This window comes from Thermothelomyces heterothallicus (genome assembly GCF_042370625.1).
Source record: "Thermothelomyces heterothallicus CBS 202.75 unplaced genomic scaffold P884_scaffold_8, whole genome shotgun sequence".
Taxonomy (NCBI): Eukaryota; Fungi; Ascomycota; class Sordariomycetes; order Sordariales; family Chaetomiaceae; genus Thermothelomyces; species Thermothelomyces heterothallicus.
The window spans coordinates 1,083,642-1,154,878 of record NW_027192569.1 but is presented as its reverse complement, the minus strand read 5'-3'; the positions used below and the strand labels follow the sequence as shown (position 1 = coordinate 1,154,878).

At 43.5% G+C, this 71,237-nt stretch overlaps 9 protein-coding genes and 1 non-coding gene across 10 annotated transcripts in view; 3 read left to right on the top strand and 7 right to left on the bottom strand.

The window, feature by feature from the left end:
• Window positions 1–66, bottom strand: part of P884DRAFT_258551 (uncharacterized protein) — a 1,063-nt gene extending 997 nt beyond the window's left edge. Inside the window, exon 1 of the mRNA XM_069441248.1 lies at window positions 1–66. This exon is cut by the window's left edge and continues 997 nt beyond it. The gene's annotated coding sequence lies outside the window, so the exon portion shown is untranslated.
• A 1,625-nt stretch (window positions 67–1,691) lies between these two features.
• P884DRAFT_269098 (uncharacterized protein) lies at window positions 1,692–2,753 on the bottom strand (the record flags this gene model as incomplete). Its single annotated transcript, XM_069442250.1, has 3 exons — window positions 1,692–2,257; window positions 2,315–2,492; window positions 2,556–2,753. The coding sequence occupies 3 exons, from the start codon at window positions 2,751–2,753 to the stop codon at window positions 1,692–1,694; spliced, it is 942 nt and encodes a 313-aa protein (XP_069298629.1).
• Window positions 2,754–39,284: 36,531 nt separating this feature from the next.
• P884DRAFT_276974 (uncharacterized protein) lies at window positions 39,285–43,424 on the top strand (the record flags this gene model as incomplete). Its single annotated transcript, XM_069443025.1, has 4 exons — window positions 39,285–39,357; window positions 40,090–40,397; window positions 40,920–41,864; window positions 42,024–43,424. The coding sequence occupies 4 exons, from the start codon at window positions 39,285–39,287 to the stop codon at window positions 43,422–43,424; spliced, it is 2,727 nt and encodes a 908-aa protein (XP_069298628.1).
• A 475-nt stretch (window positions 43,425–43,899) lies between these two features.
• Window positions 43,900–44,653, bottom strand: P884DRAFT_166480 (uncharacterized protein; the record flags this gene model as incomplete). Its single annotated transcript, XM_069437284.1, has 3 exons — window positions 43,900–44,064; window positions 44,293–44,334; window positions 44,546–44,653. Coding segments are annotated over 3 exons (315 nt in total), but the record flags the coding sequence as incomplete, so codon positions are not given.
• A 2,433-nt stretch (window positions 44,654–47,086) lies between these two features.
• Window positions 47,087–48,179, top strand: P884DRAFT_198198 (glycoside hydrolase family 16 protein; the record flags this gene model as incomplete). Its single annotated transcript, XM_069438132.1, has 3 exons — window positions 47,087–47,241; window positions 47,391–48,008; window positions 48,095–48,179. The coding sequence occupies 3 exons, from the start codon at window positions 47,087–47,089 to the stop codon at window positions 48,177–48,179; spliced, it is 858 nt and encodes a 285-aa protein (XP_069298626.1).
• Window positions 48,180–48,346: 167 nt separating this feature from the next.
• P884DRAFT_323721 (chaperonin 10-like protein) lies at window positions 48,347–50,070 on the bottom strand (the record flags this gene model as incomplete). The annotated part of the gene is made up of 2 exons (XM_069445448.1): window positions 48,347–49,714; window positions 49,872–50,070. The coding sequence occupies 2 exons, from the start codon at window positions 50,068–50,070 to the stop codon at window positions 48,774–48,776; spliced, it is 1,140 nt and encodes a 379-aa protein (XP_069298625.1). The 3' UTR covers window positions 48,347–48,773.
• Window positions 50,071–51,116: 1,046 nt separating this feature from the next.
• On the bottom strand, window positions 51,117–51,198 carry P884DRAFT_t67. The gene has a single exon. It is a non-coding gene; the product is annotated as a tRNA-Ser (tRNA).
• Window positions 51,199–51,571: 373 nt separating this feature from the next.
• On the top strand, window positions 51,572–52,540 carry P884DRAFT_329098 (uncharacterized protein; the record flags this gene model as incomplete). The annotated part of the gene is made up of 4 exons (XM_069445620.1): window positions 51,572–51,592; window positions 51,700–51,899; window positions 51,992–52,046; window positions 52,080–52,540. 4 exons carry the CDS (start codon window positions 51,572–51,574, stop codon window positions 52,407–52,409), a joined length of 606 nt encoding a protein of 201 aa, XP_069298624.1. The 3' UTR covers window positions 52,410–52,540.
• A 42-nt stretch (window positions 52,541–52,582) lies between these two features.
• On the bottom strand, window positions 52,583–53,777 carry P884DRAFT_258544 (uncharacterized protein). The gene is made up of 2 exons (XM_069441247.1): window positions 53,633–53,777; window positions 52,583–53,574 (listed from the first exon to the last, which is right to left on the bottom strand). The coding sequence occupies exon 2, from the start codon at window positions 53,330–53,332 to the stop codon at window positions 52,913–52,915; it is 420 nt and encodes a 139-aa protein (XP_069298623.1). The 5' UTR covers window positions 53,333–53,574; window positions 53,633–53,777; the 3' UTR covers window positions 52,583–52,912.
• On the bottom strand, window positions 53,407–56,158 carry P884DRAFT_299075 (uncharacterized protein; the record flags this gene model as incomplete). The annotated part of the gene is made up of 6 exons (XM_069444669.1): window positions 53,407–53,574; window positions 53,633–53,947; window positions 54,017–55,036; window positions 55,118–55,349; window positions 55,429–55,607; window positions 55,664–56,158. 6 exons carry the CDS (start codon window positions 56,156–56,158, stop codon window positions 53,407–53,409), a joined length of 2,409 nt encoding a protein of 802 aa, XP_069298622.1.
• Window positions 56,159–71,237: the final 15,079 nt, after the last annotated feature.

Below are 71,237 nucleotides of genomic sequence, written 5' to 3'. Positions count from 1 at the left end.
ACACAGACGCTGCCTTCCTCAGGATAACGTCGTCATGATACCACGGCCGAGGGTTGCCGAGGCCATCATGGGGCCCAGCCCATTACACCCGTGCCGAACAACGTGAAAGCAGGGACACGGAACCGGCATGCCAACCCCCGCTTTGAGCACGTGGGTTGCCGAGCTGCGCCACCGGCAGAAAAGGTACGTACTTAGTGGCAGAAAAGGTACGTTACCGTATCATTTTCCGACTTCTCTCGTCGCTCCGTGGACGTCACGTCAAGGGGTCATGGACAATCCCTTCCTCTGTCAGAACTGTGGCATCTCAGGGTAAATGGGCTCAGTCGACATTGGGATTCCACGTTGTCTGTCGCCAGCGGTCTAAATGTAGATGATAAGAGAAGTGACCGAGGCAATAGATGTAAACTAACTATGTCTGATGTCTGGCTCATCCAAGTCATGCACGATTGAGGCAACATGTTCCACATCACCTTCCGCACAATACATCTCCTCTGCGCTCACTAAATGGCCCTACTGTGTTAATATCACATAAAGCACAGATGAATATCTGCTCTGTTCGCTAGCAATTTGACGCACTGAGGTGCCCACCACCTCAACCATCCCTAAATTCAGCCTCAAATTCACATTCAAGAGGTTGTGGGCAATCCCTTCCTCTGGTGGAACTGCTGCAAGATCTCGGGACACTGCTTGAAATGCGCACCAGGCTCCCAACTATTATGCTCATGCCCATACCCTGCCCACTTGACCAGGTACTCCCACGCCCCTTTCCGCCCTTTCCACCCTTTTCGCCGTCGCTGGTCCAGAACGTCCTCAACTTGAAAATAGTCGCCGTCCTGAACCTCCTGAACCGTGGAAGCCATTCTTAAAGGGTGAGCGCGCGCTGTCGAGGAAGCCTTCTCTGCTGGTGGCTTGCGCCGCTGAGTTTCCGGTGTGTGGTAATTTCGTCCATGATTCGTACAAGGGTTCCACGTGAACTGCATCTGAAAAGTCGCTACCCCGTCCACGAAAACGCGCTTGAGGACCGCATCAAGTGGCCATTCCTCAAAGCTTGCGAAAGGGGCCTCTGTCTCCGTTTCCAAAGCGGGCCCCCTTGAAGATTGCGGCTTGGAACTGCTGCGCTGACTTTGGCGGCGCTTTGGGCCTTGGGCTAGTGATGGTCTTTGAGCATGTGGTGATTGGGAGTTGGTGCAACGCAGACGCGTCTGCCGCTTGGGCGCTGTTCTGCGGGTTGTAGCGGCCGCCGAAGTGTTTACTCTGCGGCGCTTCGCTCGTGGCGGCCGGACGACATCCTCATCCTTGCCTTGCTTGGCGTCACTTCTCACAATGGGAGAGCAGTCCTCCTCGACGTTAGTATCGTAACGACGTCGACGACGACCGATGTTGTGATGGTTGACCCGCTCCTAGCTGGCGGACGGCTGCATGAATGGCTCGGTATTAGCCACCTCACGGTCGTTGTTGCTCTCATCGTCTGACAATCTCGGTATGCGTGCCCGACCATCCTGTGCTTGTGGTGGCACGACAGAACCATCCTCATCCTGCTCTCCCCTGTCGTCTGGAACGAGAGGATTACGTCGTTCTGGGACACTCGCCTGATCGCTGTCGTCACGGTAATCGCGATGTTGAGAGAGGCGGCAGCTGCCGGACCTCAGTTGTGGATCAACCCCACGACCGGAGGTGGCGCTGCATGGGCTCTAGGGCTGAAGGAGTGGCCCGGCATCCGATGGTTCGGGCTCGCGGTTGCTCTCATCCTCCGACAGTGTGGATGTGCCTGCCCGGCTCTCCACCGCTTGCGGCGGCACGGCAGGACACATCCCATTCAGCTCTCCTCTGTCATCTAGAACCGGAGGACAGGTCGGGCGGTGGTCCGCTTTGAGATCGGCATTGCATTGCCCAACATCGCGCCGGTCTTGGCTGGAGGGCGGCTGCAGGGCCAGTCCAGCATCGGCCAGCTCGGGCTCGTCATCCTCGCTACCCTCATTGTCCGCCTTGGCCTTGGGCGACTTGGCATTTCGAAGCCGATAGTAAGATGCAGAGAGTTTCGGGTGCCTAGCACATCCGTCACCCTGTCGACAAGACGACCCTGCGCACACGAGCGCACGGTGGGATGCCGGGGATGCTGGGGATACTGGAACCGGTCGGTCCTGCTCCGCGTGCAGAGCTATAGGCGAGGCAGGCGAGGCATCGTCTAGGCCGGCCGTGCTGGTAACTGAGGGCTCCGGCGCGTCGCTATCGTCGGTAGCAGCGTCGACACCTTTGCCTGCTCAGGCGTGTCAACATGTTTGGCCTGCCGAGAAATGCGAATCCAGGCACATACCTATAAGAGTAACACGGCTGGATTTCACCTCGTTGCGTGCATCTGGTTGAAGCCCGTCAAGCGACGCAAAAGATGTGTCGGATCGGCCATCAAGATCATTAAGCTCGTCATCGCTTGGGATCAGGATAGCATCAGCCTGTGACTTTCCAGCACCACCGCGTTGAGGATCGTGCGCATCCTACGGCAGCGGTGGGTGCAAAGGAACCCCAAAGATCGCTGTAGAGAGGTTCCCCTCCCGAACCCGAAAACCGCGGCTGGCAGGCTCGGGACTCGCAGGATTAGGACCCGCCGCCACAGGAGGGACGTAAAAATCTGGCTGTCGAGGCAGACTGTTGCCATCGCGCTCCAGGTGAGATAACGCGCCGTTAAATTGGAGAGAAGATGTCAAAGGTTGTGAAAAGAACAGTTCCCGGAAGCATTTGGCGTACAAGCTGGCCATTGTCGCATTGCTGAGATGTTGGGGAACGAGCGAAATATATATACATGCGCGGAGAAAGGCAAAGTCGACCTTGGAATCGGCAACCTGGACCCGGCCCTCCACTCCCCCCTCCGCTCCACCATCCCAAGGGGCTCGCAAGAAGGGGTCGCGGGAGGCCGGGGCCGGGAGGGACGAGGCATCGATCACCTGTCTCTCATAACTCTGCCAATCATGCAATTGCCGAGACTAGAAAGGAGAGGCGTAGGAAAGGGGAGCCGCCGCAGGATATCGTATCGCCACGAATCACGACCCTCGACCGAGGTTGCATAATCCATGGTCGCCCATGGTCGCCAAAGGTCGCCTAAACTGGCTGAGCCGAAGCAGTGATGGCGTGCGTTCTCCAACGCCTGTCCGCATGCGCCTCCCCTCCCTTTTTCCGCCTTGGATGGCAAGGCAGAATCTCGTTGTTTCCACCAACCAGTTCCTCCTCGAGCCCGAACTGCCTCGCCGTTGTTAAAGCAAAGGTAGCCAGGCCACGTCATCTCTTCGGGGGCCACATCGGCCGCCTTGCTGGCAAGGCCTTACCATCCCTGCCCGCCGCAACCCTGAATCCGGCATGTGCCCCGGAAAATAGATTGCAGTTGCATCAGGAGGCCAACCTGCCGCTTTCGTAACCGGTCGTCTGCAGGTCTCGCCGCGGCTATGCTGGCATTCGGTCCGATTGTGACCAAAGGAGGTTCCCCGATCTGTAGGCCGAGACGCCCTGAATGCGCTAGGCGAGTGGAGGCCTCCTAATATCTCGACTTTTGACGTAATCGATTACCTGCGGCATTTTTGTGACTGGTCAGGATGCGCAGGTCCTGCAGATTGCACGGGGGAAACGGGGGGGCCTACCAGGCAGACATGGATCCCAATCCTGCGGCCGAAAGGAGGGCACCGCGGCAGGCAGGGCGGGGGGGATGGGCGAGGTGAGAAGAGGAACCAAGCGGGTGTTTGAGAGGCTCCAAACGGAGAGGAAGCTCGAGGTCGAGTCGGAATCGAGCGTAGAGTCGATTCAGAGTCGAGTCAGGAGTTGCACCTGACGAATGCACCGCCAAAAGGCTGAGAATGTCTCGGTTGGAGAGCGAGCGGTAAAGAGAGTAGAGCTTCGTGAGAATAAACCGCAAGCTGAAGCATAATCGCTGCGCGAGGCGACGGCGTGCGGCTAAGGAACGCCAAAGAGGGCCAGGACAAGGCATCCAGCCTGGCAAAACGGGCGTCGGGACGTGGGCGACATTGGCCGGCGAGCTGCACAATGAAGGGGCCAGGGAAAAGGCGAACGGAACGAGAGGGTAGGGGCTGAGCGAAGGGTATGAGGGAGGGAGAAGGTTGAGAGTACAAGGAAGGGACGTCGGAGAGGAGAGGCTCTATTTATGCGACAGGCGCGGCTGGGCCGTGCAAGGACGTGGGTGTGACGCGGCGCTATACCCGATTGGGAGGGCCGCTAAACCCGGCGGGTGCGACAGCGCATTCGCTTTTACAATAGATAGATAGACATGTTAATCAGGTAACGGTTAACGCGGTCGGTAGAACTCGTATCTAGATTAGTTTATTCTATAATATTATATATAGTAATATAGTCAGTTAGAATGATAACTAGTATATATGCCAAATAGACTATTATATATAATTTACGAATTGCCTAGACTAGATAAGCGACTTCCTGTTTAAAGGGTCTATATCGCATCTTAGCCTTCGTTAATAGGTGGCTTAGGAATATAACTAGTAGCACTTAGTTAGCTAAGATAGGGTTACCCGGGCGCTAGTTATATTCGTTATAAGTGTAGAAGACTATTATACTAAGTCTATATTCTAAATAGCCATTAAGTTAAATATATAGCTATTTATTAGGATTGAAGTGGTAGAGGATAGTCGGGTTTTCGCGATAGATAACCTCTTATAGAGCGGCAAAAGACGCCTTTTCTTACTCGGTTAGCTCGAAGGAAGTATAGCTATAGTAGCCTATCCTCCTAGTATAGTTTCCGACTTCTAGTTCGCTAGTCTTATAGCTATATATAAGTAGGTTAGTCTTATGTTTCTAGAGCAGCTCGGCAATCTTTATATAATATAGAATCAAGTGTTATAGGAAACTAGTAGTGCCTAAGTACTATTTTAGCGCTTTTAATATATATAAGAAGGACAACTACTTAAATACTTTAATATACTAATTTATATTAGTAAGGCTAAGACTATCTATATAAAAGCTAAGTAGTTCTACGTTCGGGTAGCCGATATATAATTTAGTAGGTAAGATAGTGATATTCTTCTTTCTAAACAGGTTAAAGATTATCTTTAAGTGCCATATATAGTCCTTAGCTATATCCGAGAAGATAATGATATCGTCGATAAACGTATAACAATAGGAGGAATACGGTTATAACAACTAATCTATAAACTATTATATATATATAGGCGAATTATAATATCCTATTAGCGCTATAATCGGCTGTTCTAGACTATAGGGACTAATTAGTATAAACCTATCACGATATAGAGGAAATATACTAAACTAATAGAAAAATGACATTACGTTAATTACTATAATAAACTTCTTTCTATATAGAGCTATAATAATCTCTAACTATAGTAATAGTAAGTAGTTATTAGGAACTATAACCTTGTTTAGACTACGTAGATTAATAATAATACAGCCCTTTACAATACCCTTTATAGTATATCATACTATAAAAATAGGATAGGCAAAAGGAGTAGTGTCCTTCGCGAACCGCAATTTGCCTTATTAATAGAAGGCGTCAAAGGTTTTATCTAGGACTTCCCTATCCCTCTAGCTTAACGGGTACACGTAGGAGCGTACTTTCTAGTGTTACTAGCCTTCTACAAGTAGCACTTTTATCTACTCATTCTATAGAATATCAATTAGACTAGCGTCATTCTAGAGTTATAGGAATCTATTAACCAAGTCGGCAAACTTCTTAGCTAGTTTTACATTGCTTATATATATATAGATGCCGTTATTAGTAACAATCTTAGGTAGGGACCTTAATATCCTTAATCCTAATATAGAATACTTCTTAGGTATATATAACTTATATTCTACTTTGCTAGTAACTTTATTAGTAGCTCTTAGGATCGCTTCTAACGAAATATCCTATAGTAGGAAAGGTTAAGATTACTAGGTAAGTTAGAAGACGAAGTCGCTAATAGGTATATCTAAATCGGCATCATTAACGACATTTATATTTCTAGTAGCTATAAACAAGGCTATAGCTATAGTGTAACGAACCTAACTCAGACTTCTTCTAAAAGGGTTTAGACAAAGGTAAGTAATGCGGGACAAATGTACAGGTCGTCTAAGGGATTCGGTAAAGCCAAAGGGTTCATAACAACAGAGTTACCTCTCACAGTAGTACGATGCTATTAGGAGTACTATGATTATAAGGAAGCGTTACTATCACTGGTAAACTCCAGAGCCCACCAGAACGAGTGACTAGCTATCTAATATACTTGTCTAGTTCCCTTATTCCTGAGTGTTCCCCCTTAGATTCCGATCGTATGATCGCTACTACGATCCTTCGATCATTATTCGGGTGCTCGCCTTGATCGAAGTACGATCACTGCGATCACTTTCTGATTAGTCCTTAGGTCTTGTGGTTCCTGATTGGTTCCGTGTGCCTTGTCGGGTCGCCTTATACGGCCAAATCGTAACATAATACCCCTCCCCTAGGTCTTTCGTCCTCGAAAGACTTAGGTCCGTTTTAAATAGTACTAACACCCCCCCCTTCTTATATATAATCGTGTTTCCTCTATCCCCCTCCTTTCTTCTTCTATAATGTCGTTAAGATGACTAATCGTATAAGAAAGAAGTCGAAGTCTAAGCCTGCTACGTCGACTCTTCGTGTTAACTATCTTCTAGCCGCGATTCTTTCCTCGAATAATCTTTTAACGATACGCCCTTGTACGCCGTACAAGTCTAAAGGCCTCGGTTTATATAAGGTTTCGAAAAGCGATTCTTCTCGATACGCAGAGTACGTTCGCAACAAGCGTTCGAATTATAACGTTCTTAGCGTTTCTCCTACTTAGCTTCGGTCTATTACGGCTTAGTATCAAAAACTTAAGGATAAGCTTATAGCTACTAAGGAGCAGGTCCTTCGTCTTCGGAAATAGAAACAAATATAGTTTAAGAAGATAATAAGAGCTATCGCTTAGGGTATCGATAGTATAAAGGAGTTAGAGCGAGTGGAACGTAAGGAGGCTAAAGCGGCGGCGGCAACGGAGGCTTCTGGGGTTACTACGTCTTCTTCGACCCCGTCTCGCTTATCTGCCGATTTCGGATAGCTTTAGGATTCCGTATATCCGGAAGTTCCTTTAGATCCGTCCTTACTAGCCAATTTCGGGTTAGTTTCGGGTCTGTCGCTTTCGGTTGATTAGGGTTCCTCTGGTAGAACTGCTAAAGTTTCTTAGGGCAATTTAGGTTCTTAACTGGTTCCTATGAGTTATCTTCTAGTCTAAAATTAAGCTATTTGACTAGATACTACAGTTCCCCGTTGATGATACGTAAATCCAGAATTTCTTCGACGTCCTATTCTTCCTCTTCGTCTTCTGCTTCGATGTTCGTAGCGATTTTGGCGTTCTTTGGCGCTGGTTCGAGAAGTGAAATATGAAAAATATCTATCCGTAGTTATATAGATAACGGTAATAATAGTCGGTAGTTAGATGTTAAAATTTGTTCTTTGATAATAAAAGGTCCGACCTTCTTAAAGTCTAGCTTTATGCTTGGTCGTTTAGTTCGCAGGTTTCGTACGATCAGATAGACTTTATCTCCCCTCTCTAGGCAAGGTCCCTCAAGCCTATGTTTGTTATAGTAGTTCTTTATTCTGGTTCTAATAAACTCGAGCTCCTTTTTAAGCTTTTTGTATAGTACGTATATCTATTCTGCTTTGATTGCCGCTCTTGGTACTATAACCTCTAGTCCTTGCCTAAGGTCTGCTTCGTATCTATAGTTCGTAAAGAACGGTGTAACTTTGGTCGTTTCTGTTAGCGTTGTATTATAAGCGAGTTATACTATTGGTAATAGTATAACCTAGTCATCCTACTAGTAGTTAACGTAGGAATAGAGGTATTGCTTGATAACTTGGTTTAGTCATTCCATTTATCTATTAGTCTACAGGTGATATATTGTTAATAGTTTGCTATTAATGCCTAATCGTTATATTAACGCTTACTAAAACTTCGATACGAACTTAGTGTCTCTGTCAGTGATCCATTCTTATGGCTAAGCATATACTGATATAACTTGCCAATAGATTACGTCTACCAGCTATTTAGCTATCTAGGACTCCTTATAGGGAAAGAAGTATACCTATTTAGTCAGGCGATCTACTATAGTAAGAATACTATCGTAGATTACTCCTATAGCCGTGTCCTTAGATTCTAGTAGCTTTGTAATAAAGTCTATTATAACTAAACTCTATGGTTTATCAGCTATTGGCAGTGGCTAAAGTAGCCTATACGGCTTATATCATGCCGTCTTACTTCGATTGTAGATATCATAGCTTTATACGACTTCCTTAACTCGTACCGTTAACTATAGAAAGTCGTAATGTTTCTTGACTTATGCGATAGTCTTTGTAACTCCTTTGTATCCTCCGAGTTTCGATTTGTGGAGTTCTCGAATCATTCGTAGCTACTAATCCTCGTCGTAGATATATACTTTGCCTTGGTACTAGAGTTTCCTATCTTTTTCTTCCACTTCGCTAGGTACTACTAGTCCAGGTACTACTTAATATTATACCTCGTTAATCCTTTCTTCTTAAAAGATTACGTAACATTCTAGGAACGAGTCAAGTAGATCATCTTCTATAGGTGTCTACGTTTCGTAATATAGCGTTCTGTCTATTTGTTCCTTGAATAACGGTAGCGTTATTTCCGTTCGTCCTTCCGTATGATCCGTTCGTCGACTTAAAGCGTCCGCTTGTACGTTTTCTTTGCCTTCCTTATAGCAGATCTCGAAGTTAAATTCCGCGAGGAATTCTACCTATCGTATTTATCGTCCGTTAAGCTCCTTTATCGTCGTAAAGTACTATAGATTCTTGTAATCCGTGTATACTTATACTAGTTCGATCGTACTACTAAGATATAGTCGCTATTCCTTAAAAGCTTCGATAATCGTAAGTAGTTCCTTATCGTAGATTAGATAGTTAAGACATAGTCTATCGAGCTTCTTTGAAAAGAAGGCTATAGGATGTAGCTTCCCTTGCTTGTCTTGTTATCCTAATTATCCTCCAATAGCGTAGTCTAAAGCGTCCGTTTCTACCTCGAATGGTTTCTTAGGGTCTAGTAGTACTAGCACTAAATCCTTGGTAATGGTATCGCGAATCTGCGTAAATGCTTACTCGTGTCGCTCTTCCTATTGGAACTTAGCGTTCTTCTTAGTAAGCTCGTATAATAGTCGTACAATCGCTCTAAAATTCCTAATAAACATCCGGTAGAAGTTTATAAACCTAATGAAACTTCGTACTTCCGTGACTAACGTCAGTCGTAGCTAATCTTTGATAGCTTTAACCTTTAAAGGTTCTATCCGAATTTGTCCTAGGGATATCTTATATCCTAAAAACACTATCTTCCTAATATGGAATTCGCTCTTTTCCTTGTTAACTAATAGCTTATATATGTATAATACGTCTAGCACTACTCTTACGTACTTCCGGTGTTCGTCTATCGTCTTAGAGAAGATAAGTATATTATCGAGATAATATACTGTAAATTTGTCGAGAAAGGGTCAGATAGCTTGATTAATCAGGGCTTAGAACGTTACTAGCGTGTTTGTAAGTCTAAATAGCATGACGAGGTACTTGTAGTAGCTATAGGGTATCCTAAAGGCCGTTTTCTACTTATCGCCTTCTTTGATCTGTATATAATTATAGGCCGATAGCAAGTCAAGATATGTAAAATATTAGGCTCCTGCCAACTGATCTCGGAGCCGTAAGATCAGTGGTAATAGGTATCGATTCTTTATAGTCTATTTGTTAAGTTACCGATAGTTAACGTATAACTATAGCTTTCTGTCTTTCTTAGGTATAAACAGGATTAGGTAGCCTACTAGCAATATTAACAGGTAGATATATCCTCTTTAAAGGTTCTCCTCTAGATATCGCTTAAGTTCTTCGTTCTATGTCTAGCTTATATAGTAGATCTTAAAGAACTTTAGTCGCGCTCCTTCCTTAAGCTTGATCTTATAATCCTATAGGCCGTGTTCTAGTAATCCTTCTAGATACTTTGGTTTGAATGCTAGGTATCCTTCGTACTCCCTTGGTACTTCCCTAGTCTTGTCTCGTTTCTCGGTTTTCTGATAGTATACGAATTTGGTTCCGTCTATAGCGATGCTAGTGATTTCTCCTGTCTTGACCTACTGCTCCAATTATAGTACTCCGCATTCGTCAACGGAGAGAATAGCTATTAGCGGTTTAGCTCGTTCCTCCTATCGTAACGTTGGTGTCGTTATACCGCTTCTTCTAGAGTCTGTAGTGGTCTATCTGCCACTACCTGTCTCTTGTGGTAGATCCGTAGGATATGCCTTCCCTTAAGCATCGTCTATTCGCGATCCTTATATACTCCCTATCTCGCTAGTCAAATACGACTCCGTTTAGGGTTGTAGGTAGCTACCATTCTTCTAGCTAATGTCCGGGTCGTAATCTTTATACTATAGTAGTCCTAGTATTATATCCTTGTCGTTACCTATGTCTATAATGCTAAATATAACTGCTATAGTCTTCCCTGCTATAGTGATGTCGATCGATTCGGTCTCCCTATATACCTATTATATCGGGAATGGCCCTTTGACTATACTATACTTCCGTTTTATCCTCTAGGGTATCTGTAGCTAATTTATAAGTATCGGCGAAATTAGGTTTATCTCTGCTCTACTATCTACTAGTATAAGTATTTCGTACTACTTCTATTATACTATTATCTATAGTCGCTTATCTTGCCGTTGTCGTCTAAAGATTACGGCGATTTCCTATGTTTCTGCTAGGAGGTCTCGATATAATAGTCTCTTACGCTAGTTCCTCCTATACTATATTACTACTTGCCGTTATATAGACGTTAATGGTTTTTAGGCCCCTTGAAGGGCCCTAACCCATTTCCTAGGTTAGTGCTAACCTCTTCGATTATTCGGCTAATAGCAGCTTCGTTAATTATTCTTATTTCCGTAAGCCATTAAGTGCTTATAGCTTCCTACTATTAGGTCCGTTCTGCTTTTCGTCGTACAGTCTATAGCTTCATCTAAAGCTCCCGAATTCGTGATTTCTTTTCGTCCGCGTAATAGAGACAATCGTTACTCTAGCATAAGTCCTATATATCTCGTCCTATTCCGTAGTACCTAGGCTAGGCTCGTCTTAGAACTACTATAATACCTTCTAGACTCCGGGTTTCGATCTTCTAGAGTAATTCGGCCGCTCTATTTCCCGCGTCGTAGACCTATTCCATAGGGCGTAAACTTCCGTCCCCGTTTTCCTATTGGGTCGGCTAGTGATTGTTTTCGAATTTATCGTAGAAGTAGTATCGGCATTCGTATACTATATATTAGAACTAGGGCACTTGTATATATACCTTATATCGAGGGTATAGTTATATAGCGTTACTTAGAAGATATTAGAATTCTTTTCCGAATCCTTCCTACTATATATAGACTATAGGTACCCTAATGCTAAGGTAGGAATATTTCTTCTAGTAGCTTTCCTATATATATTCGTCTTTTCTACGGTTTACATATATAAACTGGTACTCTAGGTTCTGTACGTTATAGCTAAGTTACTAATCGTCAAAATACATAGTATAACTATTAGGTCTATTATACGTTATAGGCTGTTCCCCTTTAATGGTTTCCACGATACGTTAGAGTTCCCTTATTTCGTCCTTTATCTCGTCGCTCTACTAGGCGAGTCGAGTCAGGTGTCTATCTCGTTCGCGTAACTCTATATTAAGCCGGAAAACTTCGTTACAATACCATTCGATCCGTTCCTAAAGGAACAAGATGTTTAGTCCGGGTCAGTCGACTCTTTAGGTGTCGGTTATCCACGATCCATCCCGTCTCTGCGTGACCGTAAAACCCCATTGCCTCAAGGCTAGGAGAATCGAAATCGGTAGCGTATACTCCCCTGCCGTATCCTATTCGGCAATACCTATCTCGGGGTCTATAGTAACTAGTTCGGAGTATGGTGTCTGTTTATCTTTGCCGTTATTGTCGTATTTAAGACTGTCTATATCGCTATCCCTATCTTTGTAGCTTGTAGCTACTACTTTGACGATATCCTTAGTCTCGTTAATAACTGTAGTTTCCTTTCCTAGGACTAGTTTCTAATCTTTCTTTAGGCTTCGACATTCTCGCTTATAGTGTCCTTTCTTTCTATAGTTATAGTAGGTAGCATTAGACTTGTCTTTGGCCGTCTTCTTCTTGTCCTACTTCTATATTATATCTATATCTATAGCTCCGGGATACGTCCTATACGAGGTATTAACGTACGCTCGCTTTTTCTTGTTATTAACCTTAACCGTGGTTCTGTTTATTCGACCTCGTTTCTACTATTCCTATATATAGAGCCGATTATTAATTCTGATAGCCTATACAATATATTTATCTAGCGTTTTAGGCCGGTTGTACTTATATAGCTCGTCTTTAACCTTTTCCTTTAAGCCGTTATAAAATAGTTATATTAACGCCTTATCATTAAGCTAAGACTTAAGTATATCCTATCTAAACTATATAGCGTAAGAGGCTACAGACTTGGTCTGTCAGAGATTGGCAAGCCTTTCTTACACGTAAATCTTCTCGTCTTTGTCGCTAAAGACCTTTTAAAGCTCTTCTTTAAAACGGTTATAAGATCGAAAGACTACCTATATAAAGGTGTCTCGGTCGTCCTCGTCTTCCTTAGTAAGATAGTCGTTCTATATAGGTTCGAACCATCTAAGTACCTTGCCCTCTAGTCTTGTAGCTACATAGAGGACTTTGGCTTTGTCATCCGGAAACTTGTCGTCATTAAGCCGGAAGTAGGATTAGAGGTTTGTCAAAAACCCTGTAAGATCCTCCTTGGTTCCTCTATATTTACTAGGTAGTTCGATCTTGATACGGCTTGCTTTGGCAGTCTCGAGTACCTTGATTTTGGCGTAGGCCTCGTTAACCAGTTTCTACAAGTGCTTTTCGCCGTTCTCGAGTTCCTTGATTCGAGCTTAAGCAGCCTTATCTCTTTGGTCTAACTCCTAGATTCGCTACTAGAGTTGACCAAGCTAGGCAAGCAACTGTTCGGCCGTAACGTTAGTAACCATTTCGATATCGAGGTCGAAGTCACCTCCGTTCTAAACCATGATAGAACAAAGGGAGTAATAGCAACGTGTGACGAACCTAACTTAGACTTCTTCTAAAAGGGTTCAGACGAAGGTGAGTGATGCGGGACAAATGTATAGGTCGTCTAAGGGATTCCGTGAAGCCAAAGGGTTTATAACAACAGAGTTGCCTCTTATAGTAGTGCGATACTGTTAGGAGTACTGTGATTGTAAGGAAGCGTTGCTATCACTAGTAAACTCTAGAGCCTACTAGAACGAGTGACTAGCTATCTAATATACTTGTCTGGTTCCTTTATTCCTAAGTGTTCCCCCTTAGATTCCGATCGTGTGATCGCTGTTGCGATCCTTCGATCATTATTCGGGTGCTCGCCTTGATCGAAGTGCGATCACTGTGATCACTTTCTAATTAGTCCTTAGGTCTTGTGGTTCCTGATTGGTTCCGTGTGCCTTGTCGGGTCGCCTTATGCGGCCAAATCGTGATATATAGGTAGCTTTATAGGGACGTAACTACCTTCGAGGATTACGCTTAAATAGTGGTTTAAATTAAAGGAAGCGTTAATTAGTATAATGTTGTACTAATTAGCGAGTTTTATAGGGTTAACGTCTGTTACTTCGGTAGGCGTAGCTAATATAGAGATAGTAATAGCGATCGCTACTATATAGAAAGTGGTATTCTATAAATAGGTAAAGTAGCTACTATCTTTTATTTCTTTAATCCTTCTAATAAGGTACCTCTTTAGGATATATAGCGTTCTATATATAGTATTTTTAATAGGTATAACCTTTAGGGTCTTTGTATCTATAACGAAGTTATAGACGGCTGTATAAGCCAAGTTAAACATAAAGGTACGACCTATTAGGAGAGGCTTATATTCGATAGGTACTATTACCTATTAATTAGGTAGGAGAGTGATTTTATAAGTAGTTTTAACTTTTTATATATAGAGTATAAAGTATATATATATAGAAAAAGGAAGATAGAAGTCGGATAACTACAATTTGACCTCTTTATAATAGTAATTAATATTCGCGTTATACGAATCTAGGAATTCGTTACCTGTTAGAAGATTTGGTACTAAAGAGTCGATAACCTACACTATATAGGTAAACTTAGCCAGGGTAGAAGTACCATTTTCTATACCTAGTAAGTAGATATCAAAAGACGCCTATTTGTTAAGGTTTAATATAGCGTTTCCTATACCCTTAACTTTGCCTTTATATTATTCGATTTAGTAGTTTAATCGCTATAGGAACGTACGATCGATCAGGGAGCGGCTAGCGCTAGGATCTAGGCATACTTCTATAGCTTCGCGGTCTATAGGTTCGTAGTATACCCTAACGTATAGATAAGTATATCCTAGCAGTAAACTATAGCGGTCAGGTATACGCTTAGGAGGTACATCCCTAACCTAGTACGCTTTTACTATAGTATCTGCTAGCGATATAATAGGTTATACGTCTATAGCCTAGTACGTATTTTCTGGTAGCAAAGTAGGTAGATCTAATAGCCTATTAGGAGTCTCTGCCGGGCGGCAAATATTACCAGATTTAGCGTTTTTATAGATCTTTAAATACCAAAAGAGAGCGTTTCGTGATTCTAGAGTAGTATTATAGAAACTATAGGTATAATAAGCTAAGTCTATAAGATTAGCTTTGTAGTTACAGATAGAAGGAAGAGGACTAGTTCTATAGCATTACTTGATATATATCAAGGGCTCGGGCTCTACCCAGGCTAATCGATAATAGGCTATACCCGGTTTCGGACCGGACCTACACGCATTCGTAGGGCGTTCGTAGGGCACGCGCTCAGGACCCGGTTAGGCCCTAACCTAGCACCTAACCGGGCCCTAATCGGAACATGTATACACCCCCTATATAAGGAGCAGGACCCCTTTTCAGGCCCTATATTTACTTTCTCCTCTTTCTTTCCCTAAGGTAGTTAAATAAAACATTATACGCTTATCTATAGTTACTATAAGGCTAGTATATTATATTTTAACTACCTTCTTTTTAATAGTAACCCTCCTAAGCGAACGACTAGCGACTTAGTTATAGTAGAATCTAGGATATATACGCCCTTGAGCTTGGCAGAGTTATAAGAACTCGTCTACTCCCTCTAAGCGGTGGTAATATAGTAGAATGCTATAATCGACTCCCTCTAGGCGTCCTAGACTTAACCTATACTAACCCCTAACTTGGTTAGGATATCCCTAGAGAGATAGTAGCCTTAAAGGAAGTACCTCCTAACTAGGGAACCTTTCGATGGTAAGAAGGAACTTTTTATAGCTTAGAAGAGTATAATAGAATATATCCTTATAGTAGATAGAGACTTTATCGGTTCTAACTATAATTAGTAGGTTTTTATCTAGGGAAACCTAATATAATAGGTTTAGACCTAGGTTATAGTATACTATAAAACTATAGGCCTAAAGATTAGATATAACCTAGCCTAGTTTCTCTAATACCTTAAGAGCGTCTTTTCCGACCCTTATAAGAAGATAGTAGCCCTATTAGAGCTCGAGTTCTTATAATAGAGAGATAATAAGCTATTCTTTACCTTTATTATCTAGTTTAAGGCAAAACTCTTAAAGGTAGGTAGTCTCCTTTAGAATGATAAGATATATCTAATTAAACTATAATAATACCTCTCTCTAAGACTTAAGTATATAGCTATTAGATAGGGAATTCCCTAGGATAACTATATAATAGTAGTAAAGAGATATTATAAAATCATGATAGACCTTAAGGCTCTCTACCTAGATAATAGATACTAATAGATATAGAGATAATAGGTAACGTCCGAGCTATAAAGAGAAAAGGATATAGATAGGGATATACTAATAACTAGTATTAACTTAGTACGAACTAACCTATAGAAGAAAGGTCCTAGTAAGGACTAACTAAAGGGATATAGAGGAGATGCCCTAAGGGCGAAATAGGTTAGCTAGGAGGTATATATAGCACGATAGGTAGCTAGAGCGTATATCTAATATAGATAGAAGGGTCACTTTATTACTAAATATAAATATACCCCTATTAGAAGATTAGTATAGTAGAACTAGCTAAGGGCTGATATTTATACCCTAGAGGCTAAGGAAGAAAGAGAGGATAGTAACTAATCTAACGAGGAAGATAAGGAATAGGGAAAAGAATAGCCCTTAAGCAAAGTCTTCTAGAGAAGGCTATAACTACTAGGAAAGCGAGTTTATAGAGATTAGCAAGAGAATAAATAGACCCCCTTTCCTTATTCTAGTCTTCCTTAACTCTATTAGCTTTATAAATGCTTAAGTAGATAGTAGATATTCTAGCTATAGCGTTATTAGTAAAAGGATATACTAGAAGCTTAGACTCGAGTAAATTAGTTTACTAACCCCTTATACCCTTAATACTATAATAAGGGTATATCCTAACCGGAAGATCACTTAGATAGTCTATATTATAATGGATATCAATAGATAGAAGAGTTAGGCTATATTCTATATAGTCCCTAGACTAGTATAAGATATTATATTAGGCCTTCTATAGATAGAATATTAGAAGGTTAAACTAGATATAAGTACTAGTATCCTAGAGATTAGGGTATAGCTAAGACTATTTATCTAGGAAGTCTCTTTATAGCTTAGAAAGATAGGAATCTCCTAAATTATAGGTACTATTTTCGTAGGCCTAGTTTAGAGAGTATAGAAAAGGAAGACTTCTAATACCTTCCTAGTTATAAGTATTCGGGAAATGATAACTATCTTAGAATCAAGGTATAAACTTAATAAAGGTATAGTAGAAAAGGGGAGTAGCTACTTAGAACTAGAGGTAACCCTACTAGAAGAACTTTACGACTTTGCTAACCTCTTTGATAAGGAGAAGGCTAGTAGATTACCCCTATACCGTAGTATTGCCGACTACTATATTAAGCTAAAAGAGGGCCTTAATAGGAAGATCCCCGAACTCCCTTAGGGACCCCTTTATAATATACTACGAGACTATCTATTAGAGGTCCGGAAATAGGTTATTAATCTGCTAGATAAGGGATAGATTCGAGCAAGCTCCTCTTCAGCCGCTACTCCTATCCTCTTAGTAAAGAAGGCAGATAGGGGATAGAGATTCTATATAGACTACTAGGCCCTAAATAAGATTATAAAGTAGGACTAGTACCTACTTCTATTGATTAAGGAGACTCTCCGCTCCTTGGCCGGGGCTTAGTAGTTTACAAAGCTAGATATTAGGGTAGCCTTCTATTATATCTAGATTATAGAAGGAGATAAGTATTTAATAGTATTCTAAACCTGGTTTAGACTCTTTAAGTAGCTAATCTGCCCCTTTAGATTAGTAAGTATACCTATAACCTTCTAACGATATATTAATAACACTCTCGGCCTAATACTCGGAGACTTTATAATAGTATACCTTAATAATATCTTAGTATATATAGTAGGTAATAGGAAGGATTATATAAAACGAGTTAGGGAAGTTCTTTAGAGGCTATAAATAGCTAGGCTTACTCTTGATCTTAAGAAGTATATATTTACTATAAAAGAAGTTAAATACCTTAGCTATATTATTAAGGCTAGTACCTAAGTTTATCCTAACCCCGAGAAGCTTATTACTATCTGTAAATAGGAGGCGCTATAGAAAGTTCGGGGGGTATAGAGTTTCTTAGGATTTACTAATTTCTACCGTAACTTTATCCCTAACTTCTCCGAGATAACCATGCCTCTAATACGGTTAACTTGTAAAAATACCCCGTTTCGGTAGGGAAAGGAAGAGTAGGAGGCCTTCGAAGCCTTTAAGATAGCCTTTATCTTAGAACCGGTCCTAGTATAATAAGACCCTAAGTAAGAGATAGTTCTCGAGGTAGACTATTCTAAAACGGCCCTTAGTAGATGCCTTTCCTAATAGGGAGAAGATAGGGTTTTATATCCTATAGCCTATTATTCCGTAAAATTAACCCTAGCTAAAAGGAATTATACGATCTATAATAAGGAATTACTTACGATTATCTCCTACCTAAAGGCCTAGTTAATAGAACTTTATAATATTATAGCCCCTTTCTAAATCCTAACCGACTATAAAAACCTTAAGTATTTTACCTAGCTTTGCCTGATTAGTAAATGATAAGCCTAATAGGCCGAGATACTCTCCTTCTTTAACTTCGAACTCTACTACTATCCTAGATTATAAGTATCCTACCCTAATGCCCTCTCCTATTACAAATAGGATTTCCCTAAAGATATATAATATATTATATAACTCTTTCCTACTATCTAACTAGATACCTCTACTACCTTAGAGTTACTAAAAATATCCTACTTGCCTAAGGGGAGTAGCATTTTTACAGATAGTTTGCTTATAGCCCTCTAGGACAAAGGAGTTCTTAAGGACAAACACTATATATACCAGCTCTAGGCTATCTAAGAGGGGGCCTAGAAGTTCCTTAAAGAGGCTAATATAGTATAGACTTAAATTATAGACTATTTCCTAAATATATAAGGTACTCTTTAGTTTTAGGGAAGACTTTAGCTCCCTATATAGGAACCTCTTACTATTACTATCTTCTAACGTGTCTATGACTCTCCTATATCAGGTTACCTAGGGAGGAATAGGTTATTTAAGATACTCTAATAGGACTATTATTAGGATCTTATATCCTCTAATATAAAGCGGTTTATAAGGAACTATTATATATATCGAAGGGCTAAGGTATTATGCTAATTATAATAAGGACTCCTCTAACCCCTACCTATTACCGACCGCTTCTAGAAGTAGATTTCTATTGACTTTATAGTTAACCTTCTAATGTAAGACGAGAACTTACCTTATTACCTTATAATGATCACCAATCGACTATCGAAATACGTCTAGCTCGAGGCTATATCCTTGATAGGGGCCGAAGCGTATATACTCCGGTTCTAGGATATATAGTAATGGTTCTATAGGTTTCTAATATAGATTATTACTAACTATAGCTTAGACTAGCTTAGTTAATTTTAGACTTCTCTCTATAAGATTATTGGGATCGAATAGTTACTATTGATAGCCTATTACCCCTAGATAGACGGAGGTATAGAACGTATTAACTAGGAAGTATAGATTATCCTATAGACTATCGTTTCCTTTGCCTAGTACGACTAGCCTAAACATCTTCTAGTATACTAGCTTATAATTAATAACTGTAACTTAACGGTAACCGGAACGAGTATAAGTTACCTCCTCTATAGTTATAATATAAGTCCTATTTAGTTTGCTAATCTCCTAGATACTCCTACTTTAACCCTATAGGGGAAAGCTATTAACTTCTTATACTACCTAAAAGAGGGTATGGAGTAGACCTAAGCTATTATCGTATATATATAATAATACTAGTAAGAAAACGCTAATTAATCTTAATATCTAGCTAAAAGGTTTAAGGTAGGGGATAAAGTATAACTATCCCTATATAATATCAAAACTAACCGCCCTAGCTATAAACTTAACTAGGTCAATGCTAAATATAAAGTAGTAATAGTACTAACACTATTAATAGTTACTCTAGATATTCCCTAAGGCCTATATCTAACTTTTTATATTAATTTGGTCGAGTATATTACCTCTAATCTATTCCCTTTATAATATATATCAAATACCTACCTAGGCCTAATATTAGAATTCTTACTAGATAGGTTACTATAAAAAGAATTCGAGGTAGAGGCTATCCTTATAACTAGGAACGTAAGGGGGAAAGGAAAATATTATAATATACTAGTAAAATAGAAGGGATATAAGACCCTAACTTAGGAGCTACTAGAAAACTTAAAGAACACTAGAGCACTCGACGCCTTCGAAAAGGAATAAGGGGATATATACTTAAATAATAGGCCAATTATAGAGAGGAGGTAGTAGGGAACACGAAAGCAAATAAATTAATTATATCGCTTAGGCAGATAAAGCTAGGATAGGTAGACGGTAAACGTATTATAAATATACTAATAAACTAATTATATAAATAAGTAACTATAATAATCTTATATTACATATTTACTCTTTATCTTCCTCCGAATACTTAATCTCCTCCTCTTCCTCTATAAAGTCTTTAGGAGTCTAGAGAGCGGGCTCCTCGTGGTCATAGACCAGGCGCGATATACGCTCGGCCGGGGAGCTAGAGCGGCGGGAGCGGGCGCGACCGAAGTTGATAGGGACAGGCACGGGGCGTATAGTGGTAGCTTGGCGGGCTTAGGAGGCGGGTAAAGGTATACCTAGGATATAGGCTATAAGGGTAGCGTTAGTATTAACTAGAGTTAATATATTTTTGTTTATATACTATATCTAGTATAATATAGTATTATTCTATATAATGGTATAGTATATAAGTTACCTAGTAGCTTATAAGGCAGGGGCAGGGTCGGAGGCGGCTAGGATAGTATTACTATAGTAGGAGGGAGTATAGGGGAGGGCGACTAGGGTACGGTCGTCATTATAGTAATAGGAGGGGGTAGCCTAGGTAGGGGAGAAGGCGAGCCGGGCAAGGGAGTAGTTAGCCTATATAGCCTCTATAATAGTAGTAAAGGAATATATTAAAGCAATAAACGTAGGTATAAGGACTACCTTATATATATTATATTTAGTAGTCTTTGGCTAGGGAGGGGTCTCTAGGGCTATACCCTTATTATAATAGTATATAATCTTATAGATACCTATATATAAACGTAGATTATTTACCTATAATTATAGGTCTTATATATAAGGATTATAGGTAGAATAGTATATTATATAGGATACGCTATAACCAGGAGTATATATAACGTTATTACTACTTAGAATATAGTAAATATAATTAAGATAATATTATATCTTCTTAGGTAGAAGTTTAAACTCCTTATTAGAGGAGTTACCCTCGATAGTAAACCTGCTAAGGGAAATATTCTAGTTCTTATACTAAAATTTAGGTAGTTAGTAAGGACCTAGGATATATTATTACAAGCCAACCATATACTACAACCTAGTAGGGCATAGAAGGCTAAATAAGCCACTAATTAAGAAGGGCACGAAGTACGGCTAACACGGATCACTAGGGAGCATAGGCTACCACAGGCAAATAATTACCAAAAGGGAAAGATAGCAGAGAATAGCCAGCTACCAAAGGCGATCCAAGGACAGAATAAAAGGGGACTATAAGCAACCGGTAGGAGTATATATATATAGTTACTTGTTATAGTAGACTCTAGAAGTTTACTAGTAATAGTAACTATAATCATAGTACTTATACCAAGCATTGCCAACTACTATAAGAGATAACTCTAGTGTTATTATAAACCCTTTGGCTTTACTAAATCCCTTAGATAACCTATACACTTGTCCTACTTAACCTACCTTTGTCTAAACCCTTTTAGAAGAAGTCTAAATTAGGTTCATTATATATTACTATTACTCCCTTTATTCTATTATAGTTTAGGACGAAGGTAACTTCGACCTTGATATCGATATAGCTATTAACATCATAGCCGAATAATTACTTACCTAGCTTGGTTAACTCTAGTAGCATATCTAGGAGTTAGACTAGAGAGACAAGGCTACTTAAGCTCAAATCAAGGAACTCGAGAACGGCAAGAAGCACTTATAGAAACTAGTTAATAAGGCCTATACCAAACTTAAGGTACTCGAGAATACTAAAGTAAGCCGTATTAAGATCAAACTACCTAGCAAATATAAAGGAACTAAGGAGGACCTTGTAGGATTCCTGACAAACCTCCGATCCTACTTCTGGCTTAATGATAACAAGTTTCTAGATAATAAAGCCAAAGTCCTCTATATAGCTACTAGACTAGAGGGTAAGGCACTTAGATAGTTTAAACCTATATAGAATGACTATCTTACTAAGGAAGATAAGGACGACCGAGATACGTTTATATAGGTAGTCTTTTGATCCTATAACCGTTTTAAAGAAGAACTTTAGAAGGTTTTTAATGACAAAGACGAGAAGATCTATACGTAAGAAAGGCTTACTAATCTCCGATAGACTAAGTTAGTAGCCTCTTATACTATATAGTTTAGATAGGATATACTTAAATCTTAGCTTAACGATAAGGTATTAACATAACTATTCTATAATGGATTAAAGGAAAAGATCAAAGACAAGCTATATAAGTACGATTAGTCTAAGACTTTAGATAAATATATTATATAGGCTATTAGGATCGACGATCAGCTCTATATATAAGAGTAGTAGAAATGAGGTTAAATAAACAGAACTATAGTTAAGGCTAATAATAAGAAAAAACGAGTATATATTAGTACCTTATATAGGATATATCCTAGAGCTATAGATATAAATGTAGTATAGAAGTAGGATAAGAAGAAAACGGCTAAAGATAAGTCTAACGTTACCTACTATAACTATAGAAAGAAAGGATACTATAAGTAGGAATGCTAAAGCTTAAAGAAAGATTAGAAACCAGTTCTAGGAAAGGAAACTATAGTTATCGACAAAACCAAGGATATCGTCGAAATAGCGGCTACAAGCTATAGAAACAGAGATAATAATATAGACAGTTCTAAATACAATAGTAATAGCAAGGATAAATAGACGTTATACTTTAAATTGGTTACTATAGATCTAGAAATAGGTATTACTAAATAGGATATGGTAAAGGAGTATATACTACCGATTTCGATTCTCCTAGCCTTAAGGTAGTAGGGTTTTATAGTCATATAGAGGCGGGATAGATCGTAGACAACCGACACCTAAGGAGTTAATAGACCCGGACCTAATGTTTTATTCCTCTAGGAACGAATCGAATGGTACTATAACGAAGTTTTCCGGCTTAATATAGAACTATACGAACGGGATAAACGCTTGACTTGACTTACTTAATAGAGTGATAAGATAAGGGACAAGATAAGGGAACTTTAATATATCGTAGAAACTATCAAAGGAGAATAGCCTATAATATATAATAGACCTAATAGCTATGCTAAGTATTTCGATAACTAGTAACTTAGCTATAATATATAGAACCTAGAGTACCAGTTTATATATATAAGCTATAGAAAAGACAAATATATATAGGAAAACTACTAGAAAAAACATTCTTACCTTAGTATTAGGGTACCTATAGTCTATATATAGTAGGAAGGATTTAGGAAAGAATTCTAATACCTCCTAGGTAATGCTATATAACTATACCTATAATATAAAGCATATATATAGGTACCCTAGTTTTAATATATAGTATATAAATGCTAATATTATTTCTATAACAAGTTCGAGAATAACTACTAGCCTACCTAACAAGGAAATGAGGATAGAAGCCTCCGCCCTATAGAATAGGTCTATAATATAGGAAATAGAGCGGCCGAATTATTTTAGAAGATCGAAGCCTATGATCTAGAAGGCATTACGATAGTTCTAAAACGAGCCTAGCCTAGGTACTATAGAATAGGACAAGACGTATAGGACTCGTGCTAGGATAACGACTATCTCTACTATATAGACGAAAAGAAATTGTAGACTTAGGAGCTTTAGATAAAGCTATAGTATATATGATAGAAAGTAGAGCAGACCTAATGGTAGGAAGCTATAAGCACTTAATAGCTTATAGAAATAAGTATAATCGACGAAGCTACTATTAGCCAAACAATCGAAGAGGTTAGTACTAACCTAGGAAACGGGTTAGGGCTCTCTAAAGGGCCTAGAAACCATTAATGCCAGTGTAACGGCAAGTAGTAGCGTAGTATAGGAGGAACTAGTATAAGAAACTACTATATCGAGACCTCCTAGCAGAAATATAGGAAATTGCTATAATCTTTAGATGATAATAGCAAGACAAGCGATTATAGATAATAGCATAATAGAAACAGTACGAAATGCTTATATTAGTAGATAGTAGAGTAGAGATAAACCTGATTTTACCGACACTTGTAAACTAGCTATAGATACCCTAGAGAATGAAGTAGAAGTATAGCATAGTCAAGGGGCTATTTCTAATATAATAGGTATATAGGGAGACCAAACTAATCGATATCACTATAGTAGGAAAGACTATAATAATTATATTTAGCATTATAGATATAAGTAACGATAAAGACATAATATTAGGGTTACTATAATATAAAGATTACGACCTAGACATTAGCTAGAAGAATAGTAGCTACCTATAACCCTAAACGGAGTTATATTTGACTAGCGTAATAGGGAGTATACAAGGATCACGAAAGGACAATGCTTAAGGGAAGGCATATCCTACAGATCTATCGTAAGAGACAAGTAGTGGTAGGTAGACTACTATAAACTCTAGAAGAAGCAGTATAACGGTACCAACATTATAATAGGAGGAACGAGCTAAACCGCCGATAGCTATTCTCTCTATTGACAAATGTAGAGCACTATAACTAGAGTAGTAGGTTAAGATAGGAGAAATCGCTAATATCGCTATAGACAGAACCAAGTTTGTATACTATTAGAAAACCAAGAGACAAGACAAAACTAGGGAAGTACCAAAGGAATATAAAGGATACCTAGCGTTCGAACCGAAGTATCTAGAAGGATTGCTAGAATACGGCCTATAGGATCACAAGATCAAGCTTAAGGAAGGAGTACGACTAAAGTTCTTCAAGATCTACTATACGAGCTAGATATAGAACGAAGAACTTAAGCGATATTTAGAGGAGAACCTTTGAAGAGGATATATCTACCTATTAATATCGTTAGTAGGCTACCTAATCCTATTTATACCTAAGAAAGATAGAAAGCTATAGTTATATATCGACTATTAGTAACTTAATGAATAGACCGTGAAAAACTAATACCTATTACTACTAATCTTACGGCTCTGAGATCAGTTAGTAGGAGCCTAATATTTTACACGTCTTGACTTGCTATCGGCCTATAACTATATATAGATTAAGGAAGGTAACAAGTAGAAAACGGCCTTTAAGATACCTTATAGCTATTATAAGTACCTTATTATATCATTCGGACTTATAAACGTACTAGTAACGTTCTAAGCCCTAATTGATTAAGCTATCCAACCCTTTCTCGACAAATTTATAGTATATTATCTTGACGATATACTTATCTTCTCCAAGATAATAGACAAATACTAGAAGTACGTAAGAGTAGTACTAGACGTATTATACGTATATAAGCTATTAGTTAACAAGGAAAAGAGTAAATTCTACGTTAAGAAGACGGTATTTCTAGGATATAAGATATCCCTAGGACAAATTCGGATAGAACCCTTAAAGGTTAAAGCTATTAAGAATTGGCTATGACTAACGTTAGTTATAGAAGTACGAAGCTTTATTAGATTTACGAACTTCTATCGGATGTTTATTAGGAACTTTAGAGCGATCATATAACCATTATATAAACTTACTAAGAAGAATGCTAAGTTCTAATAGGAAGAACGACATAAGCAAGTATTTATATAGATCTGTAACGCTATTACTAAAGACCTAGTACTAGTGCTACTAGACCCTAAGAAGCCATTTGAGGTAGAAACGGACGCTTTAGACTATGCTATTAGAGGATAGTTAGGATAACGAGATAAACAAGGGAAGCTATATCCTATAGCCTTCTTTTTAAAGAAGCTTAATAGACTATATCTTAACTATCTAATCTATAATAAGGAACTACTTACGATTATTAAAGCTTTTAAGGAATAGCGACTATACCTTAGTAGTATAATTAAACTAGTATAAGTATATATAGATTATAAGAATTTATAATACTTTATAATAATAAAGGAGCTTAACAGACAACAAATACGATAGGCAGAATTCCTTATAGAATTTAATTTTAAGATCCGCTATAAGAAAGGTAAAGAGAACATATAAGCGGACGTCTTAAGCCGACGAACGGATTATACGGAAGGATGAACGGAAATAACACTACCGTTATTCAAGGAACGAATAGACAAAACACTATATTATAGAATATAGACACCTATAGAAGATAACCTACTTAATATATTCCTAGAATATTATATAATCTTTCAAGAAGAAAGGATCGACAAGGTATAATATTAAGTAGTACCTAGACTAGTAATACCTAATAGAGTAGAAGAAAAAGATAGGAAACTCTGGTACCAAGGCAAAGTATATATCTATAATGAGGATTAGTAGCTACGAATAATTCGAGAACTCTACAAATCGAAACTTAGAGGATATAAAGGAGTCACGAAGACTATCGTACAAGTCAAGAAACACTACGACTTTCTATAGCTAACGGTATAAGTTAAGGAAGTCGTATAGAGCTATAACATCTATAATCGAAGCAAGATAGTACGATATAAGCTATATAGGCTACTTTAGCTACTACTAATAGCTGACAAACTATAGAGTTTAGTTACGATAGACTTTATTACGAAACTACTAGAATCTAAGGACACGGCTATAGGAGTAATCTATAATAGTATCTTTACTATAGTAGATCGCCTAACTAAATGGGTATACTTCTTTCCGTACAAGGAATCCTAGATAGCTAAGTAACTAGCAGATGTAATCTATTGGTAAGTCATGTTAGAATACGCTTAGCCAAAAGAATAGATCACCGACAGAGATACCAAGTTCGTATCAAAGTTCTAGTAGGCATTAATATAATGATTAGGCGTTAATAGTAAACTGTTAACGGCATATCACCTATAGACTAATAGACAAATAGAACGACTAAACTAAATTATAGAACAGTACCTCTATTCTTATATTAACCACTAGTAAGACAACTAGGTTATACTATTACCAATAGTATAACTCGCCTACAATATAATGCTAATAGAGACGACTAAAGTCACACCATTCTTTATAAACTATAGATACGAAGCAGATCTTAGGCAAGGACCAGAGGTTATAGTGCTATAAGCAGTAGTTAAAGTAGAACAAATATACACGCTATACGAAAGACTTAAAGAAGAACTTAAGTTTGTCAGAACTAGAATAAAGAGTTACTATAATAAATATAGGCTTAAGGGACCTTACCTAGAGAGGGAAGACAAAGTCTATCTAATTATACGAAACCTATAAACCAAACGACTAAGTATAAAGCTAGACTTTAAGAAGGTTAGACCCTTTATTATCAAAGAACGAATTTCGATATCTAACTAGTAACTATTATTACTATCATCTATATAACTACGGATAGATGTTTTTTATATTTCGCTTCTCGAACTAGTACCGAAAAACGCTAAGGTTACTATATATATCGAAGTAGAAGACGAAGAGGAAGAATAAGATATTAAAGAAATTCTAGATTTATATATTATCAATAGGGAACTATAGTACCTAGTCAAATAGCTTAATTTTAGACTAGAAGATAACTTATAGGAACTAGTCAAGAACCTAAGTTACCCTAAGAAGCTAGAATAGTTCTACCAATGGAATCCTGACCGGCTATAAGAACCGGCTCTAAAGCCTATTCCCTAATAGAAAAAGGGGGGAACCTACTAGAATCAGGACCAGGATCTAACCCGATCAACTCCTAATCAAGTATATCAAAAGTACCTAATGCCTAAGCCTAACCCGCGAGGGTCTGTACCTCTGATATCGGCGGAGGAGTATCTGGTTCTTCCTCCTCTTCTAGATAAGCTACGCCACGACGAAAAACTTTGGTACTATGATCGTATAGGGATTGCTATAAATAATATAACCGACTTAAATAGCTTAGTGTCTAAGCAAGTAACGCCTTAGTCTTAGTAATCTCTTTTGAAACCTTCTCCTACTCTGATAAATTTGAAAGTACTAAGATAGTTAGCGACCTAAGACTATAAAAAAAAAACAAATAATAAGGAACCTATAGGTATCTATAACGTTTAGGCTATTATACTTCTTATCTATATAAATATAGTTCTAACACTTGTTTAAACCCTCTATTATTATATAACACTTTTATAGCTTTATATTCTAATAATACTTATAAGGTATAGTAACCTTATAACCCTCTCGCTTAATCTTAATCGTAATAATATATTATTCGTATTTAAGATTATGACGGTTCCTAGGAATACAGTTAGCTATGGCAGAAGGAAGTTAGCAGAAGAAAGATAACACCTACTAGGAAAAAGGGGGTATTAGTAGTATTTGAAATAAGTCATAAGAAGCTTTCGGGTCGAAAGCCCTAAAGAGGGGGTATCATATCACAAGTATCGGAAGCTATAGAGCTTCCAAGCGTATTAGCCACACGTTTGCCATAGCTATATAAGGCTGTTTAACGTATTAGCTAGTCCCTTTATCTATAAATACCACTCCTTTTATCTCCTTTATAGATAGTTTTAACAAGGCACTCTTTCTTTCGTATAGCCACCTACTACAGACACTACTTTTAATGCTCCCGGAAGCTCATCACTACGTTCGGTAGTTATAAGCCCGGCGCCTTGACTGCTCCTCTGCCGATATATCTTTAATATCAGTGGTAGCTTCCTCTATTACAAACACTTATACCCTACTTCTATACGCATTTGACGACACGTCTATCATGTCCGAGATCCTAGTCAAGACTTCCACGCGCCTCATAGGGCCTAGTTCCTAGAACTCGTGGTATATTAAACTGTAGTCACAGGCTAAATTCGCTAGTATATAAGACTTCGTCAACCCTAACGGCGACCACGAGCTAGATCTATAAGTTCCAGAGCGCCTAACTCGTAAGTAAGCCAGGAATAACCTCATCTAGGCGTTATAGGAGCAACTCTAGGGAGGAGGATTATCGCCCTCGATGTCTAGCGATCTAATACCTTTAGAAGAAGCCATCGTGGCTAAATTCGTGCGATTAGAAGACTCCTTTTACAAGAACATCGTACGTACCATAGATATTAGCAAGCGGTTAGGACAGCTATAACGCTAGCTGGCGTATACCGTGGATCCTAAGCTCTACGAAGCTACGAAAGCGTATAGGAAGAAGGATGTCAACCTTATTAGGGGGATTATCTAGGCGCTTCGCTCTATGCTTATACTATCTGTCGCGACGCTTTATACGATGATTATAGCGTAATATATAGCTAGTCTTGATGTAGCCAAGCGTTCGGGAGTTAATCTGTAGTGCTAGATTTATAACTTTAATATCGCCTTCTAACGAGCTATCTAATATGATATCCTAGAAGTATAGGGCGTACGAGGACTTTACGCCTTTCTTAATATTATTGCTATATATATCTTACTAGCTTAGGTAGCGTATAAGAGGATAGAAATCGAGGTCGCTAATAGCCTAGGAAAGCCACTTCTAGAGCTTAGTTCCCTTATTATAATAGCCGAGATCCTAATTAATAACGACGTGTAACCTAGAGTCTCTTGGAAGTATAGAATCTTCTTGATAACCAATATGCTAATACTTCCTATAGCTTAGAAGAGCGGTAAGGAGAGAGGCGGAGACTCGCGTAGAGACTCTTGTAACGGTTAGCGGTATAATATAAAGTGTCCTTATAGGCGTTTAAGATATCTATAGGATCTAGTAGATTGCTATATACTTAAGTAAGCTATCTATAGTAACGAGTAATGCTTATACCTTTCTGATAAGGAGTATAAGAGGATTTGCTAGGAGCTTGATAAGCTAAAGTAGGCTAGATTGAAAAGTTAACTTATCGCTAAATAGGGGGAGCTATCCTATTCTAGGTAATTAGGGGCAGGATACCCTAATTCCCTTAATATATCAATTATTAGCCCTTAGCTGCTTAGTAAGCTCTTGACTTACTATAGGACGTTTAGTATAGTTGCTTTATAATGCTATCTTCTTTCGGAAAGCACTCTATTAGACTTATATAGCACGATCTACTTAGTTAATAATAAGAAGTTCCTTTTACCTAAGACGTTTATTAAGGTAGAAGATCCTAAGTTCGTTAAAGCGGGTATAATAACCTTTCCTATTAATAGGAGGGGTACTTAGGTGATTAAGAACGTTCTAGATAGACTATATAGACTATATACTAAGAGCCTAACGCTTAAGGATATCGCTATTATCAAAGGGTTCTATATTAATATTATCTTAGAAGCTCTGTTACTTAAGGTAGGCGCTTGGTACTATAGCTTAGATTGCTCTCTACGTTTTAGAACATTAGAAAATAATATTATTCTTTGTAAGTTAGAACGTAAGTACAATCTTACCTTCCTCGAATATAAGCCACTTTCCTATTACTTGAGCTTCCTAGACTATGTCTTAATTAGTAAAGCGGGTATTATAAACATTTATATATCCTTATAGAATATGTTTACTATGTACGTTAGAAGGTTATATATATAAGCGTTACCTACTATAAGAGAGGATACCGAGGATCTTTAGTACTTAAGAGCTAGCTACCTTAGACTAGAAGCGTTAAAAGCGCTTGTTAATAACGTTAGAAACGTCTATATCAAGGGGATAGCGTATATTAAGTACGAAAGCTATACTCGTACTTACGCTACTAAGGTCATTTTAAGAAGATCACTAGAGTAGAAGTCTATATACCTGTTCTAGCAAGTAGCCTAGGATTTGTTTGACTATCCTAAATCGATTGATAGATCGTGATAGCTACTCGTAATTATTAATAAGTATAGTAAGAAGCTCTTCCCTTTCCTCTTAATAACGAAGTCGCTAGACTAAATTATAGGAGTTATCTAGAATTTCGAGAGCTAGGTAAGATGCTAATACGGGCTTGCTATCTATAAGATTAAGTAAGATAATAATACTATAACGATTAGTTTAGTAGGGCAAGTACTAATACGTTATTAGACTTAGGCAGTAGAGAGTAGGATTGATCTTAAACTCTTATCTTTATATACCTACGAGCCTAATAGACTAGTAGAGCGAGTAGGGCAAGAACTAATCTTACGCTTAATTAAGATACTTAATGGCACGAATCTACCTATAAAGCTCTAGTTAGAAAGCGTATAAGTAGCGGCGTACTTATATATAATAAGCCTAAGCCGTACTTACTTATTTAGAACTCCTAATGAGGTACTCTATAGCTAGTTTAAATAGTACTTTCGCTAATATAAACCTAGCTTAATAATTATATTAACTAGCAACTTATACCCGGATTAGAGCGGTATCTTCGTATATAGTTACTAGGTATATATCCTCTATAAGGATAGGGAAGCTAAGTAGTATATAAAGGACTTTAAGGTACTACTATATAAGCTAATAGGGTATCTTATAGGATATCGCGTATTTAATATCTATTATATTTAGATATCCGAGCTTGATAGGGTCATTATAACTTATAACGTTTACTTCGATAAGAAGACTTTCTACTGCCTAGGCGAAGAGTAGCCGATAGAGCCGTTATTAGCGGTAGCAAGCTAGGAAATTAATTAATTCGATCTTGGCGAAGATTCCTAGGATACCGAGTTTCTCTAGTAAGCGATGCTATAGACCCGTTAACTAGTAGAAGACTCTATTATAATGGCTTAGCTACCTCTATTACAAGAGAGTCCGGCAGTAGATTAATCTCTCTAATAGGGTTAAGCCTCGGGGGTAAGGGAGCTCTCTAATACGTAGCCTATAAGTAAGCAATTAGTTCTAGAGACTCTTATAGCAGAGACGTAAGTAATAGACGAACTTACTAAATGGATAGAGAGCTTTAGAGAACTCTTGACCCCTGAATATACGCCTGAGCCCTTAGTAGTATACCCTATGCTAGCTAGTAAAGGGGATATTTACTAGGAAGTAGGAGGGTTTAAATCAGGGCCTTCCTAGTTACTAGCTAGCTAACTAGACGCTAGGGAGAGCAGGGGAGCTATCGAATCTAATAGAGGAATACCTTCTATAGAAGAGTTATATATATATAGTATGACGAAAGAGCTAGAAACTAGGGATGGTACTACCGATATATCGTACCTTGCTAGGCTAGAGGAATAGAGCGTTAAGTGAAATCTAGATCAGCTAATGTACCCTCTAGAAGGTAGAAGCGAAGGAGAAGCTATTTGGTAACCTCCTACGAGGAGAGGCAGAGGCGGGAGGAGGGCTTACGTGCCTAGGGACCCTATATAGTCAAGCGAATAGCTATAAAATAAAGAGAGGGTTAATTATTATTACTCCTTTATCTATATAACTAAGGAACTCTAGTAATAGTTCTATAAGACTTACCTACCTAATTAATAGGAAGCTTACCTAGAGGACTAGAGCATACGAACGGTATATACGGTATTTACTACCACTATACGATAGAAGGATACTATACGCCTCGGAGCAGCCCCGAATAAGCTACGTTAGTACGTTAACGATCTTATTTACGTCCCTAATAACTAGCGAGACCTGTATAATTACCCGTTAGGATAGTAGTTTAGAGAAGCGGCTCGCGAGGAGATACGTAACTTGGAGAGCAGGGGAACGTAGAAGATCGTATCACGCAAGCAGGTAAAAGCGCGACCTATCCTGTTGAAATAGGTCTTCGCGTATAAGTTTGATAAGGACGGTTTCTTAGAGAAGTATAAGGCAAGGATCTATATACGAGGAGATCTATAAGATATTAGCTTAGTAGAAAGTACGTATATAGCTACTTTGGCGGTATAGTCGTTCCGTATAATGATGGCAATTATAGTATACTTCGACTTAGAAGTTAAATAGTTCGATATAGTATAAGTATTCCTTAACGCCGAACGACCAGAAGACGATCCTATTGTCTACGAACTACTAGAGGGATTCAAGTAGCTAGGGAAATGTATAGAGTTATAAAGAGCTCTGTATGGCTTAAGAGACTTGCTACTCTTATAGTATAAGGAGTTCTATAAAACGCTATTAGAACTAGGTATAGAACTATCGGGTAAAGAGAAGTGCCTATTCCTAAGCTATAACAAATATATTATCCTAATCTTCTATATTGACGACTTCTTAGTCTTTTTCTATAAAAGTAACGCTATAGCGGCCGAGCGCGTTATAGAAGGAATTAAAGCTTGTTACGATGTCTATAAGTAGGGTAATATTAGTTGGTTCCTTAGGATTAGGGTAATTCGAGACCGACCTACGTATAAGATATAGTTAGTCTATAACTAATATATTAGAAAGGTGGCGAGAAGATACGGACTAGACGCGCCTGGTATATATAAACCGACTCCCTTAAGCTATAAAGAACTAAAGAAGTTCGAAGGGAACGCTACTAGTATATAGATTAAAGAGTATTAGGAGCTTGTTAGATCAATCCTATACTATATAGTTATACTATATCTAGACATTATATACGCCTATTTAGTACTATCCCGATACCTGACCAACCTAAGACTAGACTACTTATTAGAGGCGTAGCGAGTAGTAAGATATCTATTTAGGAGCTCTTTCCTATTAATTTAGTATAGAGGCGAGTAAGCGCTAGATAGTCTGACGCTTATAATCATAGGAGACGCTTTATACGTAGATGATCTAGATATATAGTATTCGTCGTAGGGATATATCTTCTTCCTATTTAGCGGTCCTATTATATAGAAGGCATTACGCTAGGATACTATTATAACGTCAAGTACTAAAGCTAAACTTCTGACGCTCTCCCTTATAGCAAGAGAGGTTATAACGTTTAAAAGGCTATTTATAGATATCGATCTTAAGCTTAGAGAACCCTAGAATATCTACTATAATAATTAGCAAACGATTAGACTAGTGATAGCTAAGAACGAACGTATTAATACTCGCCTATAGTATATAGATATCTATAATATATAGTTATGCTAGGAAGTAGCGAAAGGAATATTTAAAGTAATATATCTACTAACTAGTTAGATACTAGTAGATAGGCTTACAAAACGACTTAGCTAATAAGCTTTCGAGCGTTAGAAAGTACTCCTTAATCTTTAAGATATTAGTTATAGGCTTATATAACTAGGGGGTGGAAAATAAGTTAAATTCGCGAAATAAAATACCACCTAATACTCCCTATCTACTACTATTAGCTATCGCCGGGATTAACAGCCTTACCCTTACCTTTATCCTTCCTAGGCAATAATAAAGCGCCTGACATGTCATTAGACATACTAATACAAGCATTACGACCCTCCTTGATTTTGCCTAGCTAGTGGAAAATGTCGTATACGGAGCAGGCGATCTTCGTAAAACACGTAAGTTTAGCCTTATCAACCTCGTACTCCTCCGTGTCGTCCTTAACTTGCTCAGAGGAAACGCTAGCACGTTTAAGGTCATTCTAGAGAACTATACGCAACTTCTTAAGATCCTATACGTAACTATTAGTATCTCTATCTCGCCTACGTGTTAGGGGTAGAAGGTAGGATCTAGGGACTTATAGAAGCCTTGGCTCTATCTAATAGAGCCTTTATCAAATCCTTTGCTAACCTAACGTAAGAAGTAGGACTATTTTAATCAGTATAAGTATTATAAAAGCTATTAGACGTATAGGCGATTAATATATATATCCTTATACTTATGGTAACTATAGGTATAATGGTAATAGTAGGAGCTAGTACCGGAATAATTATAATATTTGCCAAAGGAACGTCTTACTAGAGCCAACTATATATACATTCTATAGGGTACCTTATAAAGCTTACTAGCTTTGATATTACTATATTTAGTTAGCTCGAACGATCTTGACGTAACTAGTAGAGCGCTTAAAAACCATGACAAAATCGTCGTTATATTAATTAGAAGAAACCGAACCACGCGAATTCGCTTGAAAACGCCAGATTCGCTAGAATTGCTAAAACACTACAAAATCAGCGATAGGAACACTTACAGGGTAGACCCTTTAGCGCGCTTACGCTTTCGAGGCGTTACGGGAGCGGGAGTCAACCCGCTAGGAGTTATAATGCTCGTAACGGGCGTACCTGACAAGTCATCCGTTAATTCGAGCGTAGGAGGCGTCATCTTGTTATTATTACGATTGAAACTAGTGATACTATCACTACTACGGTTACGATAGCTATATTTAAACTATAGCTTCAAAGGAATCGCTCCACTATACTCGACTCTTTTAGACTTCCGAATGTGGAAGGCAGGCCCCCTAAAGGAGCTATCGAGGTAAGAGTGACAAAGGACATAATACTAGGAACAGTATCACTATAAAGCGTAGTTAAACGACTACTACGTTTAACTGGGGGGTGTGTCGGAAGCTATAGAGCTTCTAAGCGTATTAGCCACGCGTTTGCCATAGCTATATGAGGCTGTTTAACGCATTGGCTAGTCCCTTTATCTATAAATACCACTCCTTTTGTCTCCTTTGTAGATAGTTTCAACAAGGCACTCTTTCTTTCGTATAGCTACCTACTGTAGACACTGCTTTTAATGCTCCCGGAAGCTTATTACTGCGTTCGGCAATAAGCTAACTATATATCATGACCCGGTAGGGTGTAGAAGGCTAAATAAGCTACTAATTAAGAAGGGCACGAAGCGTGGCTAATACGGATCGCTAGGGAGCATAGGCTACTATAGGCGAACAATTACCAAAAGGGAAAGATAGTAGAGGATAGCTAGCTACCAAAGGCGATCTAAGGATAGGATAGAAGGGGACTATAAGCGACCGGCAGGAGTATATATATATAGTTACTCGTTATAGTAGACTCTAGGAGTTTACCAGTGATAGTAACCATAATTATAGTACTTATACCAAGTATCGCTAACTACTATAAGAGATAACTCTAGTGTTATTATAAACCCTTTGGCTTTACTAAATCCCTTAGATGACCTAACGCTTGTCCTGCTTAACCTACCTTTGTCTGAACCCTTTTAGAAGAAGTCTAAGTTAGGTTCGTTATATATATATATTATAGCTATAGTTAGGAAAATAGAGGAAGAACTTATATTATAATCTTTATTCTTATTACTACTAGGATAGTAGCTACTATTACTACTACTAAGTAAGCTAACTATAGTAGATATTCTAAATAAAAAAAAATCTTAAGGATATAATATAGGTATAGATAGTAGGATAGTATATAGGTAGGCAGAGGTAGGAGGGGGGAATCGGTAGGTTATAAGAAGAGAAGAAGTCGGAGTTAGAGGGAGTAAGAGTAGAAATTTATATACATTTGTAAAGTAAGGCTAGGGGGGTATATACTAGCCCTAAACAAAGACCAGGCCCTACTTTAAACTCGAACAAAGGCTAGGACCTATATAGCACTAAAACAAAGACTAGGCCCTATATAGGACCTAAACAAAGATAGGCTATATATATAGACTGCTAATACGTATAGGACCTATTACTACGGTAATGCTAGGCAGACCTACCTAAACATCCGACTAGAAAAAGAAGGGGGGTATGTCAAGGGCTCGGGCTCTACCCGGGCTAATCGATGATAGGCTATACCCGGTTTTAGACCGGACCTATATACGTTCGTAGGGTGTTCATAGGGCACGCGCTTAGGACCTGGTTAAGCCCTAACCTGGCACCTAACCGGGCCTTAACTAGAACATGTATATACCCTCTATATTAGGAGTAGGACCCCTTTTCGGGCCTTGTATTTACTTTCTCCTCTTTCTTTCCCTAAGGTAGTTAAATAGAATATTATATGCTTATCTATAGTTACTATAAGGCTAGTATATTATAATATAGGTATATAGTTTGATTTATAAGCTAAAGGATTTATAGTACTTATAGTAAGTAAGTTACGAGTCTAGAATAAGGTATATGATATTAGTATTACTACCTAAAGATTTAGATCTAGATTTAGATTTAGGGGCGCTTTTAGCTAACTATATATTAGATTAATCTAGCTTAGAGCTATTATTAGCTTCTTTAGTAAAGTAGGTATAGTTATAATATTCCTTTTGCTAGTAGTTATCCTTGTTAAATCTAACTTGCTTTTGGCTATAATTGCCTTGCTTATAGCGATCCTAATTATAGCAATCCTAGTTATGGTTATAGTTAAATCCGTGATTACGATTAAACCGGCAATTATAGTCAAATCTGTAGTTACGTTAGTTATATCTATAGCCGAATTAGTATAGTCAATTAGCGTTATAGCATATAGGCTTATAAGGGCAGTCTTTAGCCTTAGGGTATTTTAGCTTACTATCTATAGATATCTTCTTCTATAGATATAGATAGCGGTTAAGAGTAGCCACTAGAATAATAGATCAAGACTATTTAATATACTATATATAGGTACTAAGTAAGGAGTATTACTAGGAAGGATCTAAATATTACTTAATATAGAGGTCTATAGCTAACTAGACTTAAACTATTACTCCTTACTAGTTATCGTTACGTTCGTTAAGTATATATATTAAGTATACCTAACGAAGCATTTTCTATATAAAGAAACTAAGTGCTTGCTCGTCCTTCGTAATATCTTTTAGATATAGGCTAGCTTCATTAAACTTATAAGTAGCAGTTATAGCATCGGGTATAAAACATTCCTATAGTTAATCTATAATAGCTCGAAGACTTAGTTTACGTAATTATCTATATATATCGCTATTTAACTTGTTAATCTACCAAATGATAGCTAGGCCGCTAAGAAGGGTTTAGAAGAAGAATAAAATCTACGTCTTAATGCTACCGTTAGGGTCGCTTTCTAGGAAGGTTTTAATATAATTAGTAAAGTGATAGATATCGGTAAATACTAGATTCTTACCATTATTAATAATACCTAGGGAATGTAGGTTAGGAAAAGAAGGATCGAACTAGCTAATATCGTCTCTCTTAATCTTAAAGTCTAAGCGGCTCTATATACTTATAATGGTATTATATATTAATTTTATCCTTAGTATCCCTTACCTTTGCCTTTATTACTATAGTTATTATTACCATTACTAAGGTATAGAGCGCTATGACGGCGTCCTAGATTCTAGTCTCCTAAAGGTTAGCGACAGTTAAATAGGGTGTTATCATTACCAGATTCTAAGGGATTAGGGTCTCTACCTCTGCCACCGCTAATTACGAAGTATAGAACTTTATATAAAGACTATATACGTTTAGGGCGGCCAAGATTATAACAATAGCCGATACTAACGCCTTTAGGAGGTATAGGGAAAGTACTACTATTATATTATATATCTTTTATAAGATTACTAACTTACTATACTTCTTCTATAATAGTACTAAGTCTAGTAAGGTTAAAGGAGGATCACTAATAACTAGGTAATTAATCGTCGTTTTTACCGTCTTAACTATATATTATATTAACTATTTCCTTTATCTAAGTTACTATCTAGCTAAGTATATCTCTATACTATAACGTATATATTTCTAGATCCTCGATATAATTAAATATCGGTTCTATCGTTACTAAAATATCCTTCTCTAGGTGACTATAAAGTTAATCTTCGACTCCCTTTAGGTAGTTTACAAAGCTACAATCTATCCTAATAATACTTTTTTCAAGCTACTATAATAGTTTATAGATAGCTCCTTTAGTCTTGTCAGAAAAGCAGTCGGTTCGTTCCTTTAACTAGTCAAATCAAAGATCTATCTTGCCATTTAGCTAGCTTATTGTTTCCTTATTAGCGCCAAAATTATTAGGTTTAGCTTAATATAGCTTATAATTATTAATAAATTTAAATGGCGATTCTAGTTCCTATAGAGGATCTTCTTCTTATAGTTAGTCTTTAGGATCTAATACTTATACTTATAGTATATAAGGTATCTTATTATGCCTTTATAGTACGTTTATAGTGTAGTTAGATAGTTCCTTATATAATAGCTTTTTAGAATGAGAGTTTAAAGGATAAGAAGGTCTAGGAAGGTCCTCTGTAAGAAAGGATCCTAGGGTTAACATAGGGTTTGCCTAGCCACTAGTTACCAAGTCGCCGGGTTTAGAGAGGTAGATAGAAGATTACCCTAGTTACCAAGTTACCAGGAACAGAGTGTAACTATCGCGAAAGTGGTACTAAACTAATCGTCAATGCGATATAATTCTAGTACTAATGGTTTTAGATGGTTAGAAGCAGAGTTTCTGCTACCATTTAATAGAAGATAGTTTCTAATTGATGGAAGATAGTAGTTCTAATTGATAGAAAAGTTGGTAAGTTGTAAATAGTTCAAAAGAGCGATGTCTTCTTCCTACGTTTGCTGGCCCTGTGGCTCTGGTATAAGTAGAGGATTAGGAACAAAGAACCCTCCGTTTGCCAGCCCGTTTGCCAGATCCACAGGTCTTATCTTATCTAACCTTATATGATGGACGTGTCCGTAGATAACGTACTACATCAAAAACAAACCAACCTTGAACAACCTAAGCTTCAAGAGGCACAAATACAATTAAACTCGCTTGATCCTAACGACGGGTGCAAAGGCCTAAGAATGCGAGCCTTGTAGCCACTAATTACGAAAATCCGTAATTTTCTTGACATTCCTACAACGGCCACGAGAGCCCCCTCGTATAGCATTACTAGTTATAGTCCGAATGTCAACAGCGAGAGCATTCGGCAGCTTCAATAACACTCCTACTGTTCAGAGCGTGAACCGGGAGATTTACAGTACAAGAGACCAAGTTCTTACACGGTGTCCTTCATGGCACGCTGCGCCAGCGTGGGAAGAGGGCTACGCGTTCCGTGACAACCGTTCAAGAAGCACTTGGACTTGACCAACCTTCACTTCTCAGCACAATGCCAGTTTCATTTCAGCCTCAAGAAGTTTCTGGAGTGTGCTAAATTAAAAGGGACTTGATTAATATCTAATACGTCAAAAAAAATTCTTTAAGTACACAATATTGAAGGGAAGGGTGTTCAGTGGCCCTTGGAATCTGTCGCGGCTGTCCCGTCCCTCTTCTTCTGTTGGTTTTCCGTCTATCATCACACTTCAAGGTTGCGCTCGCGACCAGCTTCGCCCGATCTAGTGTGTGGATTGTACAGTACCACCCGGCTTTACGGATTTAAACAGTGCAAGTAGCGTACGTGAAAGTTGTGATAGGGGCTCTGACTTCGATATCGTCCCAACTCATCACCCTCACCACAGCCCTTTCTGCCACTCTTTGTTATTTTGTTATTTCCACCTTGTTGTGCGCCATCACAACTTTGCGAACTCGATTTCTTCTTCCTCCCAACCCAACTTCTTTCTCGAGGTCGCATCTAATCTCGCAGCCTATCTCGTCTCTTTCTTCCCTCGCCTGCGCTCTCTTCGGCTCTTTTCTCCTCTGTCGCTTGCGGCTGTCTTTCATTCTCTTTTTTTTTTTTTTTTCGTGTACCATTTTTTTTCCCTCATCCTGCTAGCCGCCGCCTGCTTCGCCTCCGCGCCGTTTTCCTCGTCGCCCGTTCCCTTCCCGCTCTCTCCCCAGCGCCGCTTCGACAAAGGCGACGGGGAAGAGACCGGGATGGAAACTCACCGCCCGGAGATGGCTGCCGGGGGCTCCGTTCCGGCTGCGGTTGCGATGGCGCAACCTGCTGCTGCTGTTGCTGCTGCCGGTGCTGCGAGAGCAGCACCCTCGACGCCCGCCGGGCTGTCGTCCCTCCACCCGGGCGACGCCCGGCACTTGATCTCCGAGATCCGGAGGTCCAGCGGCCGCTGCGGCGGCAACGAGGTAAGTCCGTGTCTCCCACGACATCTCTCAGGAGCATTTTTTGTCTTTCCTCACCCCGTGTTCATGTTTTTTTTTTGGGGGGGGGAAGTTGGTGGCTGCGATGGAGTTCTTTGTATTTAGGGCATCTCCGGTCGGCGACGATGCTCCTTGACCCGCAGAGGGGGCTCATACTCAGCGACGGGCGCACTCTTTTGCAATGGAAAAGCCTGATGTTATTTGATCGCTTGTGGTAGGCTCCCTGCTGCTACGAGGGTTCTCTCTACATCGAGATCAGTTGCCTGCCTCGCAACAGTTTCTTTCCGCAGAGACCGGTACTTCTCTTCTAGTTGCGCGAGGGGCTCCGGTGACGAGGGCGTTTTTGAGGTAGTCATAGCGTTCGTACTTTTTATTCTCATTTGTTTCTCTATATTTTTTGCTCTCTTTTTTCCAGCCTACATCCCTGCTTGTCACTCAAAAGGAGATCATGTTCTCATTTCTCCGTCTCGTCTTCCTCGTCAACTGAAGGCTGACAGTCATTTCAAGGGGGAGCTCCGACTCCCAAAAGCACAGTTCAGCTCGCCCCTGGCCAGGAAAGGCCAGGAAGCTTATAAAAACGGCACCACTGGCCAGGACAGTGAAGGCCCAAAGGCAGAGAGATGGGCATCAGCGGGGAGCCGGGCCCAGAACGGTCAGAGCGACCAAGAAGTGGAGGACGCCCTGGACGCTGAGCCGGCCCTGTCAAAGGTGAAGCGGAAGCTGTACCCGGCAGAGAGGCTTGTACCCTCACCCTCGTCTCCCGCTGGCTCTGTCGTACTGCCGCCGTCATTGCATAAAGATCAGACCGCTGGTGGTGCACATGGGACCGAACCGCAGGGGGGCATTCCGGAACTGCCAAGACCTTCCGGATCGCGTGCTCCGGCAGACAAGAATCAGAGTCTGTCCGCCGGGAACCATCAGACAGAGCCGGCAAAAAGGGGGCCGAAGCGAGCCTCACGTTCCGGAAAGCGTGCCCGCAAGCCCGAGCATCAGACAGATCAAGATGGCAACGACACCGAGCGTTCACGGGGCGGTCCAGTGGCAACTGCTTCTTCAAATTCTCGTGAACAAAACGGCACAAGGGCGAGAAAGAGGTCCCGGAAGAACATCCAGGACAAGCCCGATGGCGACCGCCGCAACAAAGCCAGGGGTCAACCCGGCCCTGCTTTGGCCGGTCCTTCGAACGTTGCAGCCGGACATTGTGACGACCAACTCACCATCGACGAGGCTGGAGTCTGCGGCTCCTCACGAGCCGCCACCGAACAACCCGACCGGCAAACCGATGATTCCGCCGCTACCGAGTTCACCCAGAACCTCATCGAGGCCCTGTTCCCGACCGTCCCCGTGGTTTTCGACGTCGGGGCCATCAGGGGCCGAGTCTGGTCGCCGCTGAATGGCAAGGGCGAGTTTGACCCCCATTGGACAACCTATCCGTTGGACCCGTCCCTCCCTGTAAGTCGTCTCTGTTTTTTTCCCCTCAAACCTCTTTGTCTCTCTCTCTCTCTCTCACTGTCTGCTTCTGTTCTCCTTTTCTCTCCCTCTCTTTTCTACGTTACACACACGCACTCTCTCAATCACCACAATGACTAACAAATATCCCCCCCAACACAGCTTGTCCCGGGCGAAGGCTCCTGCTCCCCCGCGGACCTGGACCAGCCGGACAGCGCGCTCCCGTCGACCATACACGCGTGGGCGCTGCAGGAGGCGCGGGAGGGGACGCTGTTCGCGTCGACGGTGGCGCGCGTCCGGGCGACGGCGGCGGCGGTCGAGAGCGGCGCCTTCGACGCCGTCGTCGACGACCCGCCTCCCGTCCCCGCCGACCTCCTCGCCCGCCTCGTCTCGCGCCCCTTCCGCTTCCCGCGCACCGGCACGAATCCGTTCGTAGGCGCCGCCATCGCCGCTGCTCCCCACGCCGAGGATGACGACGACGTCAACGGCAACGATGACGGCAGCGACGGCGGCAATGACGACGATGACCTGCTCGTCCAGCCCTCATGGCCTCCGGCGCCTCCGGCGGAGGGCGTCGAGGTCCCCCCTGCGCTGCCGCACACCATCTGCGACGCCATACAGTTTGACCGCGGCGGCGGTGACGACAAGACGGTGGCCGCCTCGAACCAGTACAAGCAGTCGATAGCCGCGTCGCGAGCTGAGGCACCTTGGGGTCCTCCGAGCTGGAAAGGCAAAGGAGTGGATCGGGATATGGGCAGTGCTGCCCGAGTTGCTAGACAGAATGGGCTCGGAAGTGGTGAGGATGCACATGAAAATGACGATGAAGCACCAACTTGCGACACCGATGGGACCCTCCAAAGCATTACAGAGGCAATGAGGCTAGCCTGCACCGGCCCGGCCGTGTTGCCGAGCGCGAGATATTATCAAAGCTGCCGAGTCATGGACAGTCGGATGAATACGGAAAGGAACAACGGACAGGCGATGGCTAGTTTTGCGGGTGGTCTGAGCTACACTCCCATTGACCATCTATTAGGGGTCAACAACATTCCCAACTTGAACTCAATTTCTGAGGAGGTAAACGAACCTCGGGAGGGAGACCAGCCCGACAACGCGCGTGACGACACTGCTCCTGCCGCTGGAACCGGCCACAACCGAGATCTTGGCACGGAGGTCGTCGACAACCCAAGGGGGCTCACATTTGCTAACCGCCATAACGACAAAGATGAAGATGACAAGTACGGAGACGAGCTCGATGCCGAGTTGGCACCGCCCAAAAGACCCGCGACTGATGTCAGTACCGCCGTGGTCGCGCAATATCTGACCGAGATGACACCCGCCGCCAACCCGGCCGCCAACAGCGCCATTGCCAGCACCAGCAGCAGCCAGCCAGGCAGCGCCGCAGGTCCGGTCCCCCAGCCGCTGGTGGCCGCACCTGAGCAGATTTTTGACTTGGATGGTCTGGGCGATGACAACGCAGTCGGCCAAGCGCTCGGCTTGACGCGGGCAGAAATGGACGCCATCCTTTCAGGAGGGCCGGCCAGCCAGTCGCCCGATTCCGTTTGACGAAGGGATAAATTAATTGGACATCCCCGAGTTCAGTCTCTCCGGAACTCCAAGCTGCCCGGTTCGCACGAGCCCTCCCAACCTCCTGCTGACCCCGAGGACGTACAGCGGTGCCGTGTCTGTGCTTATTATCTTATTATCGTCAAGAGGTGGTAGGCCAGCAGGGATGGGATGGATAAAGGCCCAGAACGAGAACGGAATAGGATTAAAAAAAAAAGGGACCGGTATAACCCATAGATCGCCTGGGAGGCAGTGGACGGTACATTTGAGGTCACCAGGTCGTCTTCGACCGGATGGCCTCATCCCATCTCATGACACTGGGTCCGCGTTGACTTTCTCAGAGAAAAGAGTCGTATAATTGGCAGCTCGGTTTGTAAGTTTGTTCAATTACAAGCTTGGCCCGTAAGTGTAAACCACGGTGACTGCCTGGGCCGAGAGAAGTGGGTTCACGAGACTTGTGTCGTTTGCGCACCCTAGTGCAGAGAACAACCTTAATGGTTAAGGGCATATGTTCCGTCTCCATGTCGACCACGTCCCGGTCGACGCCCGACTTGCCCAGCCACAGGTCCTGCAGCGACCGGTCGCAGTCGTTGTAGGGGATCTCCATGCCCGGGTCGATGAGGGCGAGGCCTCTGGAGTGCTAAAGAAAAAAGAGACGGAAACACAATCAATACACGAGGTACCCTTGCTTTATCCCCTCCCCTCCATACATACGCGGTATTATCGCGTTTCTCAATGAATGATGTACGTGATAAGAGAGGGTGGGGTTGGTCGGTTGGTGTGTGTGGAGGGGAGGGGAGGAGGGGGAGGGAGAAGGGGAGAGAAGGAGGGCAAAGGATCAGACGGCCAAAAAGTTTGCTCACCGTACCTTGTCGACCTGGATGAACGGGTGATAGGCACCTCTGACGGCCTGCAGCAGGGGCTCGCCGTCCAGCGTGATGTTTCCCGCCACGTATTAGATGAGCCCCACCACCGCGGTGGTTTTGCCTTGGGCCGTGAGACGCTGAATAATACAGCATCTCGCATTTGAGCCGTGGAAGTCCGAGGCAGATGGTTCTCGCCCGGGCAGTCTTACTGTCGCGAAAGACATAATTCATATTACATCACAACTTGTCCGCGACTAGGATGCCCAAGCTTTCCAGGCTCAAAGGCTCTCGCTGCGGTGGCCGTAACAACATCGCGAACTGGGCAAAGCTCGAGACACTCTCGGTGCTGGTTGATTCCGGCCGGAAAGCTGAGAGGTGAAGATGATGGATCTCCATGGGCATAATATCACATGGTACAGGCCAGCACCTGAGCAGACCATCTTAAGTAGTGGAAGAATAAAATGTTATAACGACCGAGAGATTGTAAAATCACGGTCCGTTAATACACTACTGTGGTAATAAAAAAGGTCTATGGCCTCGGCTTGTAGCAAACATAACCCAATTGCGCAGAAAACCTTTGCTAGAGAATAGATGACACGACAACAAGTGGGGGTTGCTGGTGGACTGGTCGAGGCTACCAGCCAATATATGTTAAAGTACGGACCTAGTGTACGCTGCTAGTAATTCGCTACCGGGTCTCGCCGGGCAACCAAACGCTCCAACCGAGTCAAGCAAGGTTCCGAGGTGGCAAATGCCGACGGGGCACTCGGAGGTTTTGTCCCCTTAGTGTACAAGCTCCGGGCATCGAAAGAACAGTCGGCCCTTCACCGCACAGCCTAGACTACGCCAAGGCAGCAGCTGGTTGGCCTGATCCCTTGATTATTATTTTTAACACGTCCTGTTGTATCATGGGGCTGATGGATGAATACTGTGCAAGGTTGTACAGTACATACGGGCAACAGGCGAAAAGCTGCGAGTCGATCGTGTGCATCATTTCAATATCGCATATCATTTTATCTCTCGGAACAAATCGATAAGCTGCAGCAGACGGGCGCGAGCTGAGCGCGAAGTGCTGTTGCTGTGCCTTGATTATTCTTTTTTGTCTGTGTTTTTGTCTCTGTGTTGCTTCGCAGCTTCTTTTTTTTTTCCCGTTCAGCCACCATTGGATGCCACGTTCTGCCCCTGCCAAGCCTGGACCTAGCCTAGAACTCGCGCTTGTGGGTCCAGGGGCTTTGACAAATGGACCCCTCCCTCGGTCCCTCTCCAACCAACAAGACACTATGAAACGAAAAAGTTGGCTCTCCGGTTGGGAGACAATAAATTGTGCTTTGTTGGCTGTTCACCAGAGGCTGCCTGCGCCTGCGTGCTGTCTTGGATGGTAGCGCCAGGACTTCGGCGTGCGTCTTTAGCGCGCGTCTCGACGCCAAAAAAAAAAACCATTGCCGCGCGGGGGCTTCGCAGCGAGACCTCTAGCGCCAAGGACCGGGTAGCGCACACCAATGTTTCAGCAACAACACCTCGGGGGGAAGAATGCAGCCCTGCGTAATTGTAGAGTCTGCCTCGGCTGCCTCGTGTCTCTTTGAACCAACATGCAAGTACTAGTAATTACTCTGTACAGACACTGCGCTGCGCCAGTGAGGAGAAAAGTCGAGTTTCTTGAGAGACGACAAGTGTTGCCGATTCAGGCACGGAGTACTCCGTACACAGCAAGTGTTGTAATCCGTACTGTAGTATCGTCCGATCAGCGTCCCGGCTGCCCCCCGGGGAAGGTGAGGTGATGCATCAGTTCTGCATACATAGTAAGGCGATACTGATGCGATAAGTGTTGCTCGGGCAGTGATCTTCAATCGCCACCGCATCGACGGGCAGTGGATCGGGTACACTATCTTTTTGATACCTGGGTCCTCCCGGAGAGGGGGGCGTGGAGGGGTGTGTGCACCGGGGGTAAGGTGCCCTCTTTTCTGCTCTCAACCCTGTCTGGCCGTTTCGGGCATCGATTTTGGCAGGGGCATGGGCCAAAAATCCAAAGATCCCGCCCGGCGCCTTCCCGAGCGCCACATCCCATTCCCATTTGGTCCGGCATTTCTTCTTCTGGGCCCAGGTTCCAGGGGGGCCCCCCACCTTCAAATGGGAGGGGGCGAAGCTCTGCCGTCCGCTGTTTCATGCCAGCTGCAGAGTTGGCGAAAGGCGCGCCTCCAATCAGAGCTTATTCCTCAAGCTCTTGTCGACCCCCGGTCCGGATCCCTACCGTCAACACCCATGCCGACATCGATCTCCCCCCTGGTCGGGCGTGCACGGGGCGTGTGGGAGTCAATTTAGACGGCATATATCCAGATGCCCATGTTGGTCCCGGGCTGTTTTTTTTTTTCTCTCTTGAGGTTATTACCTTTTTTTCCGCCGATTGCGTTCGCTCTCTAGGCGCGCATCACGTTCTCTACTATCAAGCCTGGTTCTTGTTATTATTCATTCCCTTCCTTCCTTTCCCGTTTCCCGGTTCTGTCGATCCGGCTCGTTCCTTTTACTTTGTCCCCAGTTGATAGACCCTGTGGGCTCACATCCCCTTCAGTTCCCAGCGCTGGAAACGGCCTATGCCATCGCTCCCTTGCTTACAGAACCACGGCTTCTGCACTCCTTTGTTTGGCTTTATATATACACCTCTAGACCCACGGCTTGGGATCGACGGTCATATCCCAGCATCACAATTCGGTAAAGAAGAGAGACCAAAGAGCGAGACAGAGTGAGAGAGAAAGAGAGAGACAGTGGGAACCGGACGTCCTCCATATCAACAACATCACAATGCGTGCCGCTCTAGCCTTGTTGGCTCTCTACTCGTCGCTGGCTTGCGCCACGCCGGCTCCCGCCTACCCCGGCTTCAAGCTGTTGTGGTCGGATAGCTTCTCAGGTGCCGCCGGAGATACGCCCGACCAGAAGAAATGGAACATCATCACCGAGTACGCGTCTCTCCTCTTCCTCTTCTTCTTTGTTCTCCCTCCCTCCCTTCCTTCCTCCCTTTCAGCCCTTATTGAACTGCCGAAACGAAGACATGAGCATATTTACTGACTGAGGCGCGCCTATCTTGGGCACCGCATCTTCTTTAAAGCGTCCAAACCAACGGCGAGGTGCAGAACTACTCCAAGTCGAATAAGAACCTGCAGATCTCGGGGGGTGACACGGTGCAGCTGGTGCCGTTCAAGTCCGCCAAGGGCATGTGGACGTCGGCGCGGATCGAGTCCAAGGAGGCGTTCACGCCCCCGCAGGGCAAGCTGACCATGGTCGAGGCGGCGATCCGGTTCGGCGACACGCCGGCGGTGAACAAGCAGGGCATCTGGCCCGCATTCTGGCTGCTCGGCGACGCCGTCCACCACGGCACCCCCTGGCCGCGCTGCGGCGAGCTCGACATCATGGAGACGGTCAACGGCCTGCCCGCCGCCTACGGCACCACACACTGCGGCGACGGCGAGCAAGGCGGGCCCTGCAACGAGCCCTACGGCCGCGGCGCCGCCGTGCCCCTGCTCGACTACGGCTGGCACACCTGGACCCTGCAGATCGACCGCACCAACGCCTCCGGCGACTGGAAGGACGAAGTCATCCGCTGGCTGGTTGACGGCAACGTCTTCCACGAGATCCGCGGCTCCGACATCGGCGATCAGGGCATCTGGGGCACTCTCGCGCACTCGCCCATGTTCATCATCCTGAACGTGGCCGTGGGCGGCAACTGGTAAGTTTTTCCCCCCTCATTTTCACCTTCTTCATAGAGAGTTCTGTCTGTTGATGGGATGGGGTTGCTAACGGGGTGATACACAGGCCGGGTGCTCCCAACAGCCTGACGGCCGACGGCTATGGCAGCATGATGGAGGTTGAGTACGTGGCTGTGTACACGTCCTCTTAGCCATCTCACTACCACTAGTGTGGATCTCTTTTTTTTCCTCGTCTGTTCTTTTTTCTCTTATCTCTTCCTTTCTCTTCTCTCTGGACTGGCTGTCACTTTGACAGCGCAAAAACGGGAAAAGCTACGGACTTTTTCTTGTCTTCTAAAGCGGCAGTTACAAGACAAGGTTGGGATTGATATGTCTAATCTTCTTGCGGGTGCTGTCCCCTGGGCATATCACGGTGTTCCCCGGACTGGTTTCTTCGGAGGCATGGTAATATGATACCTTTGCTGCTTGGATACCCTAGGCGGCTTACCGTTTATGCACAATGTTGCTGGACACTTGGCGAACCCTCTTGCATGGACGTTTCAACTATGTGTGCTGCCATGTCCTTCTTCTGCGAGTCACCTGCAGCTAAGCCATGCAGACGGCCCCTCTCTCCGCCCGAGACCGGGGTTGCATAGCCTCGCCTTCAATGCCAACGACCCCTTTTGACACGGTGTGGTCCCAGCGTCTTTTCTATGTGTTGTGACAGGCGTTCCTCTCACCAGTCCATCCCATTACCATGCAAAACCGACCCATTCCCTCGGCCTCCCCTCTTCCCTTCCCTTCCTTCAAAGCTCAACAACCAACTTCTCTCCACTGACCCCGTTCCTCAGGGTCTCCAACGCGGTCTGCAGTCCTTCCAGCCCACCGTCGATGACCCTGGGCGTCTGGGGCACGAACTCGCCCGTCTCGAGCCAGGCTCCGAGCAGGTCGTTGAAGACGCGAGCGGCCAGGTCGCGACGGCTCGTCCAGGCATCGAGGGCCCGCACCGGGACGGCGTCGACGTCGGCGGGCCGCTCAACCTGGTCCGGCCAGGGTCCCAGGTGGGCCAGGCGCAGCTTTCTCCGGCCGGAGGCGGACGCGAGAGCGGGAGCGGGAGCGGCGGACGACGCGGACGACAGCTCGGCGAGCGCGGCCAGCACGAGCGGGAGGGACTCGGCGGTGGACAAGGGGTCGACGGCGAGGCGGACGTCGACGCCGGCGCGGCGGGCGGCCGCGGCCAGGTCGCGCGCCGCCGTCGGCGAGCGGTAGTCGACCACCTCGGCGGCGCCCAGCGCCCGCACGGCCGCGTGGTGCCGCGGGCTCGCCGTCGCGAACACGGTCAGCCCCGCCCGCCGCGCCAGCTGGATCGTCGCGTTTCCCGTCGACGACGCGCCGCTCCACACCAGGATGCCCGTGCCCTTACCCTTACCCTTACCCTTACCCCCACCGGAGGAGGAGGGTTCCCCCTGCTGCTGCGGCGGCGGCGGTGGAGGCAGCAGGGGCACGTCGAGCGCGCTGAAGAGCGTGACGGTGGCCGTGAGGACGGCCGAGGGCAGCGTGGCGGCCTGCGTGAAGCTGATGGCATCCGGCAGCTTGGTCGTCGCCGTGGCCTGCACGACCGTGTACTTCTGGAAGCCCGACTGGTCCGGGTTGTTGGTGATGGTGCCCGGGGCGCTGCCGAGCACGCGGTCGCCCTTCTTGAACAGGGTGACGTCGGAGCCGACTGCCTCGACGACGCCCGCGACATCTGTTGAGATCATGGGGGTTGTGTCAGCCGTAAATTATGCTCCCCCGTCATATTAATTGACGGTTCCGCTTCTCGAAAAGTGGCCAGCCAGATTGACAAGAAGGAGGAGAAGACGAAGGAGAAGAAGAAGGGGGAGAAAAAGAAGAGTCTTTCTTACCCATGCCGAGGATCACCGGATACGAAATGATGTAAATGCCGAGGAACTGCCGCTTCCAGTCGGCCGGGTTCACCGCAATCGCGTAGTTCCGGATCAGTACCTCATCCGGGCCGGGAGAGGGAATCCGGCGCGCCTGGATGACGAGGCTGCTTCCGGCGGACGGCAGCACTGCGGCGAGGTTGGCAGTCGTTCCAGACATGGTGGGCTGAGGGCAAGAATGTGTTAGGGACAAGTAGCTGAACGTGCTTAATATGTTCGACTTTAATATGTTCGACGTCGAGTATGGCTGATTGTTTGTTGGAGGCTGCTGCTATCTTGAACTAGATAGTGATAGTTATGAAGAATTAGTTGCTTTGATTTCATGAGAGCTGTGATGACATACGCCGGAGATCATGACCCTCAACTCAGCTGTTGGCAGGTTCAGGCTTCAATTATATCTAATTCCTTCCATATCTCTGTACCTACCGAGCCGTAATTACATCCTCTGCTCCGTAGCTAACTAGGTACGGTAATTACCTATTCTTGAGCGGCCCCCAACACTCCAGGCTGCCAACATGCCTCATCCTCAAAGGCCAAGGTCGCAAGGTCAGTCACCTTGTTTACCGACGTGAAAAGGCTCCGAGTTAACTCCGTAGACCGGACCAATCCACACACACACTCTCCCCTCCTTTCTCACGGGTCGAGAATGACATGGTTTAAGTCCGAGTGAATTCTTAACTCCATGTTCGGGAGGATGACAAAGCTAGTAGACTCTGAATTAGTCAATCGCGACTACCTATTACCTGATCTTCTTCTAGAACCGTAGTGTAGACCCGTAATGCAGAACCGTGGCACAGTAGATGAGCCATAATTATAGTTATTAGTCAAGAGGCTCGATTTGTCAGCCTGGCTCCTTGCTACGTCCAGAAGCGGGAATCTGAAACCAATTCTAGGTTCAAAGGCCTTCGATTGTATGCCCCCGGGGCCGGCCGCTGCCGCTTTTCATTATATCGCAGCTCGAACGATAGTGCAGTTAGCGAACATAATTAAAGCGGCCGAAGCGCGCTAAAACATGCCGGCCATTCACACCCTACCAAGGGAGTAATTATGTGCATACCTGGGGGTAGGATAATTAATCAGCGACCGGATAATGTCGACCACTGTATGGTGCAACGGTATGTGTACTGGTAGCTTAGCTATAACAGAGCTATTAATATAAAAAAAAGAAAAGAAGCAAGCAATTCTGCCAAAATTGAAAGAGTCGAACGACGCGGGCCTGATTCGAACAGGCGCTCCCGAAGGAACAAGATTTCTAGTCTTGCGCATTAGACCACTCTGCCACCGCGCCTTGGAGTCGATACAGCACAAAACATCCATCATAACTTGGGTTTACGCACTGACAGAGGTCATCGAAACTCCTGATTAAAATTAACTGTTTAGATGTGCACAATTTAATACCCTGATTTTCCTCCTTTCCTTTACCCCATCCACTGGTTCGATTGAGGCTTAAATTTTCATGTTCGAGCATACTTCTTGTATACTTCTTGTATTTGGAGTTAACTTGGGTGAAGCCTGGCTGTGGCCTAATTAGGAGACATAATAAGTGAAATGCCTCATGGCTTGCTCTCTTGATGAACTCGGACTTTAAGAGCGCCGAAACTATTGTTGAGATATTCAAGACAAAGACTATCATGAATCATTAGCTGGCTCAGGGATCGGCCATGGAACTCACTAGACTTCCAGTATCCCGACCTGGCCGTCTTCTGGGACGCCATCAGGCACCACCAGTCCAGCATCGACCTTCCCCCCCCCCCCCCCCTCTCTCACCGGGTGCCAACGCCGGCGACAGCGTCGGGGCCTTCTGGGGGCCGCTGAGCGTCGACGCCCGCAGCATGATGCGCGCTACTACGACCCGGTCAACAAGACCCGCCCGAACCGGCGCCTCATCACCAGCCACACCGGCACCGAGATCCTCTTCTACCCCGACAAGCCGCTGAGAGCCAGGGGCGCATCCGCGTCGGGCCCGCCTCGGTGCTCCGGGAGGCCGGCGTGCGCGTGAAGCACGACCCTGCCGTCCGTCGGCGCCGACCTGCAGGTCCACCACCCGACCCACGTACTTCCTCTTCAACCTCTCCCGCCAGGCCTGCCTTCCCCAACCCGGACACCATCCTCACCGACGCCACCTACAACGCGACCGTCTGGGCAGAGTAATTATCAACACCGTTCCAGAACCCGCTCGACGCCGAGAACGTGCTGGCCATCGTCCGGGCGGTCCGCGCGTTCTGGGCGAGTCCGAGTCCCGTGCTGGCCGGGAGCGACGCTGGGCCCCATCGCGGAGACGATCCCCGGGGAGGGGGTGAAGAAACCAGACGGGCGAGGAGGCGCTGCTGGCGCGGCGGCTGCGGCTGCGGGTCGTGGGACGCGAGCATCATCCCCCTCATCATCATCAGCGGCTTGCAGGCGACCGTGTACGCGGTGGCGGAGAAGGGGGGCGACATTCTCAAGCATGCTGCCCCGGGGGACAACCCGCTGAGGTATATAGGGGGGCCGCTGAGGTGATTTAGGGTGGTCGAGGACCGTGGTAAGTTAAGGGAGTAGTAAGTAGGCTACACACTGCTTTGTGTTTAGCATTTCCGCTGGCCCAGAGGAGGGGATGGCTTGGGATTCTTGAATACATACAGTAAGCCTTGGCTTCCCAAATCTTGTTTTCCTCCCTTTAAGGGGTATGATTAGGGCGAAAGAGGCGCGGCAGGATGCTTGCTTCATCAGTGTGAACCGAACCAGGGACGGCAAACATCGACCGCTTTCACCGTCATGGTCGCGGTTGAGATACAGGGCGATGGAGGCTCCGTCGGGGTGCGCAACTAACAATAATAAGGTATATATGCCATATCCTCGTCCAGATAGAAAACTCGTAAAGGCACATGATTCCTTTTTTTGTTTTAAGAGATTCGAGGCAACTTGGCTATTAACATGCCTCCGTCGCCACCACCCATCCCCGCGCGCGGTATCACAAACCATCCCAGTGCCAACTTTCACCCCTCCCTTTGGTCGACCCAGCATTAAACAGAATACAGGCCTCTACTCGACACAACCGGACAGCCTAAACACCGAAAAGCAACACAAAACAAAGTAAATAAAGCATCCAACACAAGAAAAGTCCACGACGAATGGGCGAAAGAGCCGCCGATGCCAACACGAGGATGAGCGGAAACCATGCAGCACCACTTCCAACTGTTCATATCAAAACCGAAGAAGAAAAGGAACGAGTACAATGCCCCCTGAGGTTGGAGCGGCCAGCGCCAAACGAGGCAGCGTGGACGATGCCGCGCGGCAAAGTTGCTAAGTGATAATAAGAAAAGATTCGAGATATGAATGAATGAACCGGCCACGGTGCGGGCCGGTGATAAAGGGTGCGCGCTGCCTCCCAGAGACATTGTGTATCGTCTCAATGGACGGGCCGACGCGGGCAGCGGTTTCATGGGCCGTACCCATCGCCGCGGGGAGCATCACACCCCCATTGTCCACCCAGATCACTTGGGAATTGGGGGAGCTCCTAATCCGTTGCCCCAATCGAGGTGTCCCCTTCCATCGAGAACCCTGAATTGCCAAAGTCGAAGGTTCCCTCCTCCCCTGGGTTGTTGTTTTGCAAGAATGACTCGAAGTCGAAGTCGGTCAAAACATCGTCGGACTGCATGGGATTGGCGAAGTCGAGGTCGAAGCCCTGGGTTAGAGTCAGTACGCGTCTCATGGCATTCCCCTCGAAACGGGGCGCTGCTCACCATTCCGCCAGTGTCCAGGAAGTTGGTGGACTGATTGGGATCCGGATGCGATGGCGGTGGCACGGGAGCGGGCTGCTGCTGCTGCTGCTGCTGCTGCTGCTGCTGCTGCTGCTGGGGTGCCTGCGCCGGAGGCTGGCCGTTCGGGACGACCTGGCCGGAGTTTACGGCCTGATTCTTGGGGAACCCTTGCGGATTGACAGGCGTGATCGGGGTTGCGGGCGTTGGTCCCTCCTGGGGGGCTTCTGTCGTCTCGGGAGCCGGCGCGGGAGCTGCGTTGTTGACGGCCGGGTTCGTCGTCTTCTTCTGGGCGGTGGCCTGTAGGGGAACACTGGTCAGCTTTACGAAGGGCGAGAGGATGCGGATTACGGATGGGGGGGTACGTACTTTGGCCTTCGCGTTCTTGTTCTCCTTCTTCTTGGGAGCCGCCTTGTTTGCTTGCGACGGTGTCGGCGGGGCGGCGTTGGCGACCTGGGGCGAGGCAGTCGGGTTTCGGGCGCTGGCGGCCGCGGCCGCGGCCGCCGCCGTTGCCGGCGCGGAGGGCGGAGGCATCGACCGCTGATTCGGAGTCGGGGCCCCCTGGCTGCCTTGACCCTGCTGAGGCTGCGGAGGCTGCCCGGGGACTTGGCCGTTCGGAGCCCCTTGCTGCCACTGTATCGGAGTCCCTTGACCACCGGGCTGCTGCTGTGCCTGGCGCTGGGCAGCCATCATCTGCTGCTGGTTCATCTGGCCGTTAAACGGCGGATGCGAGCTCGGAGGCCGCATGCCGCCATTCATCTGGGCCGCCATGTTCATGTTCATGCCAAAGGGCGGGCCGGCATTGGGGTCCATGTTGCCGCCCATGAAGTTCATAGCTCCGGGCGAGTTGCGCGACTGCCCCGCGCCGTCCGGAAGGGGGGATCCCATATTCGCAGCATTGGCCATCTGCTGGTTCGCGCGCTTCATTTGATCGGCGGGGTTTGGAGAGGCACCGTTACGGCCACCGGGCGGCGAGGTGCCCTGAAAGGATTGGGTATTCTGTCCGGGCCCTGGTGGTCCGTCGGTCCTCGGCATGTTGGTGCCGATATCCTGCTCTTGACGAGCCATCATCAACCTCTTCTTATTCTGCTGTTCCAACAGCATCAGCTGCATCTGATAGTCCTGCAGCGCGTGGTTACTGCTGCCCGGTGCGCCCTGTCCGTTGGGTGCCCCGGGACGCATGTTGCCGGGGCCCATATCACCGGTGTTATAGAGCTGCATCAGCGAGTTTCCGTCGGGACCTGGGGGCACCATGGGCGAGCCCTGACCCTGCGGACCAGTGGCGTTGGGCATGGGTTTGTTGGGCATCTGGTTGCCATGGTGCTGCGACATGTTAGTCGAGTACGAGGCAATCTTGGCTTGTATGTGAGGAGGTGCAGAGGCAAAGGCCTGGAGCTGGTCAGGATTCAGCGAAATGGATTGACGCCATTCTGAAGCAGTGCTCAATGCTAAGTTGGGGCCAGTTCCTACCTGCTGCTGGCCGGGCATGCCCTGGCCCGGTCTTCCGTTGGGCATCATGACGCCCTGGTTGGGGTTGAAGGGAGCACCGCCGTCGAGGCGGGGTCGTTTAGACGGCGAGGGCGCGTTCTCGGCTGATCCGGGGGAGGCCGGTCTGGCCCGGTTCGCATCCATGTCCGAGGGGTCTCGCTGCATCTGGCCGGCCGCCTTTTGCTGCTGGTGAAGCAGTTGCATCGTTTGGGGACTAAAGAACGTTGAATGTCAGTGACCTTGAATGCGGGCGTGGAAAGGCTCGTCGGTCGCAACAATGTCAGCCCACTCACTTTTGGTTGTTCGCCATGGCTGCTCTCTGCAGCTGATTTCCAGGCTTCATGCCCATATTCATAGCGCCATTCGGTATTCCTCGCATCATTTGCTGGTGGAATTGCTGCTGCTGGGCCAGGTCGGGCCGTATCTGGCGGAGCATCTCCCGCTGGTGCTGCTGCCGAAGATGCGATTGTTGCTGGGTGCGACGTGAGTTACGGCCCATTATACCACGGCTAACAAAGTGACACGTACCTGAGTGTGATGTACGTATTGGTTGACCTGGCCGCTGGAACCCTTGCCTTTCTGGGAATTGAACATATCCCAGAAGAGGCAGAACCATTCATAGAGGAAGCAGCTGTCTGGCACCGGGGTCGGTACATTGGGGGCCGGGAGGTCGTCCGGCCGCTTCTGGTCCAGACCGTCCTTGCTGTCCGTGTCCATACCGTCGCCCAGGCCGTTTCCCAACACGTTGCCGTTCTCGTCGCGCTGCTTCCCTGGACTTTCCTTCATGACTTTGATATTGGGGTCTGCCTCGTAAACGGCGCGAGCGGCGTTGAACATGTTAGACCTGATGAAATACTCGTAGATGTATGTGTTAAGAAGGGTCCGGCTCGAGTCGCTATGCTGCATCTGGCTCGGCGGCCCCGGCTGAGGCGCCAGCCCGCCGTTGTTCATCATGTTCATGGGCGCGCCCATCGGATTCCCGACGGGGCCACCCATGGAATTCATGTTGGGCACACCAGCCATGTTGTTCATGATTCTCCCCCGCCGCGAAGGTCGCAGGCGATGATCGGCGCAACGGAATTACGGTATGCCTGATACAGGTGGAATTGGAAAGGAGAAGAAGAGTCGCGGGGTCGCGCGCCGTGCAGAGAACACAGCGTAATCGTCGATGCGAGAGCGTTTCTGACGATCTTCGTATTGTTCCCAATATTGAGAGCAGATGGTTTGGCTCACCAACAAGGTGTCACACGATCCGTTCAGGTCGATGGCGGTAAGCGTGTGCGCTCTGCGGCGGTTGGCTCTGATGTCGAGCTTGGCGGCGCGATGCTGTTCGGGTTTGTGAAATGCGACGCGATGTCCGAGCTCAGGTTGTTTGGGCCGGTTATTCTATCCGTGACGTGCTGATGGAAAGGCCGATGACACGAGGCAAAAGAAACGTCCGAGAAAAATGCGTGACCGAGTTGCAGAAGGGGAGGGGGCTGGGCACGCTACTCCGATGGGAGTGGGATGACTACCGGAACAAAAAGGGCGAGATAATCCGCATGCAAATGCAGTTCACGGTGCTGCAATCCAGTCCGAACGCTGCACGCTGCACACGGCCCAACCTCGGGATGATATCGCGGCCTTCTCTGCCCTTTGCCCTCCGGTGTGGTGGCGTCGTCTAGTGATGAGCGCAATTGTCGTGCTCACCCGCGACGCTCGCTGCGTGACCACTCGGGGCAAAATCGCTGAGTGTCGACGGGGCGGCGTCGGCAACGTCAAAATGGCATGGCTCGGCGAAGCGTTTTAAGGGAGATGCAGAGATTCCAGGGACCGGTGCGGGAGCAGAAGAGGAGAAGGAGGGAGTTCGAGGTTGGAAATTTCGGCGACGCCTCGATCGCAATGGGGGGGCGAGAACCCAAGACCCAGAAGCGACACGGCGACTGGGGATGGTCTTCCAACCTCTCTCGGGAACAGAGCGGCGGCACTGCGCAGTTTCTGGAACGGGTTGGGTGCAAGACTGCGTAAATCTGAGACTCCAGCCGCACATGCCTTGGTTTTCCCGCTTTTTGAGGCAACGATGCAGCAGGGTTAGGCCGCAATTCAGCTGGCGGGGTCTTGGCGCCCCGATATGTTCAAACGCTTGGTCGGATAGAAATGATGCGAAATGACCTGAAATGACCTGGCAAACGCCTTACTCGGCAAGAGGACCAAGATAACTAACCCCTCCCCTTAAGCAAGCAAAACTGCTTATACCATGATATGCGGCGGGGGTCTGATGTCGAGATGAATGAGTCAGGCGGGGTGGACTGACCGCATGGCTCTGGCTACCACATTGCCACGACTGTCAGCTTCGCACCTTCGAGAGCAGCCGCTCGCTGTTGCAGCCTGGAATCCCGTCCAACCAACAGCTCGGGTTTGCATCACCATTTCAGCCAAACACCGATACAAAAATACGGTTTTTTTTCCCGCCATCTCCCGCCTCAGAACTTCCTCGATTGCACCCGCTGGACCCTTGGGAGACAGGAGCGACAGGATGTATATCGATGTTTGACCAAGTAATTGGAATTAAGCTGCCGCGCTAGTGGAGCTTTAAGGTCCTCCTTGGTACAAGTGTAGTTCGTCTACCGAGCATCCTGGTGCCACGTTTGCCATGGGTCTAGTTGGAGACCTCTAGCACTACTTTTGGGCTTGCCATCGCGTTGTCGTTCACATGCCAGTGTCGTTATCGAACGCAAAACGGCGACCAAACAGTCGGGCTCCCGCCAGGTTGGTTTGCGATCAGTTCTCGGGCGTGCTTCTTACACTCCTTGCCTGTAGAGGTAATGGATCCATATACGGATTACATACACACATAACAAACTCATTTGGAAAAAGTGCTCTCAATATGTACATTCAAGATAGCAGAAAGGCCTGGACAAGAATCTGCAATTCCTGGTTGCACCTCGCAAACAGACCAGCGGACTACTGTCTTATGTACGGTATATACCTCTGTTATTTCGGACAAAGCCTCCGCGTTGTGCGATTAGCGGCCGCTCGGCGAAGGTGGGCCGACAGTTTTGGCCGGTCAGCGAAACGACGAGGCAGGTGATGCCGCCAGAACTTTACCTTAGTGCAGTATGCTGCTTATAGATATGGAGCGCACGTAAAAGGCGGCCAAGCTTCTTTCCTTTGATGGTGAGACCAGGTTACAGTTTTCAAGACAGCAGCATCTTTGATGGGCACCGGAGCCCAGCAGCGGGCTGAGTCAGGTCCATTACCTGTCCATATCTCCGCCGCTTTCCAGTGATGGTCGGTGATGCAACGCCGTACCTTGCATTAGCCGCAACCCTGAACCTGAGCGAGCTTGAGTCCTGCCGAAAAGGCAGAAGTATTGGCCTACGATTCAACCGCCCAGGCTGGTAAACGGTCCCCGGCCAACATCGACTTTGGACAGCTGTGCGGACTTGGCATTTCTCAACACAATGTTCTCAGAAAGTGCGCCAGAGCGTTGTCATGAGGCAGGGAGATTTGGCCCCCTTTTTAATGATCGACGGCGCCACCAGACATTCGGGGTCAAACTGATCCGGGGAAGCCCGCTCAGGCCCACTATTACCCGACGATTTCTTTGAAGCGCTCATCTCGCTAACCGGCTCAAAAAATGCCGACACCGATACGAAGTGGAACTATATACGGAGTAGCGCATGCTGCATTGAAAAGGGGGAACAGAGCAGAGAGGAAAGAAAAAGCCCCGTATTTCTATTTCCTAAAACGTATATAGTGTCATTATATATAGAGTTCATAAGCAATCTATTCTTTCAGTCTCGGCAGTTGGTATGGGGATTTTCCGACTACCTAATTCTTAAGCAAGCGGCTTACTAAGTAACATTATCTATACCCTGCTTAGCTATATACCCAATTTGGCTAGGCTTATTTCTAGCAAATTTTATCAAATTAGAATATCTACTAGAGTAACCTAACTTTCTTAGTTTTCCTCTAAATACCTCTTTTCGACTCCTCTTGACATTATAATTATAATTACTAATAAGAAGAATAATCTCAAGCTATTATTATATTGCTATAACGAAGACTAATATCTAGACCTTAAGACCTTCTATATTTTACTAGGGATAAATGTTATATTATAGGGGCTTATAAAGGAGATAGTAGCCTTTAAGGATAATAAAGAGTTAGAGGAGGATAATAAATAAGATAATTAATATCTTTAGATTATTCTAGTTTAAATATTATAGATTTAATACTTTTAGAATTAGAATTAGTTAAGTTATTATCTTGTTATTTATTATATTTCTTATTTATAAATTAAGTAGCTAAATAGGGTATATAGCTAAGAAGAGTATAAGATATATTATTATTATAGTTATTAAATACTTTATCATTTATATATATATATATATATATATTATATTAATTTTATAGGTTATATTATAATAAACTAGGGTAGAAACCTCTTAATATAACTATAGGGATATAGGTTACAGATTCGTTTTTCCGGTTCCAAATAAGTTATAGTATACAATAGGTATAAATAGAGGGTATCTATCTAGGAGGTACCAGAAAATAACAAGGACGGTAAGTAGTTTTTCATAGAATGGACTAATAATAATAGTAACAGATAGCTATTATACCCTTATCTATATAAAGATATAATTCCTCTTTTATTTATAAGTTTAGCTATCTTTTTCCATATAGGTAGACTCTTTTATATCTGCCTAGAGGGGTATCATCGTTATCGTCCTCGTACCTATTACTACCATTACCTAGAGGGCTAGGTTTATCTACTATAACTATAAGTGCTTAGACACCTTAGATACTTTAAGCTAACACTCCTCTCTATCTAACTAGACAGAGGTTTAGTCTTAGAGGTATATAACTACTACTAGGAGAGGCTAGCACTAGTTTAATAATATAGCTATAAATAGAAGTCTAGCTATATATAACAAATCTTAATCCCCTTACTATTAAAAGAGACTCTTAGACTAAAGGTTAGTTAACAGGGGGCAATAGGCCCCTAAGGAGGCCTACCGTTGGCTAAGGCAGTGCCGCTACAGGCCTTATAGGAGGTCACGATACAGAACACGAGCCTACAGGAGGACCTTAAAGCCCAAACCCCAGCCGAGATAGTCTAAGCAGTTAACAGAGCTTCTAGCTACCAGGGAGCCGTTACGGCTAGGAAGCTCCTAAGCAGGGATATAGTAGTAGTCTTCAAGGACAAGGCTACTAAAGATTGGTATTTGGCTAACAAGCGATAGGTAGCTACAGCCTTTAGAGAGGAGGCTAGGGAGGTCGGTAGAGCCTATATAATCCTAGCTAAAGGACTCTAGAAGGAAGAGCTATAGGGGGTTAACGAATAGGACTTCAAGGGGGCTATAGGCCTATACTCGATTAAAATAGTCAAGTTCCGGCTGCTAAAGAGCCTGTAAAGAAAGTAGGCTATGGTACTCCTAGGCTTATAGGACCTCGAAGAGGCCTAGAAGGCCTATGACGAGGAAGTGGTCTAGGATGCCCGGGTACTAGACTACAAACCTTACTAGGATACTCTAGAGCTAAGGTAGTACTATAGGTATTAGAGCTTCGGCTATATCTAATAGTACTATTAGCGGCTAGCCTGTTATAGCTATTATAACGTAAAGGCCTATAGGGAGGGAGGGAAGACTAGGGAGGCCTAGTGCCCTACCTACTCTAACTAACTCCCTTGTAGGTATATAGCCTATAGTAGCCCCTATATAGCCTAGTATAAGGGCTACCTGAAGAAAGTCAAAGCCTAGGAGAGGGCTAGGGAGGCCTACTAGTATAGACCCTAGACCTTCTAACTACTAGAGTAACCGTACTAGAAGGTAGCCTTCGAGTTTAGTAGCTAGCTAGAAGATAACGACTACTACTAAACTAGGGCTAAATGCCCCTATAGAAGGCCTACTCTAGCTTAATAGACGGCTAGAAGCGCCTTGTTCGATGCCTAATAGACCTATATCTCCTCTCTATAGCCTAGAGCCCCCTCCTTCTTATAACCGGTTAAGGGGGCGATAGCTATAGAGCCTATTACTACTATACCCCTACCTTCTGCTCTAGCTACCTCGAATATAAATTAAGATCCTCTAATAGAATACCTAAGGTAATAAATAGGCCTTCGAGGTCTTATTAGAGGAGGCTAAATATAACTTACTAGCTATCTAGGAGCTATAGATTAACCGGTTTATAGGGTTAATATATTACCCCTAGGCCTCGAAATACTACCTAGTTTATAAGCCTAAGGGTAAGGTAGCTATTCTAATGGCTAAACGGTTCCTAGTTAGCTAGTAGGACTACTCGGTAGAGGAGAACCGGTATAGGGTAACCTTTCTAACCCTAGGAAAGAAGGGGTTTAAACTCTAGTTAGTCTATAATAGTAAGGGCGAACAGGCCCTCTTATAAGACCTACTAGCCCTACCTCGGCTAACCTACCCCCTAGTTCTTATAGGCGACTTTAACCTCTACTACCTAGTCTAGGACCTATTTGACAGGCTTAGCCTAGGAGCTAGGGACCTCCTTAACCTTATAGACTAGTAAGACCTTAACCTATATACGCTATATAGCTAGGTCACTAGGGCCCCCTAAGGGGACTAACGTAGCCGGCCTTCTACGATAGACCTATTCTAGGCCTTAGCTAGGCTAGAAGTAACCTATAGGGATATTATAGAATATAGGAAGTCCGACTACTACCTATAGGCCCTAAATGTCTCCCTCTAGGGGACTAACGGGCCTATACTAGTTAGTAAAGGGTAGGACTAGAAGAGCCTAGATAAGGAGGTTATATAGGCCGAGGTAGCCTACCTCCTACTCCGGCTTGGTAGGTAGGTATCGGCCCTAGCCAGGCCTGTCTTCTAGGGCCTAGAGGAGCTCCTATAGGCCTTTGATAGGCTTATAAAGGCCCTTAAGGAGATAGCTACGGTCTCGGCTCTAGTAAAGAAGGCTAGTATAGGTAGTAAACGAGCCTAATAGTAGACAAAGGAGGTTTAGGAGGCCTAGAAGAGGGCTAAGGAGGTAGAGAGGGCCTATAGGGATACCTTAAACCCCTATATATAGGAGGTACTTCGGCAGGCCCTATAGGACTAGGCTAAGACTATTACGGCCGCGAAGACTAAGAGCTAGAGAGCTATATTATAAGAGGTAACTAACTGGCTAGACCTATTATAGAGACTAGAGTAGTAGGTAAGGCTATAAAGCTATTTACTAGTCGACCTTCTAAAGCTCCTAGCCTTTAAAGGAGGGCTTATAACCTACTAATAGAAGGCTAGGGCCCTGGCCGATAAGTTCTTTCTAAACCTAGAAGTAGACCTATTAGATATTAATGACCCGGATCTAAATAACTACTAGGAGCCGAAGTTCGAAATAAGCTAGGAGGTTATAGTAGGTAATATTAAGGTAGTACTAGCTAGAGTAGCCCTATATAAGGCCCTAGGGGAGGACCTCTTCCCTATAGGCCTACTAAAGGCCTATAGGTAGCTACTCTACTAGATACTCGTTATATTAGCCTTAGAGAGCTTATAGCTTGGCTATTTCCTAGCCTAGTTTAAAAGGGCTAAGATAGTAGTCCTCTATAAGCCTAGTAAACCCCTATAGGCCTACTTCACCCTAGGTAGCTATAGGCCTATAGCGCTCCTACTAATAGTAGGTAAGGTACTAGAGGCTATAGTCGCCCGGAAGGTAATAGCCGTTATAGAGGCCTATAGGCTTCTCCTGGCTAAGTAGATAGGTAACTAGGAATATAGGTCTACTAAACTAGCTATTTTCGCTTATTATAGCCTAGGTTTAGAAGGTTTAGAGGTATAAGGCGGCTACCTCCCTCCTATAGCTCGATATCTTAGGGGCTTTCGACACTATTAATTATATCTAGCTATTAACTACTTTATAGAGCTAGGGCTTCCTAAAGTGGTTAGTAGTCTAGGTTAGGGAGTAGCTATAGGATAGGGTAGCTATCCTTTACTTCGATAGCTAGAAAATAGAGGATATAGTAGTAAGGGCTAGGGTCCCCTAAGGGTCACCCCTCTCCCCTATACTATTTATCCTCTATATAGCCTCCCTTTACTAGGCTATTTACTAGGCTAGCCCTATAGTTAGTTTGGTAGGCTTTACTAATAATACTAACCTTCTAGCCTTTAGGAGGGCTAAGGAGGCCTATAATGATTAGCTATAGAGGGCTTAGGAGGCCTACCTATAGTAAGTAGGGACCTAGGGTATAGCCTTTACCCCGGAAAAGTACGAACTTATCTACTTTAACAGGGGCCGGAAATAGTAATCGTAACCGCTAGAGCTCCTATGGCCTAAAGGGGGTACTACTATTATAGCCCCTTCGAAGTCGGCTAGATTCCTAGGGGTCTAGCTAGACTAGAGGCTATAATAGGGCCCCTACTATACAAAGGTAGCTAAGAAGCTAGAAACCTAGGAGTTTGCCCTAACTAGGCTTACTATAAAGACCTAGGGCCCTAGCCTACTATAGGCCTATAAGGTCTATACCAAGTATATCTATAGCGCCCTAACTTATAGGGCCTCGAACTTCTATAAGCCTACTAAGCTAGGGGGTAAGCTAGAAGGCCCTGCTAGGGAACTATCGAAGGCCTAGTATAGGGCCCTTCGGGTAGTTACTAGGGCCTATAAGGCTACCCCTATCCGGTGCCTCGAAATAGAAGCCTAGGTACTACCCCTTAACCTCTATCTCAATAAGAGGCTAGCTAACTTCGAAGCTAAACTCGACTAGCTATTCCTATAGACCGGGGTAGGCCTAGGGGTCTTCTAGGTCCCTATAAGAGCTCTTATCTAACAGGCCTATGATAGGCTAAGCTAGAGGTTCTAGGAGAGAAGGGCTAGGGCAAGGGGCTAAGAGCCGAAGCCTATAGCCCTAGAGGTAGTGAGGTCGATAGTCTAGTAATGGGTTTAGGAGGGCTATAGAGGGGGTCAACCCCCCTAATAGACCCTATAGAAAAGGCTACAGGCTATAGAACTAGCTATAGTAGCTAGCTAGAGCAACTGCTAGAGGGCTAACCAAGCTAGTAGGAGGATATAACACGTGTTAGACAAGGACTCCCTATGCCTAGTTTTTATAGGGGAAGGCCTATAAAGGCACTAGGGCCTAACAAAGGCCTAGAGCTCCCTACTAGTATAGGCCTATATAGGGGCTATTAGCCTCTATAACTTCCTTTTTAGGGTTTAAGTCCTAGGGGTTAGTACCCCTTACTATGCCTATAGCTAGGGGAGGGAAACTATAGAGTACCTAGTTATATAGTACCTGAACCTACTAAGAAGCCGAATGTAGGAATCCTAGGAAATATAGTTATAAAGGGACCTAGACCTTGTTTTACGGGGTATAGGGGCCTGTAACTATCGTTTGGTAAGGAGGGTTCTATAGTGGCTAATAGACCTAGGGAAGCTCCTAGAATACCGCCTTGTAAAGAGGCTAGACTAGGAGGGAAGGCCTTTTTAGGGCTATACTAGCTACTTTTCCTTTTCTTTATAGTATATTAGTATTCTAGATCGGGTGTTAAAGGAGGGGTAGAGGTTTTTATCCGGCCTATTAGGTATAGTTTCCTTTATATATAACTAGAGAGGCTCTAGTATACTTATTAGTTTAATAGTATAGGACTAATAATAATAATAATAATAATAATAAAGGTTAGTTAAGTAGGATAAGGTTTAGTAAAGCTAAAGGGTTTATAATAAATACTTAAGCAAATGTTTATATAGTTATTACTAGGTAACTATTTACATTACTTACTAGAGAACTCTAGAGTCCTTTTAAACGAGTGACTAGTAAACTGGTACTAGCCTCTCCTAGTAGCAGTTACATACCCCCAAGACCAAACCTCTATCTAGTTAGATAGAGAGGAGCATTAGCTCAAAGTGTCTAGTATATCTAGGCACTTATAGGTATAACAGACAAGTCCAGCTTCCTAGATAGCGGTTACAATAGACACAGGGATAGTAATAACGATACCCCACTAGGTAGATGTAAAAGAGTCTACCTACGTAGAAAAAGATAACTAAACTTATAAATAAAAGAAGAACCTTGCTATTATATAAATAATACTATAATAGCAGTCTATTACTATTATTATTAGTCTATTCTATAAAAACTATCTATCGTCCTTATTATTATTCCCTAGCACCTCCTAGATAGGCACCCCCTATTTATATCTAATATATATATAACTTATTCAGAACCGGAAAAACGAATCTATAACCTATACCCCTCTGGTTACACCGAGAGGTTCCTACCCTAATCTATACTTCCCCTTCGAATTCGCTCTAAGGCTCCTATTAGCGAATTCGACACTTAAACGCCCTCCTTTCTAGCCTCCTACTATCTCGCTCTCTTAGCCCTACTATTCCCCTTAGGTAATAGTCGCTTCTTAGATTGCCAACGCCTCTACCAGGCTTTAGTCTTAGCTTCTAGCTCGTCCTAGCCTATAAACTAGGGTAGGTATTTAGGAGCTAGCTCTAGATCTTTAGGCCCGGACTACTTAAAGAGAGGGGGCCGCGTCTACTTAGTAAGATTATCCTTAGGGCGATACTAACGTGCCTAGCCTTTCTTAATGGTCTAAGGTAATCTAGCCTATACCGATATACTTGTCTTAGTCTAACTAGATAGCTATTACACTATAGAGGATACTTATTTAGCCTAGTGCTACTTCTACTATTACTAGGAACCTAAGGCTTATATCTATCCTTATATATTAGTAGCTATGATTTATTCCTCTACCTATACTATTACTTACTAGTAGACGTCTATCTTTAGCTTATAAGGGTACTCGAGCGCCTATTATAAGAGCTAGGCTAGTTTGAGCCCTTTAGGCACTTTACTAAGGAACCGCTAGATAGCTATATCTAAGGGAACTTAGGTATCCTTTTTAACCTTTAGCTACTCTTATATTAATAAGGGATTATCTTCTTCCTTTATCTAGATAGAGATAACCAATTTTATACGTCTAGGGGCTAGCTATAGCTACTAGATAGGTAGCTTTTGCTACCTATCGTTTACTAGCTATTTAGGTAGCTAGTAAGGATTAACATTACCCTATAGAGTCTTTAGCTTTCCTATATACAAAGGATTATTAGGCTGATAGCCTAGAGCTATCTAGATCGTTCTAAGCTAGAGTATTAGTATCTTATTCTTAGTAGCTATTATCTTTAGCCCTATATATAGATAGCCCTTCTGCTAAGGGAGCTTAAGATAGGCCTTATCCTTCTAGTATATCTCTTAGAAATAGAACTAATAGAATTTAGCGACCTAGATCCTATATTCCTACTATCCCTACTATCTTAATGTTACTTATACTATAGCCTAGACTCGGGTATCCTTAGGCAGAGGGAAAAGGGAGCTTAGGTAGATAACCTTATCTTATAAGTCCTTATATAGGTCTTTATAAACCTACTTATCGGAGAGGTACAAATCTATATAATAAATATAGTACTTTATCTAGTTATATATAGCTACTACCTAGTATAACTCCTATAGGTAGTAGATAAGGACCTAAAAGCGTTTACCTATAGCCTCCTTTTACTTCCTTAGGGGTAAAGCTACCTACTTAGGCCACTAATCAATTATAGCGTCTAGGAAGATATATATATATAGCTTATAAGCTACTAATATATAGTATAGGAGGTTTAGGAGGTTAAAGCTATTTAGGTACTCCCTTCTTAATATAAGCCCTTTAACGTTATAGAGGCTTATTATAATATTATATTAGGGTATACTAAAGTATATCCCTCCCTAGCTATATAGTCCTATATATAAGGGAAAGAGGTAGCTAATAATCTACTTATTTACTAATAAACCAAGGCTTATAATCTAGTTAGGCCTCTATTATAGTACCTTACTTAGGTAAGGAATAGGCCCCTTATATAGCTCTTTAAAAAGCCTATTAGAATTGCTAGGCCTAGGGTAGTTTCTAGCCTCTAGTCCTAGAGTCTAGCTTATAAGGAGGTACTATAGGAACTATCTTAATATTTTGGGGTCCTCCCCTAGGAGTAGTAAAGGCAGGCCGGTGTTTAGCTGGTTCGGCCTTCTAGTCAGATAGAGAGGTACCAATCCCTCTCTTCTTCGGCACTCTAAGTCTCTAATATTGTTACCAAAGGTATTTAACGTTAGAAGACTTATATAGAGTCGCTTAAAACCTAGACTACTAATATTCGGAAAAGAATCGCTTAGTAAGATACTTACCTATTGGCTTCTAGCTTTCTAACTAGATATAGAAGATATTTTATTTAGTATTTTTATAAGTGGCTAATTCGTAAAGTAGTTAGTTATTAGTTAGAAGTTAGAAGAGGGAGGGGGGTTTAAGTTAGGGGTATTTATAGACCTCTAGGTCCCTCCCTAATTCCTTCCCTATCTAGTTGTTCTAACCTGGTTTTGCTATTTCTAAGGCTATCCGAAGTAGCTACCTAGTTAGCCCTTATATACCTAGGTTATTCTTTATTATAACTCTAGGGTATAACCCTTAAATTGCTTTTTATCTGATAGTAACAAAGAGGTATAACCTATTATATAGTAGGTCATTTTAGCCTAGGCGTACCTTCTTTATATAGGAATCTATAGCTCTAGAACTCTAAAGTAGATAGGTATTAAAGGATAAGTAGCCCTCTTCTCTCCCTAACTTTTTCTAGCTTTCTAATCCTCTAACCTACTCCTTATCTATATTAATCTTCCTTTACCTAGACGGCTAGTGCCCTTTTCCTATATTACTTCCCCTTCGAACTTGCTATAAGCTCCTATAAGCAAGTTCGAACACTATAGTAACCGAGAGAGTTAAGCGCTAGAGATATAAAACTTCTATCTAGGAAGATATAGAAGTTAACAAAGATACTAAGCTAGTTCTTTCTATAATAACTAACCGACCGGTAGATTTGATAACTACCTAGGATAACCGTTTTCTTATACCTCCTAAATTTATATAGGTAGTAAGAGTAGCTTACCTAGAAGATCTTCCTATACCCTTAGATAGTCTAGAAGTAGCCTTAATATAGTACTAGTATAAACTTTTCCTTCTATATTATAGATTCTTTACTATTAAGTACCTAAAGATACGGCTAGTTCCCTATATTTATTAGAAACTAAACCCTAGCCTAGATACTCTAGAGAGGCTATTTAGAATCCTAAAGCTTACTCCTTCCTATATAGAATTCTTTTACTATTATAAGGGACCCTAGTAAAGCGAATCTACCTAGTATTTATAGAAATTAATAATAGTAATCTATTTAGCCGGTAGATTTATACTATAGTTACTTACTAGGCTTAAGTCCTCGGCCTATTTATTTAGGTATTTAAAGATATATAAGAATAGGTTTCTCCCTCTAGTTATATAAAGAGCTAACTAGGGGATAGGAATCCGATGTTATACTAGGCCTATAAGTAGTTATACTAAGGGTTAACTACTAAGGTTACTCCTCCTAGTAATAAGAAACCTATAATGATTTATATTATATAGCCGTTCTATAGCTATATTTCTATAGGTCCCCTTCTAGATAGATAATATAGAAACTACTACTAGATCGATAAGAAGTATTCTTAGGAAGATATAATTAGTGATAGCTCCTAAGATCCTAACCCTCGGCTCCTAGGGCAGGCTAAATTTAACCTAGACGGTTAGCTAAAGAACGTCTAGCTTACTACGTAGAAGAAAGGTATATAGATTTCAATAGATTTAGAAGAGGCTATTAAGAATTAACAGGCTATATATAATCAGGGCAGGTATAGGATAAAGGCAGATACTTAAGGGGTAGAATAGGGGTAGTAGATATTTATATAATAGGGGGGGGGGATTTCTAGGGCTTAGGTAGTAACAAGTGACTAGAAGTAAAGTTTAAGGGCCTGTTTTTCGTGTTTTCTATTGACTAAAACGTTAGAATCCGGGTAGTCTCCCTCTGGTTAGTTTGACTACGAGCTCCTACTGTTACTATTACTACTTATAGGCTTTCGATCTAGTAATTTGTTTGGTCGGCTATGGTTAGCTAGCTCGTCCGGGTACCTCCTCTTTTACCACTATTTCTTCGAGTGCTTCTAGCGGCAAAGATCTTGTCTTACGAGTCTAAGGCCCTCGGTTAGCTAGGAAACCGTTAGATCTATCGGCTTCGAGCTAAACTCTATCCTACTTAAAGAACTTCTTAATATAGTTTATAATATATAATATCCCTATAGTTATACCGTCAAGAGTCTCTAGGAGGTAGGTATTTTGGCTCCTAACCTCCTAAATATAGTAAGGACTATACTACTAGTACTAAAGTTTTCGAAATAAACTTATATCAATCTACTAGATATTATTATATACTAGGATAAGATCTTTAACCTTGACTTAGGCGTTTTCGGCTCTAAATTTCTAACTATAAGCTTCGTTCTAGCATTTAGCTATTTAGTGCCTTACCTTAGTAACTTTTTCGGTAGCAATTTCTAGGTCGAATTCTACATCTAATAGTACCTTAGTATAGAGCTCTAGTAGCCATAAGCGGGCTTCCTATTAATCTTCCTTATCTAGTCAGATAGCTATAAAGTCCTAGTAAAGAATCCGCTAGGTTGGGATATCGTTTTCGATTAGGCTAATAGGGTTATAGTTATAGATAAGGTTAAAGGGTAAACGGCTATAGCTATTTCGAACGGTAGTTCGGTTAGTATATAGGATATAGGGAAGAAGCTATTACTAGTTCTTTCTAGTTCCTATAGTTATCTTTGCCAGGGTAGCTATAATAGGTATATACCCTACTTTACTAATACCATTAGCTCTAGAATTATAGGGAGAGATGACTATACGTTTTACTCCTAACTCTTCTAGAATAGCCTTTACTTCCCTTTTAAATTTAGATCCCCTATTAACGACTATAACTACCGGGAGTCCCTAGTAGAGGAGAATATTTCGGTTAATAAAGTTCTTAACCACTTTAGCTAACTTATTAAGTAGGATCTCTGCTTCTATAAATCCTAAGAGATCGTTATATGCCTCGAGAAGAAAACAGGGCTTCCCCCTCTAGTTAGAGGGTATAAATTAGATATCTAGGTACTATTTTACGAAAGGAATTAGGGAAGGTTATAAATATAAATATACCTCTTTAAATCTTTAGGCATCTTATACCTGATATTCTAGGTAGGTATAAATCTACTCTATTATATTAGTATATATTCCCTTCTAGTAATAGTAATTAGTAACCCTTTGGTAAGTTGCTTCTCTGCCCTTATAGCCTATCTTATTATAGTAGAACTAGAAGATTCTTCTTCTTTCCTCTAGGGTATCTACTATATAGTAAGGGTTCTAGCTATTATTTATAGGGTATAGGAATAGATATCCCTTATCTATAAAGTATTTAAGCGCTTCTTTCCTAAATAAATGTCGCTACTAGTATAGTCGGATAGCTATAGGTTCTTCTAGAGTAGCTAAATATCGTATAATCGCTTTAGAATGGTTAGAGTACCTACCTTTAAGGTTTAGGTCTATAGGCTTAGGAGGATCACTAATATAATTAGTATAGATTTACACGTTAACCTAATCGTTAATGTCTTCCTTGTTTGCTTTCTGCCTCTAGTTAGAGGGACTAGGAGGCTTCCGTAAAAGGCTATTAGCTACTATATTCTTAAAACCTAGGATATATTTAACCTCAAAGTCAAATAGCTAAATCTATATAATCTACTATATTATTAAGGCTCCTAGGATATTACTAGCTATACTATTTAGCTAATGAACCAGGATAAGAGTATCCGTTTCTATAATAAAGTAAATACCAAAGAGATAGCGCCTAAAGCATTTTAATAGGAAAAGTAGTCCCCGAAGCTCCCATTTAGTTAGATTATACTATTTCTTAGCTTTAGACCAAATCCTAATTTTAAAATAGTATAGGTACCTCTTCTTATTAGGGCTAACTTATTTAATAACCCCTCCTTAGCTAAATAGACTAGCGTCGGTCATTAGGTATATCTAACTATATCTAGGGTTATTAAAAACAAGTAATATAAGGACTAGGGCGGTGGTTATCTGCCTTTGAAGTTCTCTTATAGCTTCCTATTAAGCAGGCCCCTATTCCTAATAGGCATTCTTCTTTATCAGGTCATAAAGGGGCCGTATAATGGTAATAAAGTGCTTTATTTAGATTTAATAATAGCTAACGATCC

Coding starts and splice junctions, on each gene's coding strand:
- P884DRAFT_258544 (XM_069441247.1), bottom strand. CDS start 53,332: ATGAAACCGCTGCCCGCGTCGGCCCGTCCATTGAGACGATACACAATG.